Source organism: Aegilops tauschii, chromosome 2 (assembly GCF_002575655.3).
Source record: "Aegilops tauschii subsp. strangulata cultivar AL8/78 chromosome 2, Aet v6.0, whole genome shotgun sequence".
Classification (NCBI taxonomy): domain Eukaryota; kingdom Viridiplantae; phylum Streptophyta; class Magnoliopsida; order Poales; family Poaceae; genus Aegilops; species Aegilops tauschii.
Genome location: NC_053036.3, coordinates 651255494 through 651327582, shown reverse-complemented (window position 1 = coordinate 651327582; position 72089 = coordinate 651255494). Strand labels below are relative to the sequence as shown.

Below are 72089 nucleotides of genomic sequence, written 5' to 3'. Positions count from 1 at the left end.
TGAGCCGTTCATTTCAGTAAGTAGTGGGTCTTACGGCATCTTCAATGCCGACCCGCAAATTCCTCCGGTATATGCAGGGGCAGAGCCCGAAAATTTAGCCGTTGGATTCACTCATTAACTCATTAGGATTTGGTACAAAACAATTAATGTGAAGCCTAATTTTCCACGGTCTTACGGCACCCAAAAATAACATAAAAATAGAATTATGATATTACTTATCTCACATTTTTTACATTTAAAAACCGAAGAGTACAAGACACGTACCAGTTGGATGAAATTAGAAAACCACTTGTTTAGATATTACTCATGCCGAAATATAAATGAAGGAGGAGCAAAATTAATTCATAGCTTGGGTATAGCTTCTCATTTTCCTGAAGACATTGGAAACATAAGAAGTTGTTAGAATATATAACCATATTGTTTTGTATAGATATACGGTTGTATATGTGTAGTCCTTGTATATGTGTCCGTATATTGTACAATACGAACTCTGCCTTGTAACCTCTATATATTGATCAATACAAGGCACCACAACATGTGATTTCCCTAATCTTACATGGTATAGAGCCTAAAAATCTAACCCTAGCCCTGTGCCGCCCCCCTCCTCCTTCCGCTGCCGCCGAAGCCACCACCCCTTCGCCGCCGCGCCCACATCGCCGCCTCCATGTCGCAGCCCGACGCTGACGCGACGAACCAGGCGCTGGCCACCGCCAAGGAGCGCCAGGACGCCGAGGCAGCCAAGGCCACCAAGGCCAAGCTACCCCTCGCGACCGCCGCCGATGGATCCGGGATGAGCGCGGGGTCTTTCTCTTTGACCTCGCTGCATGCCCAGGCCGTCGGTCTGCACTCCATCAAGGGGCACGTCCCCGTTGAGCTCACGCTTGACACCGGCGTTCACCGGCAGTGGCGCACCTTCTTCCACGCCGCTTGTCGCAAGTACGCCCTCCTGGATCACCTCGACCTCGACGCTCCCGATGCGCCCAACCCGGAGTGGTCTCTCCTCGACGCCACCGTCGTCTCTTGGTTCTATGGGTCTGTCTCGCTCAGCATCCTCGACGCGGTCATGACGCCCGGTGACGATCCCCTCGCCGTCGATCTCTGGAACAACATCAACGGACTCTTCAACGACCACAAGATCAATCGTCAGCTCCACCTCACGGCCGAGCTCGGCGATGTCAAGATGGGAGAGATGAGCATGGCCGACTATCTTCAGAAGGTCAAGTCCCTCTCCGACGGGCTTGCTGATCTCGGTGCACCCGTTGACGATGCCGAGATGGTGGTCCACTACCTTAACGGCCTCTCCGAGCAATATGAGTCCGCCGCCGATCTGATCTCCCTCATGCCCGGTATGACCTTCGCGCAGTGCCGCTCGTTGCTCGCGCTCCAGGACATGAAGCGCAAAAATCGCCGCTCCCACAACTCGGACACAGCCCTCTTCACCAACACCGGCAACCCTGGCAAGGCTCCTGGAAAAGGAAAGAAGAAAAAGTAGGCCGCCGCTGGAGTCACCCAGGAGATCATCCCGGCGACCGCGACCCCGCCGGCTGCCACTCCCTCCTGGCCCTCACCGCAGCACCCCTGGAACGGTGCCATCCAGATGTGGCCCTATGGCCAAGGGGGGCTGCTCGGTCGCGCGCCGCCCGGCTACGCCGCCCCGCTCCCAGCTACGCGCCCCGGCACACTCTGTCGCCGCATGCGTTCTACGCCCAGAGCCCGTACGGGCTTGCTCCCTACGGTTACGGCTACACCCCTGGACAGCCCTCCTATGGCCTCACCGGCCCGGCTCCATCATCACCGGCATCATCTTTCGCTTCGTGGGACCAGGCCGCGCTCATGCATCAGTTCCAGACCATGGGGCTGCAAGCACCCACCAGGGAGTGGGTGATGGACACCGGCGCCTCCTCCCACTTCGCGTCCGATCCCGGTATGCTCACCTCCGTGTCTCCTCCCTTCTCCTCTCGGCGTGCGGTCGTTGTCGGTAACGGTTCCACCCTTCCAATCACCGGTACCGGGCATGCACGTCTTCCTATTTCCACCACCTCTCGTCCTCTTTACCTTCGTGATGTCTTAGTGGTTCCTAACATAGTTAAAAACCTTTTGTCTATTCGTCAGTTCACCATTGATAATCGCGTTTCCGTCGAATTTGACCCTCTTGGTTTTTCTGTGAAGGATCTTCTATCCAGGACCGAGATTCTCATATGCAATAGCTTCGGAGCTCTCTACTCCATCCGCCCTTCCTCTACCAGCCAGCCACACGCCTTCCTCGTCGTCGATGCAGCACTGTGGCACCGTCGGCTTGGGCATCCTGGGCGGCCCGTCATGGAGTCATTAGCTCGTTCTTCGGTTATCCCTAGGGAAAAGAATAAAAGTAGTTTGTGTCATGCTTGTCAGTTAGGTCGTCATGTTCGTCTTCCTTTTTCTTCCACCAATCGTGTAACCACTACTCCGTTACAAATTATTCACTGTGATTTGTGGACATCTCCTGTTGAGAGTATTTCTGGCTTTAAGTATTATCTCGTTTGTCTCGATGATTTTACTCAGTATGCATGGGTTTACCCTCTACGGACTAAGTCAGAAGCTGTCTCGCACTTGTCATCGCTTCATGCTTTAGCGCTCACCCAGTTTAGTGCCCGCTTGCAGGCTATTCAGTGTGATAATGGTCGTGAGTTCGATAATTCACTCCTCCATTCGTTTGCCCAGCACCATGGAATTGCACTCCGCTTTTCATGTCCATACACTTCGCAACAGAATGATAAAGCCGAACGCATTATTCGTACTCTTAATGACATTACTCGTACACTCCTTATCCAAGCTAGCATACCAACCTCGTTTCTGGGTCGAAGCTCTTCACACTGCCGTTATGTTGCATAATAATCGGCAGCCTTCCAAGGCAATCTCGGATCGTATTCCCTTTCGTGCGTTACTTGGCGTAGATCCTGCATATGCTGGTCTTCGGGTTTTTGGACGTCTATGTTACCCCAACACCACAGCCGTTGCTCCGCACAAACATGTGCCTCGCTCCATGCCATGCGTGTTTCTAGGGTACCCATCACGACATCATGGCTATCGTTGCCTTGATCGTTCCACCCAAAAGATCATCATCTCCCGCCATGTAGTGTTCGATGAATCAACCTTTCCCTTTGCCTCCACTCCATCTTCGTCAACTCCTACTCCTTCCCTGCACACTTATGATTTTTTGCAAGGTACTGAGCAGCCGGTTCGTTGATGCCATTCACCGTGCCAGGCACGGTAGCCCCGGATGCACCCCCACGGTTACCGCCACCGACTTCGCCTCGGTCGCCACCACCGGCCTCGCCCCGGTCGCCGCAACCGACTTTGCCTCGGTCGCCGCCACCGGCCTCGCCCCAGTCACCTGAAGACCGGGCTTCTGCCGAGCGCCCTGCCGGGGGCCTCGCCGGTGGCCCTGCTGGGAGTCCTCCTACCGCAGCAGCGTCATCGCCGGCCACGCTGTCGCCATCTCCTGCTGTTGTGAATCCACACCGGACCCGCCGGCCGCGGGCCCCTCCACCGCCACCATCTCACGCCATGGCCACTCGTGCTAAACAGGGTATTGTGCAGCCGAAAAAGATTTTTGATCTTCATGTTGAGGGTTTATCTCCAATACCGAAGACTTATCGTGGTGCTCTCAAGGATCCAAACTGGAATTCCGCTATGGTTGAGGAGTATGGTGCTCTTCTCTCCAACAACACTTGGGACCTCGTTGATCCACCTCGCAACGCTAACATTGTTACTGGTAAGTGGATCTACCATCACAAGATGAACTCTGATGGTTCTTTGGATCGCTACAAAGCTCGTTGGGTGCTCCGTGGATTTACTCAGCGAGAAGGTATTGATTTTGATGAAACTTCCAGCCCTGTCGTCAAGCCACCCACTATTCGAACAGTGCTCTCTCTTGCTCTCTCTAGTGACTGGTCCATTCATCAGCTCGACGTCAAGAATGTGTTCCTCAATGGCACTCTCACCGAGACTGTTTATGCTCGTCGACCTTCTGGGTTCATTGATCCTCGCTTCCCTAATAAGGTTTGTCGCCTCAACAAATCACTTTATGGTTTGAAACAGGCGCCTCGAGCATGGTTTCAACGGTTTGCTTCGTTCATTGCATCAGTTGGTTTCATTGGCTCCAAGTCCGACAGCTCGTTGTTCGTCTATCGGCATGGTGCTAACATGGCCTATCTCTTGCTCTATGTGGATGACATTATCCTGACTGCATCTTCCTCGACATTGTTGCACAGTTTGATTGCCTCTCTTCGTACCGAATTCAGTATGACGGATATGGGTGATGTTCATTACTTTCTGGGCATCTCTGTCACACACAGCAAGGACAGTCTGTTCCTCTCACAGGAGAAGTATGCATTGGATCTTCTTGACAGAGCTGGCATGTTGCAGCGCAAACCCATCTCTACTCCCGTTGATACTACCTCCAAACTTTCAGCCAAGCCCAGTGATCCAGTTGCAGATCCCACCGAGTATCGCAGTATTGCAGGCGGTCTTCAGTACCTCACATTTACTCGGCCAGACATCTCTTATGTTGTGCTGCAGATTTGTCTTCATATGCATGATCCTTGGGCTAATCATTTGCTTCTTGTGAAGCGTGTGCTTCGCTATATCCGCGGCACCACCGGCCATGGCCTCACTTTGTTTCGACGTAGCTCCAACAAATTGATGGCCTATTCTAACGCTGATTGGGCAGGTTGCCCCGACACTCGCCGGTCTACCTCAGGCTATTGTGTCTTCCTCGGCAATAACCTGGTGTCATCGTCTGCTAAGCGGCAGCACACGGTCTCTCGCTCCAGTGCCGAGGCCGAATACAGGGCAGTTGCAAATGTCGTGCCTGAAACATGTTGGTTACGGCAGCTTCTTCAGGAGCTTCATCGACCGGTGACTGGTACCACTATGGTGTTCTGTGACAATGTGAGCTCCGTTTACATGACACAGAATCCCGTTCATCATCAGCGCACCAAGCATGTGTAGATCGATCTACTCTTTGTACGAGACCGTGTCACCACAGGCGAGGTCCGGGTTCTTCACGTTCCGAGTTCTTCTCAATTTGCGGACATTTTCACCAAAGGACTGCCATCCCCTCTCTTCTTGGATTTTCGGGACAGTCTTAACATTCGTCGACGCACGTTTACGACTGAGGGAGGGTGTTAGAATATATAACCGTATTGTTTTGTATAGATATGCGGTTTTATATGTGTAGTCCTTGTATAGGTGTCCGTATATTGTACGATATGAACTCTGCCTTGTAACCTCTATATATTGATCAATACAAGGCACCACAACGTGTGGTTTCCCTAATCTTACAGAAGTTAGTTTGGTAAGCTTAAAATAAGAGTAGGTGTAAAATGTATAAAAAGATGTAAAATGTATGTGTGAAAATTTTCATAATGAAATACCTTGAATTGCGAGCTGCACAAAAAAAAATATCATGGACATTAAAGATGAACAGTACATATGCTAAAAAGCCCCAGATTTGTCTTTTTTGTGTAGCTCACGTTTTAATGTATTTCGATCTCAAAATTTGCACACATGTACATTATGTATCTAGATATATGTGTATTTATTTTTAGAATTTTTTAAAACTGAAAAGTTTGAATTTTGAAGTTTTCAAATAAAGGCCTCCATGGAGCTCGGTCTCCGTTTGTCATTTTTGTTAAAATAAGTACTATTGATAGAAAAAATATTGATGCTCGTATAGTGTCCCCCCTTTTAATTTCTCAGTATATTGACAAGATCAAATATTGCATCATTACTAATGGTAGAAAATATATCTTTCTTCATATGGCAAATCAGACAATCAGTTATCGACTTATCACCCATTTTATTGTGTAACATTTTCTTGACAATATTAAGTCTCCATTGAGTATCTTCAAATTTCTCTCCGCGGATAATAAAAAATTAGACAATCACCTGTAAGGTCCCTTCGCAAAATATATGTGCATAATCCCATTTTCCTTCTTAGGATTTCTCATGTGCATTGAAATTTTGTTCCGATCAGACGTATCATAAAGCAACTGATCTAAATTAATTTCTCTAAGTCTTTGGAAGATTTACTTGCAATGACATTTGACACACTTTGTCTACGTCTAGTGGGAGACATGGACTTGCCTGCACCATATTGTCTGGATGTGGTGATTGATTTCTCTCTGAAGAATATTGTTCCAAGTCTAGATTAATCGAAATCCATGAAGGAGCAATAAGCATACGAGGGCATAATAATTGTCATGCCAGACTATTATGCTAGACAGAGCACAAAAGAGGGGAAGATGTAATGATCTGATCTCACGGGTCAGTACCTTAAATTTGGAATTCAATAGATGGCTTGCCGCCGTTATCTACTTGCTTCAGGGTTCAACGACGGAGGCATAGGCGAACAATGGAGACGAGAGAAGAGAGGCTAGATGTCAGTTCGGGAACCGATGGTGTGGGGGCGGCTGCGTGGGAAACGTACGTGTACAATTCAGCATAGAGAGACCTGCGTACTGGGGCTCTATGGAGGCCTTTATTTGAAAACTTCAAAATTCAGCATAATTTCAAATAAATTCAGCATAGAGAGGCCTGACCAAGGCAATTTGCTTATGGGCCTTGTTAGATAATAACGAGAAATAAACGAGATAGAGAGACACGGATTTTACGTGGAAACCCTTGCGGGAGAAAACCACGGACGCACGAAGGCGCGATCACTATAAGGAGGAGTATTACAAGCACAAGACGACAAGCTGTCTGAGGTGCGACTACATGGGGTATATATGAGGGGCAACACATAGGAGTCCTTGTAGGACAAGTAAACGAGTTGTACTCGTACGCGTCGGTACCAACGCAAAAGGCCCACACCGTATGTACTATGTCTAGTCCAATACGGTACTAGAATTTGGATCATAATTTAACAATCTCCACCTTGAGCCAAATTCCCTCCAGTAGTCGAATAAAGTGAATAACTCCATCCAAATCAGCATAAACACCTTGTGCGTCAAAGTCGATCGGACTAGTGAGAAATACCAACTAAGCCTGAGCAAAGCTCAAACTTATTGGTCGGAACTGGCTTTGTCATCATATCAGCAGGATTATCATGAGTACTTATCTTGCATACCTTCAAATTGCCTTCAGCAACAACATCTCAAATATAATGAAATATGACATCAATGTGCTTTGTCCTCTCATGATACATTGGATTCTTTGTAAGATATATGGCACTTTGACTATCAGAAAATATGGTAGGGCAAGATGAATCTCCACAAAGCTCAGTGTACAAACCTCTCAACCAGATAGCTTCTTTGCATGCCTCAGAAATAGCCATATACTCGGCATCAGTAGTGGAACAAGCCACAATAGACTGCAAAGTTGCTCTCCAACTCACAGCACAACCACCAATGGTGAAAACATAACCTGTGAGTGATCTTCTCTTATCCAAATCACCAGCAAAATCAGAATCAACAAAACCAACAAGTCCATCTCTAGTTTTCCCAAACTGTAAATAAGCATTAGAAGTACCTCGCAGGTATATGAAAATCCACTGAACTGCTTTCCAATGTTCCTTTCCAGGATTAGCCATGTATCTACTGACAACACTCAATGCATATGATAAATCCGGACGAGAACAAACCATGGCATACATAAGTGAACCAACTGCACTTGAATAGGGAACTCTAGACATGTACTCAATATCGGCATCTGACTTAGGACATAAAGCTGATGATAATTTGAAGTGTGCAGCTAACGGAGTACTTACTGGCTTGGCATTATGCATATTAAAACGATGAAGAACTTTATCAATATATCCCTTCTGACTTAGATACACTTTTCCAGACGGTCTATCTCTGGATATTTTCATGCCAAGTATTTTCTTTGCTGCACCCAAATCCTTCATCTCAAATTCATTACTCAATTGCTTCTTTAGTTCATCAATATCTGACATACTCTTTGCAGCAATTAGCATATCATCAACATAAAGGAGCAAATAAATAGTTGAACCTTTGACAGTTTTCAAATAAACACAACTATCATAATTAGACCTTTTGAAACCTTGAGGGAGCATAAAGGTGTCAAATCTCTTGTACCACTGTCTCGGGGATTGCTTCAATCCATAAAGAGATTTCCTTAAGTTACAGACAAGCTTTTCTTTTTCAGGAATAACAAAACCTTCAGGTTGTTCCATATAAATATCCTCTTCTAATTCTCCATGTAAGAATGTAGTTTTAACATCCAATTGTTCAAGCTCAAGATCATGCATGGCAACAATACTGAGTAAAGTGCGAATAGAGCTATGCTTCACAACAGGAGAAAAGACTTCGTTATAGTCAATACCTGGAATCTGGCTATAACCTTTAGCAACTAACCTTGCTTTATATCTTGTCTCATCATTAGGAGAAACACCTTCTTTCCTCTTGAAAACCCACTTGCAACGAATAGGTTTTTTCTCTCTAGGTAATCTTACTAAATCCCAAGTGCCATTCTTTTCAAGTGATTCCATCTCATCATGCATAGCGGTCATCCACTTATTACTATCACCAGAAATAATAGCCTCGAAATATGAAGAAGGCTCAGTATTACCTTCAATTTCTTCTGCAACAGACAAAGCAAAAGAAACAATATTGCACTCTTCAATTAACCTGTCAGGTTTATTAATACCCCGTCTAACTCTGTCACATGCGAGATTCCAACTGGGTGGAACAATAGGCTAAATTGGAGTGGGTGTGGCATTATCATTAACGACGGGTTCATCATGTGCATCAACAATTTCATTACCAGATGTATCACCTGAATCAATAACATGCTCCACCTGAACAGTAGGCTCCTGAACAATAGGTTGTTGTTCACTCTCAACGGGAACATTAGTAGATGAAACATCATGTAACACAGCAGATTCATTAAAGATAACATTTCTGCTAATAACAACCTTCTGGGTTTCAGGATTCCACAATTTAAAACCTTTAACACCAGACTTATAACCAAGAAAGATGCACTTAACAGCCCTAGGCTCCAATTTTCCATTATCAACATGAGCATAAGCAGTGCAACCAAAAACTCTCAACTGTGAATAATCAGCAGGTGAACCAGACCATACTTCAATTGAAGTTTTCTTATTAAGAGCAATAGATGGTGAACGGTTAATGAGATAACAAGCAGTGGAAGCGGCCTCAGCCCAAAAATGCTTATGCAAACCTGCATTGGACAACATGCAACGAGCTCTGGAAATAATGGTCCTGTTCATACGCTCAGCAACACCGTTTTGTTGAGGAGTATAAGGAACGGTGTAATGTCTGATAATGCCTTCAGACTTGCAATAATTCTTAAATTGCTTAGAACAGAATTCCATACCATTATCAGTGCGAAGTATCTTTACCTTCTTTTCAGTTTGTCTCTCAATCATAATCTTCCACTCCTTAAATGCTGAGAATGCTTCATATTTATGCTTCAAGAAATAAGGCCAAACTTTTCTCGAATAATCATCAATAATAGTCAGCATGTAACTTGCACCACCTAGTGACTTCTTGCGAGATGGTCCCCATAAATCAGAATGCACATAATCAAGAATACCTTCGGTTGTATGAGTCGAAGTGTTGAACTTCACCCTCTTGTGCTTGCCGAAGATACAATGCTCACAGAATTTCAATTTACCAGGTTGATATCCATCAAGAAGACCTCTCTTATTTAACTCTGCCAAACCAAGTTCACTCATATGTCCAAGACGCATATGCCAAAGGTTAGCAGCATCACAATCAGAATTCTTTGAAATAACTGGAGTAGTGTTACCTGAAAAGATAGAACCTCGAAGGTAATAAAGACCATTGGTCGAACTCAAATCACCTTTCATCACAATAAGGGACCCTTTGGTGACTTTCAAAACACTATCTCCACCTGAATACTTGTATCCCTTTGCATCAAGGGCACTCATAGAAATAAGATTTCTCTTCATCTTCGGAATATAACGAACATCTGTCAAAGTTCTGATTATGCCATCAAACATCTTGATTCGAATAGAACCTATGCCTTCAATCTTGCATGGTGAATTATCAAAACCCAAAACGGAACCAGCAGAAGTAGTGGAATCAAAAGTATTAAACCAATCTCTATGCGGGCACATATGAAAAGTACATGCAGTATCAAGTACCCACTCATCATTGGTCTCAGCACATCCAGCAATAACGACAAGAGCATCATCGGAACTATCATCACGAGAAACGTTAGCAGAATTGTCACCTTGTTTGTTACCTTTCCTTTTTTCCTTGTTCCGCAACTTGAAACACTATGAGATGTCATGCCCGTCTCTCTTGCAATATCTGCAATATTTCCTGACTCTGGATTGCGACCGGCCCCTATGGCCGTTCTTACTTTTGCCTCTCTTTCCATTATTGGAGTTCTTCTCCTTTGTCCTGCCACGAACAGATAATCCCTCGGCTTGGGATGAACTCGAACCATCATGAGGCACCATTAATTTCATCTTCTCCTTAGAGTTCAAAGCTTCATAAACTTCATTAAGTGTGAGAGTATCACGACTGTATAATATGGTGTCTCTAAAATTTGTATAAGAACTTGGCAGTGAACAAAGTAACATTAAAGCAGTATCTTCCTCTTCATACTTAACCTCCATTGCAGCTAGATCAGATATTATCTCTTTAAATTCTGAAATATGATTCAAAACATTACCTCCCTCGGGTAACCTGTGCAGGAATAATTTTTGCTTCAGATGCATCTTGCTGGTGAGATCCTTAGTCATGCAAATCCCTTCCAGCTTTAACCATAGAGCGGTGGCAGTTTTCTCGCTCAAAACTTCCTGCAAAATATTATTATGCAAATGGAGTTGAATTTGTGACAAAGCCTTACAATCAATTCTTTTCTCCTCATCAGTCCAGTCCTGAATTCTGTTCTTCCCAAAACTATTCAGTGCTTCATCATAGTCGGACTGTGCCAACAACGCCCGCATCTTAACTTGCCATAGGATAAACCTTGTGTCACGGTCCAGCAGCGGAAAATCATACTTCATAGATGCCATGAGTCGATAAAACTGTGCACACAAAGTAGTACAAGCCGATAGAAAAATTCTTGACAGAATTTAATATACGGATCAAACGGAATAAGATAAATAGCACCTAGTAGTATAGGCAGTGGACGTAGCAATTGAACAGAGAACAATAAACAGTCTGAACTGTAGATGAGCCTTGTCTTCACGTGGCAAGTACTAGTAGTACTAGTGACCGGGTTGAAGCAAAGTCCAGCAGCAACGCAGCCACGTGAGTAGTACTGGCCTCCTGGGGACTTGAAGCCTCGATTTTCTTTCACGCGTAGAAGAAACTGCCATGCGTACGGAACGCCTTGGATTGATGGAGCTGCAGCGGAAAATCAATCTCGAACACGACCGGACAGCAGATGATCTGATCGGTCTCGGCGACTATGCGACAGCTTTGTAGGGCGGCGCAGTAGGGAAAATCAATAGTCTGTCGGTCTCGGCTACAGCAGAACCGATCCGCCCTCGGATTGGATTGACGGATCGACGTGACAAGCGCGGCGGCGACGCACACAACCCTAATCCTCTCGTCTCATATCTGTAACTTGGCTCTGTATACCACTTGTTAGATAATAACGAGAAATAAACGAGACAGAGAGACACAGATTTTACGTGGAAACCCTTGCGGGAGAAAACCACGGACGCACGAAAGCGCGATCACTATAAGGAGGAGTATTACAAGCACAAGACGACATGCCGTCTGAGGTGCGACTACATGGGGTATATATGAGGGGCAACACATAGGAGTCCTTGTAGGACAAGTAAACGAGTTGTACTCGTACGCGTCGGTACCAACGCAAAGGCCCACACCGTATGTACTACGTCTAGTCCAATACGGTACTAGAATTTGGATCATAATTTAACAGGCCTTTCGGCCTTTTTAGCCTATCCATCGTTGCATTATTTATTTGATGGGGTCAGCCTAATTATTTTATTTTGTCTCAAAAAAAGCCTAATTATTTTATTGGGTTCAGGCCTAATAAGGCCTACCTATACATACGTAACCAACAATTTTCGTTGGGTTCAACTGCACCCAACGCTACAACGGTAGCTCCACCGTTGGGTATATGTTCGTTTTTGTGTCCGGACATGGTCCACAAACATGATACGGGAGAGAGCAGTCCAACGGTAATTGCAAAGTATCCGCGTGAGAGGAGAAAAAGTAGGTGAGGACCATCCATGTGGTCGACTATTTGTGGATTGGGAAAATAGAGAGAAGACGGGGACCATGCATTGTGCGGATGGGAAGGGACAGAGAAGAGAGGGACCAGTCATGTGATTGATCAATTGTATGTCTGGACTCCAGTAAACCTTCCCTACATTTGTCTCCAAAATACTGGAATTTGGACGTCTAAATAGCCTTGCAAACTGATACAGGTCCCCATTGAATCGCAAAAACGGACAAATGTGTCCGGCCACGAAAGCTGCCTCCCCATCTTTGCGCTTTCATGATTCGGTCGGCGCCACAATCCCTGAGGTAGAACGGGCGAGGCCGGCCACGAAAGCTGCCTCGGCTGTCTGACCACCGACAGGACGAGGCAAAATTTCGTAGTTAAATAATAGTAGTACTGAAGTAGCAAAGCAAAAAAAAGGACGACAGGAAAAGTAATAAGAATAATAAGTTGTCAACAAAACATGTCAAAAATAAGCTTTGTACAAATCTATGTGTGTGGCTAACAGTCAGTCGGCCAAAAACAGTTTTTTGACAACTCATAGTCTAACTTAACCGTTGGATCAAGATCCAACATATCCTCCATCATCCTCTGGCCCAGCCCATGCCCTGTTTATCCTGTTTCTTTGGGTACCGCCTATTCAGCCCAGGCCGAACCGACAGATTTCGCCGCCCATGGTCGGCGGAGCTCCCGCGCCCTTCCCTCAACCGTCGTGCTGCCGCCTCCCTCGGCCATGATGACCAAATTTTCTTGGCAAACCTACACCACCCCAACACCCCAACGATAGATAATGGGTCGCATGCCATCATAAGTTAGATATCGGGGTCGCTTGCAACCCTAAGATAAAACCATAGGGCTTCTCTGTCAAAGCTTCTTCCTTTCCTTCGGTTGCTCCTTCCTTCATGCGAAAATCAACTAACCTAAATTCTAAATTCAGGTTTATGTTTTGACCAACTAGAAAATCTTACGGTCTTTGTTTTTTCTCGAACGTGTCCCATCGGTGTATGTCTCCATCACGTACTAATAAATTTATATTAATCAAACATGGTTGAAGGTTGATCAATCAACTTTTTGTCCATTTCATCAATTTATTACAGAGGACATAGTCATGGGTTATGAATGATTCTCGCAAAAAATAAAAAGGCTAATGAATGAGACGAGGGAAACTTCTTGTGGCTTGCCATGCTTCAGAGTTCAAACGACGAGCCATGGTGCACCACGCACCCTCTTTTCGAAAATGAATGAAACTGAGCTAACACATAGACCTTTCTCCACACCAAAAGTCTACAAAGCGCGGCATGCACTTGGCGCCTTTAAAAAATGACTCCGCTTGTGATGACTTAAGTAATGTCTCATCCTCGCGGTTAAATAATGAAATCAATAGTTTCTCATGGAATGAAAATATAGGGTTAGTTTGTTGTATAAAGTGCTTAGGGCATTTCTAACCGATCCCCAATAAATAATAAATAGTGTAGTATCCGGTAGAGTAAACCCTTAGTCGGACCTAGCCGGTCCTCTACATATAACAGAGTAAAAAAAGTTCATTTGCATTTCATTTTGGGCCACCGAAATACATTTCTTTGCTTCATTATTTCATTCAATGACATTTTGATACATTGGAGTACACAATTCATCAATTCTTCCCTACGAGAGCAAGACCAAGAAAAACAAGAACCAAAATTAGACATTTTGAAAGATATGCAACTTCCATAACTGCTCCCACTTATTGGATTAATACCTTATCTATGTCTTTATTGTTGATCTGCAGCTTCTCGAGCTTGCACACTTCTTTCTTCTTTCATTCTAAAGAAGTAGATGTTGCTTCGCATCTAATCTCATCTCTAACCTCTACTCTAGCAACGTGTGCACACACACCTATCAATTTTCGTGCTAACAATAGATCGATGTATGCTTCCTCCCAATACCAAAACTTGCATCCATGTTACACACAAATTTCCTTCGGATGGCGGGGGGGCGCTTCCACGAGCAGGGGAGCTCAAGGTAGCGGACGACGGGTGGTGGCCGGTGGGCGGAGTTGCGTGGCCCACGTCATCGTGTCCTGCAGCAACTAGCGGCAGGTGGATGGGCAGCAGTGGTGGCCTGCCTATGAATGAGGTCTGATCCTAGATCGGGATGTCAACGATCTGGTTCACGATCTGCTCGTTCAGATCTCTTGGGACTGGCCTCTATGTTCGTGATGGTACGGCCGTTTGCTGTTGCGGGCGGGACATCTCCTGTGCTTCTTCTAGCAGCGGCTATGCTCCGCGCGCATGCCGTGCCGGCGATGATGATCTGATTTCGTGCTCTTAGTTTCAAACATGTCGGCCCCTCGATTGACAGGTTTGGAAAGGGCTCTCTTCGCTGAGGTGATGTGCTCCGTCGTCGGTATTGGTCATTGTGGTGATCACTGCGACCAGCGGCAAACTCGTGGCAGATTGAAGTGGTCACTGAAAGGTCTTCGTGAGAGTTTCATCTCTTCAGATCCGGTGGCTGGCTTCAGTAAGGCGATGCAAACTATGGATGATGTCTTGACGCAGAGGATGGTTGCGCAGTGGCGACGCATTGCATGTAGCTGCTGGGATCGCAGAAAAGTGGTGGCGACAACACATGAGTTACTTCGATGGTGGTGCTACTTGAGCACCTTGTCTCGAGCCCCGAGGTGAAAGCCTAGGTTTGCCCCGAGTTAGGTATACCTGACAATGGCGATGTCTTAGCGTCGTTACCTTGCTGAAGGCATTGTTTGGATGTGCTCGGACTGGTTCTTCAAGGTGAAAATCTTGATTCTAGGCTTCGATGGTTGGATCCAGTGACGGTGACGCTTGGCTTGAGTGTCGTTCCCTTCCCGAAGGCGTTGCTGGTGAAGAACCTTGTTATCTGTGTGATGTCATGAGTTGATTGGTGCCGATACGGTCATTGCTAAAGTTTGCCGATCCCGGATCTGATCGCTTTGTTTTTTTTCTCGCCTACATAGCTTTGGTCTTATATGAATGCTATTTACCGGCATGTTTTTGTATGCGTGTGTTTGGCTGTGTACATCCTAGCTATGCATAGGCCGGGTGTGTGCTCATTATATTTGTATCTTCTTGATGCTTTACTTTGAGGCAATAAATTCACCCTCTGTCGAAAAAATATCTTACACACAAATTTAATTTAAGCTACCGAAATTGCGTCGAATCGGGTGAACAACTGAATCAAAACCAGCACATACCCTATCTTTTTTGCACTTGAAGAACACCCATCCGTGATGTTCCGGCGTGGTAGAAACTCGGTGCACCGCGTGCTGCTGGTAGTCGTCGCACTTTATGACCGGCAACGGTGAGCCGACAAGCCGCTGGGCCGGTGCTGAGCCCGGGCAACGGTCGGGCGTGTCTTTGCCGGCGAACCGCCGACGGGAGAGATTCGAGTGGCTAGAGGCGGCACCGATACCCGCACGCGGCGCAGAGGCACCGCCGAGGCTGTGCGGTCTGGTTCCCAGCCAATCCATGGCAAGGCACAGTCGCCGGCGGCAGCAGTTGCAGATCCACCGGTTTTGCGTCGGCAACGTGACGAGGAGGCACAAATTCAAGTGGTCAAGGACAGCGGAAGAGCCTACGGAGCATCCGTGGCGGCGGGCGGGTGCCGGTGGGAGGTGAGATGGGCGGCACCGGCGCAGATGCGGCATGGGAGTCGAGCGGGGGAGGCAGCGGAGAGAGGTGTGGCTTTTACTCAGCCACCGAGCAGCGGAATAAATCTAGGGAGATTCACCACGGCTGAGTAAACTTTTTACTCCACTAACGCCGATTGAGGATCATTTAGGTGCCGGTTAGAGGAGTGAAACCGAATTTTTACTTCTTTGACCTGTTATAAGGGATCGGTTAGAAATGCCCTTGAAAACTCTTGCAAGCACTTTCAACATGAATATCGACGGAAGAAGCTTGGAAGGTTCCTATTCAATTCATATTGCTGACGATTATCATCCGCAGTTTCAACATAAATATATGAACGCTTTATTTTTTTTCCTTTTTTCGTCGCCTACAGATAGCTTTGGTCTTTTATGACTTTGTTAGTTGACAGCGTGTTTTTTGCGCGTGGGTTTGTGCTTATAGTGTTTCGATCCTCTTGATGCTCCATTTTACACTAACAAAATCCATCCTGTGTTGGAAAAATATCATCCGCACTTGTATCCCGCAAAAAAAGGACGAAGACTTGGTCGATTCTATTCCAACTCCAAGAAAAGAAATAATGCTTGGGATATATGGAACGCGCGTCATCCGTCTGTATCTGCTTTGATTTCACGCGTAAACGTCGTAGACTATTTCGTCCGCCCAGCCGCGAAACCTCTCCAGGATGCCATTATATCGTGATGGATTCCGCTGGCACCGCACACACACAGCTCAATTATTCATGGTGTACGTTGGCAGCTCGATTATTTGAACAGCGCGTACTCCTCTCTCAATACCCCATCCCCTCCTTCACGAGAATGGTAACTAAATCTGAAGCTCGATCGAGCCTTCAATAGGCAGCACCAAAGTTTGGCCAGGTACTAGCTATTATCACTTTCTTCTCTCTTGTCTCAGATGTATATACATGTACGTTGGTTGCTCTTCCAGATCTTCTCGCTAGGTTCAGTTTGAGAAGCAGCTGGTGCTTACGGCGATCGGTTGCCCGCGGATTATATTCATTGTTTATTGCAGCTCTCTGGCAGATCAATTTTCCACCAGTTTGCAATTAGAAAGGGCATCATCAAGCGCTGTCGAAATCAAAATTGCTGCTTTCTCTTTTATATAGGTGAGTGATCTTTACCTGTTCGGTACTGCATATATACGATATTACTTCACTCTCACTGATTACCTACCTGGTTAATTGGAGATTTGGATCTAGTAGCTAGGCTCGTGTACATACATAATCAGTTTGTTCTTGTTCCAGGTCAATTACATACTAACCGCAAATGGAACGCAAAGCTTGTATTGCACGAAGTTACCTAGAGCAAGTGTTAGTTGATGAAGCAACGGAGCCCAAGAACCTGCCATTATCGCTGTTGGAGGACATCACAAGTGATTTCTCTCATGATCAGGAGATTGGGAGTGGTGGTTTTGCAGTGGTTTATAAGGTATGCATTCCGATCTTAGTCATGCTTGATTTCGAACTTAAACTAAAGCTATGCTAACAAGGCTCTGAAAGCAGGGAATACTTGGTGATAAGGAGATAGCCGTGAAGAAGTTGTCCAACTTCTTAATGACGGACACCGAATTTGACCGAGAGGTCGAATGCCTAATGCGGGCAAAGCACAAAAATGTAGTAAGATTTCTGGGATATTGTGATGACACACAAAGAAGTAGGGAAACATTCGATGGAAAACCTGTCATGGCAGAGACCCGCCAAAGATTGCTTTGTTTCGAGTATATACCTAATGGGAGTCTTTATGAGTATATCAAGGGTAGGACCATGTGACCTCTAACTTTTCTCTTTATTTTCTTCATAGACTACAAATCGTGTAATGTGGGGTGTGACATATAGCATCTATTATTCAAAAGTTAATACATCAAGTATCTCAAAACCCGATTTCTCTTCTCCCCTTTATAGATCCATATCGTCAGTGGGGAACATGCTACGAAATAATCAAAGGGATTTGCGTGGGTCTACAATACCTTCATGAGAGCTTTATTGTTCACATGGATTTAAAACCCGCCAATATACTTCTCGACAATAATATGGTACCTAAAATTGCTGATTTTGGCCTGTCAAGATACTTCGATGAAAATCAAAGCCGGGATATTACGAAAAACATGTTTGGAACAGTGTAAGCTAACTAAGTTCTCTTCAAAGCTCATTTTTTGTGTGTTTTGTTATTTAAACTGAACTCCCTTTGTTCACTAGTTGATCGGATCTTTTATATTTTTATACAGGGGATATTGGGCACCTGAATTTTCCGGAGGGGGTGTGATCACACGCAGCGCTGACTTGTATAGTCTTGGTGTTATTATCTTAGAAATACTGACCGGGCATAAGGGACATGAACGTATCGAGGACGTAAGGACAAGATATGTCATTGTTAGAAAGATGACAGATCAGTTTCCCTTTTGGCTAAGAAGGGTCGACTTTCAAATAATTGTCACGCTTCCGCAATGCATATTGTCATTAAGTTATAGTTTTAGATATTGCGTAATATCATTTATGGCAGCACACCTAGTAGTTGTCCAGTGAAAAGCACAATCTGGCATCAAACGAATCAGCAAAACAGATTGTTTTTGGAAGAATATTTGCTCTTAGTTTTGGTGTTGCATTTCTAAATTGCAATTTACACGGTGATAGCTGACTTGAATTTACGGGTACACAAGTTACTTTTTAGAGAATTGTTTTTGTCAGTTTGATGCCTGAATGTATGTGGTCAGTATATAATATACATATTTGACTTTTAGAACATAACTCACTACTGCAACTTTTTAGGTACTTGAAAGTTGGAGCGATAGGTTGGATAGATCACAACGAGACACATTATGTGAACAAATACAAGAATGCTACGAGATAGCTGTACAGTGTAGAGAATTCAATCCCGAGAAGAGACCAGCTAGAGCACGAGATATAATTAACAGGCTTCACGAAACGGAAAGTATGCAGGTATGTTCAAAAAGTGAGTGTTTGTGTACTTGTTCCTTTAATTCCGAGTTGTTACTAATACCAATACTTGTAGAGTATGAGCTTTAATTGCACATCCATGTTTTGAATCTAGAACCTTTTTCTACATACTACCTCTGATTCAATAATACTAGTAACTTTAGAATTTGTGTCAATCAAACATGTTTTCGAAGTTTTACATGATTTCCCTTGGTTATAAGTAATTAGCAAATAAAAAACCAATTTTTTGCAAGAAAATAAAAAACCAAATTCATATTACTAGATCCCTTATGAGATATATTTTACTAACAGTTAGTTATTTTTTTATAAAGAACATGCTGACAAATAAATTGCAACTCAAAATATGAATGCACAAGGTCCATGTGTCCAAATTATGAACTGTTTTCACAGTTGCACTTTTCTTGTTAAAATATTTTAAAATTGATCTCATCTTGATTGATTTTGACAAACTGTTTTTGGGCACAAGTTATACTCCCAACTATAGTATACTTGTACTCCCCTATGTACAATACTTGTGCTAGCTCCTTGCAATAGTTTATTTTTAATCCCCTGTGTGTAGTGCACATGTGCTCCCAACATGAATTAACGTATGCAAGACGGGAGCACAAAATACTTTTGAAAAAATAGTAAAACCTGAAAAAAAAAAAAACAAGAACGACAAACAAAAAAATCCCGATAAACCAAAAAAAATCAAGAATAAATAGGAAAAACCTGAGCCAAGTTGGAGATCTAAAAACACAGACAAAACCAAGGGAAAAAAGATTCCTATGCAGGATGCATCCAATGCGATACACATTTTGTTTTCTAGAATTTTCAACGTGTGCCATGTGACAACGGCTCTCCCCCTGTGTGCCCACAGGTGCCCCTAAAGCCCATCCAGCGGCACCTTTTAACTAGTTGCTCCCATCAAAATAATTAGCAACTTGTATTTTTTTAGTAAAAGCAACTTTTATTATTGTACTACATAATTTGCCCACAACCTGAAAATACTAGAACACAACCAGCCCAAGAGGATTCAGGTCGCAGTCACTTAGCCACGTGCACGGTTATATCTCGATTCTGGCGAGACCGAGGGAAGCTTGACTTCAAAGAGGCGCGAGATGGGCCAGCCCAGGCATGCTGGAGGCCACAACCTTGTTTTTCTTTCACTTTATTTTTTATTTTTTTGCTCTCTTGTTCACTTTTGTTTATACTTCCAAATATTCTAATTAAATATACTACAAAAAAACTTTATGTAAATAAAATTGAAAATGTTAAATGCGTTTAGAGAAAATATTTCTCATGTATACAAAATATATATATAGAAAAATACTAATGAGTATGAAAAAAATTGATCACGTATTTAAAACATGTTAATCAAACAATTACCAATTATTAATCTTGTATTTGAAAAAAATCAAGTATTACAAAAATGTGAAATATGTATAAAAATGTTGACCATGTATAAAATAAATTTTAATCATGTATTCAATAAATGTTAATCTAGTATTTAAAAATATAATAATAAAGCATTTGCAAATGAGAAATGTGTATATGAAAAATAAATAAGTTTTCAAAAATGTTAATCACGTATATAAAAATGATTAATTGTATATATAAAATGTTTCTGACGTATACGAAAATTGCTAAACATGTACTGAAAAAGTTAACACGTTGAACAAAAAAAGAAAACCTATGAAAATCGACAAAAAACAAAGAAAAAATAAAAGGCGAACACAAAAAGACAAAAAAAAGGAAAAAAAGTTTAACGAAGAACAAAAGAAGAATGAAATGAAAGCAGTGAAAGCAAAATTTATAATGAGGAAAAAAACTGAGACAACCAATGAAGAAAAAGGAAAGAAAGAAAACACCAAAGAAAGAAACAAAGGAAACTAAAGAAAAAGAAATAAAAAATAAAGAAAAGACAAAACCAGTGAAAACTGATAAATAAACTAAGAAACCAGTGAAAACAACAAAAGCAAAGAAAAACAAGAAAACCATTGAAGAAATAGAGAAAACCAAAAGAAAAACAGAAGCATGAAAATAAATAAAAGACTAATCAAACTAGCGAAGCAAACATATCGACGACATCAAGCGCAGCGTCTGTGCAAAAGTTGGGCCGGCCCTGTACTTTAGCAAGCCGGAAAACGCTACAGCGAGCGGGGCATACATCTCGCTCCTGGTGCTTAGCCCCAACAAGCCTAAAATAATTTGAGCTGCAGTTAATATGAATCACACAAAGCATGTGACAAAATATATCCTACCATCTGGTGGTAGTTTCATTTATGTCTCATATACAATTATATAGTAGTATATATATATATAGTACTTTATCATTTTAAGTATGTTTATATGTACTTTATCTAAAGTATTTAAAAGAAGATACACAAAAAATTGAATATGAGTATATATTTTTCTATATGTTGAAAATAACTTCATATTTGCATGGATAAAATAATATACTAAAAATATGGTACATAGTCCATCCGTTCCTTTATATAAGATGCATTTGTTTTTTGATAAAATTTTAAAATGTAAGGTGGATTTCTTCTAATTCCTCGTAGTTCTGTTCTTAGCCCTGCATAAAAAGGAAAGTATCTCCCCTTTGATTACATGTATCTATCTTTGTGGAGAAAATAGAGAAAATATCCCTCTCCCAATTGTGTGTCTCGTCCTTTCCTAGTCTAAATGATTTACTTGTCATTAATTAACAAATTTGAGTAGGGTATTTTCATCCAAAATTCTCTATTATTATGTGCCTTGGTCATCATGTCAAAAATAATACACATTATATAAATGAATGGAAGGAGTAATACACATTATATATATGCACGCATACATACCATTCATCACCGAGGGTGCACAACAAGTTAATCTTCACCCGAGTTAATTTTACGATCGTTTTATAAATAAATTACATTTGGAATACAAATAATTACATTCATATTGATTCACTGTGTAAAATTTGGCATAAGAAAAAATATATAGGTCCTAAGATCAGAAAAAATTGCATTTTATGTATATTTTACACTATGAATTTACGTTTATAATTTTACGTAACATCAAATTTTTTTATGGCGATTACATATTTTCTTACATCCTCTTTTTACGTCTGAAATAAAACAAAATTTATGAAACGTAAAATTACAGTGCATTGAGGATAAAATAGAGGGGGTGAAGAATAACTATTCTCACCCAGAGTGACGAATAATCAATCATATACACTCTTGTGGAAACGTACGCTCCTGTGGGAGTCGACCCCACCGCATAGGTGCCTTATTCTACCGAGAGATGAACGAAGGAGCGGCAACCCCTACATCAGTTCTTTGCGCTGTCCAGAAGGGCACGAGAGAAAAAAACAAAACCAATAAAAGATCAGACGAGACGGAATTAGTAACGTGAACGTCTTTTCATCTTCTTGCCTGAGTTTCATATATATATATATATATATATATATATATATATATATATATATATATATATATATATATATATATATATATATATATATATATAACAGGGTGCATCATCATCCAGGGTGCATAATAAGTTATTCTTCACCCAAGGTAATCTTACGATCACTTCATAACTAAATTACATTTGGAATTCAAATAGTTACATTCCTATTGTTTCACTACGTAAAATTTGGTATAAGAAAATAAAAATATAGGTCATAAGACAAGAAAATTTGGAGTTTATGTGTATTTTACACTATGTTTTAAGTCTGTAATTTTACATAACATAAAATATTTTTTACGGCGATTATATAGTTTCTTACGGTCTCTTTTTACGTCGGAAATAAGACAAAACTTACGGAACGTAAAATTACAGTGCATTGGTGGTAAAATAGAGGGGGTGAATAATAACTATTCCTCACCCAGGGTGACCATTGGTGGTAAATTACACTTTCGGTTTTGACAGATGCTATATACAAGATATAAAACTCAAGGGAGGGTAATTACCACTGGTGGTCAGAAACATTTGTATTCTATCCAAATATTTTTTCTATACTACATCTTACACGTACATACACTCGGTTTTGACATATATTACATACAACATACAAAGCTCACATGAGCATAACAATCACTGGTGGTAGAAAACACTTGTTATATATATACTAATACTAATCTATACTTACCAATAAAGTACGGAACACTTCTGCCTATCCACCGCTCTTTCTTAAAATCAACCCGCAGTCCATGTTTTGCAAAAAACACCCTAATTTGGTTTAGTTAACCCGCAGTATTATATATGAAATTAGATTGGATACCTTAATCAATAGTGCACGATCCGCGTCTCTTTTGTATTATCTTTTAAAGTTGTCATATCTTTTAAACTGTAACTCCGATTTTCACATATCATATATGAAATTTGATTTTAAAAAGTAGAATCTAAATATGATGTTATTTGACCTGTTAACCATTTAAAAAATGTTATTTAGGATACTACCATAATCAATAGTGCACGATCCACATCTCTTTTGTATCCGTGTAGATCCGGACTGAAAAAGAACATCCTACTAAAATTAGATTGGATACAAAAGAAATCATTTGTAACAAGACATGGACGCGTCGGCAAAACCTCACACGGGAAACAGGAAAGCGGATTTGTTAACTTAAGCGGAGAGAGAGACGCCTTAGAATTGATCACATTCAAACGCGTTGCGATTGTGTCAGGACTGAGGCCGCCGTCGGCGAGGGTGGGAGAAGGATAAGCGGCAACACAGATGAATGCCCTGTTTTGAATAAATAGCATGAACCTATTTAGGTCTTGAGTCACGGTTATTGGTTAGGGGCATCTGTTATTTTTTGCTCCCATTGCAATGGACGGGCTCTTTTGCTAGTTACCAATAAAGCAAGATGTGTTTCTTTAATTTTCTCATCGTTCTCCCATATTATTGTTATTATTATTATTCCCTGTCTACGATTGTCCCTATTGTGCCAGCTTTCGGTTCTACCAAAAAGTATTCTTATTAATTAATTGTACCGTCTTGTTAATTTACAAAAGATTCCACAAATTTATATATGTCGCCAAATAGACAATGAACAAGCTCATCAGAAATAGACAAAACAGAGGGCGATGTGTGGTTATAATTTAGCAATGACAGAACCAGTAAAGAAGGAACGAAATTGTGTATAGGATCAAGGTGTGTGGATATAACATGCAATGAGAGAGACATGGTAAAGAAGGAATGAACAGGAAACCGTAGTTTGCCTAATATATTAAATGTAAAACTAGAACCTATGAAATCTTGAACCCTGTTGCAACATATGGACCGTTTTGCTAGTGTTACTAAACGAAAAAAAAAGTTCAGGCACATCAATAAAAGCAAAAAAAGAATTTTCCAGGCCTTGTTTGAAGAAAAAGTTCACTTTTCTACCATTTCTCATTGCATGGCCAGATAGCGGAAGCTGCATCTTCTACCTTAGGGGAAAAGAGCAACAACAATGACCCTAGATTGTTCCGCTTCGTCGTACCAGGCCCTGTGAGAGATGCGCTTCCGCTGGCGGGCCAGACGGTCGTCATGCCCCGGCCTGCCGGCCATGCAACAGCGGCAGAGATAAAGCCGCCCCTTCCATCGATGGCCGGCGAGGCCTTCCAGAAGGCGTGGCCCCTGGAAGCTCACTCCCTTTCCGAGGATGGGCTCACCAATGGCACGCTCTACAAAGTGTACTACTCCCCCAAGCTCGTGTACGTCAAGGTCGTGGTCCTGTCAGCGCGGGATCTCGTGCCTACCGAGGAGGGCCGCTCCCTCGTGCCCACCATCAGCGCTAAGTTACAGATGGGCAGCCAGATCAGGCGGACGCAGCCGGGGCAGCCGCAGGGGTCGGCGAACCAGACGTGGAACGAGGAGTTCTTGTTCGTGGCCAGCGAGCCGTCCGAGGACCCGCTGGTAGTTACCGTGGAGGAGCGTGTGGCCGCTGGCCACGACGAGCCCATCGGTCACGTGGTCATTCCGGTGGCCCGCAATGACTTGTCCAAGTCGGTCCGCCCCAAGTGGTACAGCCTGTGGCGAGGGATGACGGTGCACGAGGTCGCCGGCAAGATCCGTCTGCGGCTGACCATGGAGACGGCGTACCACGTGCTCAATGAGATGACGGACTATAGCAGCGACTTGCTGCCGGCTGCGCCTTGAGATGGTCCTGTGATTAGCACACACTTCACCTTTCTTACTTGTCAATAGTGGGCAAACAATGAAAACTTGGTTTCTTTCAACGCTATTTGTCAGCAGTTTCGTCGTTTCTGTATGTCACAAACAAACTAGTATACTTGAAGCTGGAAATTTCGAGCGATCCATGTTAATTAAACTAATGCAATGTTTCTTATATTTAACACACATACTTCTTGTTCATGATGGTGAAGAAGCTCCGCAAGAGCGCCATTGGAGTCCTGGAGGTGGACATCCTGGGCGCGCGTGACCTGGCTGACATGAAGAACCTGTACGTCGTGGCCAAGTACGGCAAGAAGTGGGTGCGCACGCGCACAATGTTCGCCACGGCGGCGCCGCAGTGGAACGAGAAGTACACCTGGGACGTGTTCGACGTCAGCACCGTCATCACCATCGCGGTCTTTGATGACTCCAACCGCGACGCCAGGCGCCAGAGAATCGGCAAGGTGCGCGTCCGCCTCGCCACCCTCGAGACGGACCGCGTGCACTCCCAGTCCTACCCCCTACTGGCGCTGAGCCCCTCAGGGCTGCAGGAGATGGGGGAGCTCCACCTCGCTGCCCGCTTCACCTGCAAGTCGTGGGCCAAAATGCTGGCCATGTACGGCAAACCGCTGCTCCCCAAGATGCACCACACCAACCCTATCTCCGTGCCGCAACAAAACTACCTCATGTTCCAGGCGATGCAAATGGTGGCCTTGCGGCTTGCGAGGGCCGACCCGCCACTGCGGAGGGAGGTGGTGGAGTATGTGCTCGACGTCGACTACTACATGTTCAGCCTGCGCCGGAGCAAGGCCAATGTCTGCAGGATCACCACGCTCTTCTCCGATGTGCTGGCAGTTGGGAAGTGGTTCGACGACATATGCAGGTGGAAGAAGCCACTGAAGACGATTCTGGTGCACGTGGTATTCGTGAAGCTGGTGTGCTGCCCGGAGCTGATCCTGCCCACCGTGTTCCTTTGCATGACCATGATCGGGGCATGGAACTACCGACAGCGGCCGCGGGAGCCACCGCACATAGACAGGGTGTTGTCGCGTGCGGAGCTCGCGCACCCGGCGGATGAGCTGAGCGAGGAGTTGGGCACGTTGCAGCCGCCACACATAAATGCGGTGCTGTGGTGGTACACAGATCTGGCGTACCCCGGCGAGCTTGATGAGGAGTTCGACACATTCCCAACGTCCAAACCGGCGGATGTTGTGCAGGTGAGGTATGATCAACTGAGGGGGATCGCCGGCACGGTGCAGACAGTGGTCGGCGACCTGGCTGCGCAGGGGGAGCGCCTGCAGTCGCTGTTTAGCTGGCAAGACCCCAGGGTGACTCCCGCCTTCATTGTCCTCTCCTTGGTGATGGCCGTCATACTGTACTTGACTCCGTTCCGGGTGGTGACCATGGTGACGGGGCTATACTTCCTCTTGCCCCCGTGGTTCCGGAGCAGGACCAACCAGCTGCTCATCAACTTCTACACGCGTCTTCCTTGCAAGGACGACGTGATGCTATAAGGTAATTGATGCATGTACGTAGCATGCATTTGTTCCTTTTCTTGTCTTCGTTTTTGGTTGATCATGGTACTCTATATATGGGGCAAATAGCTCCCATGCGACGTCGTTGGTGTGAATTGTCTCTCATGCGACGTCGTTGGTTGTAATAGCTCTCATGCGACATCTGCGTTGGAAAAAATAGCTCCCATGCGACACTGCTGCCTAATCCAAAGACACATGCTTAAAACTCGAATCAGGTGAGCGGGACCCACAGTGTGGGACCCACTAACTTATCCAACTCAGCATTGGTCAGGTGAGCGGGACCCACAACATGGGACCCACTAACTTATCCAGGTCAGCATTGGTACAAGAGGACACCGAGCCATGCCCCGAGCCGTGCAGCACCCGAGCCCATCCTCCCCCCCCCCCCCCCACACACCGTTGTTGTTGTTCTTCTCCGGCGACGACGCGCAGCAACGCCGTTCCGGGCCGCGACCTAGCGATGTCGAGCTCCGCTTCAGCCTCCCGCCGCTCATGGCCGCGCTATGGCGCAGTGCCCATGACAAGGTGCCCTACATGCCCACGTATCGCACCCCTGAAGCGGCTAGTCACAACCACCGACAAGAATGGCAACCTTGGGCGGGAATTCGTGAAATGCGAGAGCAAACCAGAGCAGGGAAAGGTGAGATTTTACTTCTCAATATGCCAATTTTGGTTTTTGTCTCCCAATTTCATATTTGCCCATTTTTCATCAGATTTGGGATTTAGGGTTCATCTTTCCGATTTCAGAAATTGAAGCAATGCACCCATTTTGAGTGGCTAGATGAGTACATAGAGCGGATTCAACTGGAGGGTGCATCAGGGGAGCTCGATTTACCGTTGGAGGCGGAGAAGTTGGGCAAGTTTGGATCGGGCGCGTCTGGATCTGGGGCCCCTGGATCCGCCCATTCCATTGGTGCTACTGTGGGGGATGCAGGAGTGACGGTAGAGCTGAAGAAGCTGAACAAGCAGATGAAGAAACTCATCGAGTTGCAGAAGTAGGGCAATTTGATGGGGCTGATGGCCGGACTTTTTTATGTTTGTGTAATTGCTCTCGCATTTGCTTATGTGATGATAATTAGTCGTAAGTGAATAGATTGGGTATCATTTGTAATCGTAATGATATGGATATTTGAATAAAAGTGTTGCGCTGTACGAATTCGGCATGTCTTCTCCACTCTGTTTCAGCCCCTTTTTTCAGTTGTTCAGTTCGTCGTCAATTTCAGTTTGAGTTGTAGAGGGAGAAAAGAAAAAAAAAGGTCCGTCCACAGTTGCCCGAAAAGGCCAGGCCCATATAGAAGTTAGGCAGGGCCGAATAGAACATATCCAGGCCCATTGATAAAAGAAGTGTAGCTAGTGCAAAAAAAAGTGCACACGGTCATTGACATCGATATATCTTTTCGGCTTTAGGTTATTTCACAAATTTTAAATTTTCTGCAGTCACCTTTTTTGAGATAACTCATCTGATAATTATTTAAGCTATTTTTATGCATAAGCTATCGTGTCCGATGGTAGGGTCCCGTGTTGTTTCGGCTAAAACAAAAGGTTGGTTCTAGTTAGCAGTCTAACTTGCAGTCTTTGTGAACCAAAAAAGTTGCAACTGTTTGGTTCTAGTTTATTTCAACCAAGCATCATTTTTAAATTTTTTTGATTTGTGCTATGGTGTTTTCAAAGTTTTTACTCGTGTGTTTCAACCGAAAAAGGTTGTGCCCCTCTCAAAAAAAAGAAGACATCTAGTGTGCCCCTAGTAGCATCTCCTTACAACATAGAGGGGCATCCCCTTACAACATATAGTGCATAAAACATAAAAGGAAGATAATTAACTAGACACGTGCTAACAACAACTTATATGATTGGATCATGGTTTATTGCATTTTTTAGTTCACATGGCCACATAAATAAAATGCAATGGAGAAACTTTAGGCCCGAAAAAACATTAATAGATAGCACAATAGAGGGGCATCGGGTACCATAGTAGCATAGATAGATAGAACATATAGAGGGGCATCACCTTACAACATATAATTCATAAAACATGAAAGGAAAATAATTAAAACTAGATAGATAGAAGACACGGGCACACACGCCCGAACCAACACAAACACAAGCTAGTTAGATAGAAAGACTCGCACTCGAACAACTCCTTGGCCCCTCCTCCTTAGCCGGCGCCCTCACTCGTCGTTCTCCGGCATCTGGTAGGGGAGGGTGTGCATGCCGTTGGGGTGAGGGAAGATGTGGTGGAAGTTGGTGAAGATGTTGTAGGTCGTGAACGCGATAAACTCGCATCCACACCAGAACACCTCGCCGAGGAGGTGGTGAGCGTCGTAGGGGTTGGTGAAGGTGACGTAGAGGCCGATGACGAAGCCGTTGGCGTTGCCATCGTACTGGTCGTGGAGGTGGAACATGGGCGGAGTGCCCGGAGGGAGGTGGCGGTAGCCGGCTCGGAGGAAGAAGCGAGCCAGCTCTCTAGGGCCCCTCCACCTTGAGATGGCCCACACCCTCAGGCTATTCTCGATGATGACTCCGGCCGGGTACTCCCTCTCCGGCACGGTGCGCGGATGACGGTAGGTAGGGCCGTTGAACTGCATGGTGGCTCGAGTGGTGGATTTGGCTCGAAAAGAAGAAGCGGAGGAGGCTTGAGAGATGAGTGTGAGAGGGATGAGGAAATGGTGCCCTTTTATAGCCGCGTTGCAGCCGTGGTCAATGTGTACACGGTGCCTTCTCGATCGTTTTCTCTTCTCCGTTCATACTGGCATAAGTAATTGCGGGCATTAATTCAAAAACGGCGGGCAGAGCATCCAAAGAGGCACGGGCGGCACAGGCGAGATGCATCGTTTCGTGCACTTGCATCGGCGTTGCATCGGCGGTGACGCCGCGTGGGAAACAAGCCCGTTCATCCGCGCGTGACACTGAAAAAGGAGCTGCACCACCGACGCGTTCGTCTCAGGTTCAAACATGCATTTGTTAAAATAGCTTAGATGCGACGTACCTATACGCTGCGCCCCTGCCGCTGCTTTACTGCGTCGATGCGTGCATGCAAGCCCGCATGCAAATGGCTAGGCTGTGTCACAGCGTTCACGAGCACAGAATAGCTAGGCTGCGGCGTTGCATGGCATGCATGGGACAGGGATGGCCCACATGTCATTGACCCTCTCGCATGCATCCCATCCCCCCCTCTAGGCGGCCGTGCGCACGCACGCCAGGCTCTGCCGGGCCCGATCCGCTCGGCCCAACGGTCACTGAGATGCTCCCCCGCTCAACCTTATCTGTTCAAACAGAGAGAAAAAACGGTGGCTAATCAGATTGGAGAATCAGGGCTCCCACGGATCGCCCCCGCGGAATCCTTCTAGAAGGCCTATCCGATGGCCGCAGTTTGGCGTTAGGGTTAGATCGACGGTGGACGTTTGGCGCTAGGGTTACGGGGTTTTGGAGGCAGTCAACGGGGTTTTGAAAGGTTTGACCGAACATTCAAATGTGTATAGCTAATTCAAAAAAAATCTAAAAAATGAAAAACCTGCGCATATAGTCTTGTTATGTTACATAGTTATGATATAAAATGATAAACTTGATTTAATGATCTTTGCATGAAAAAACCTTCACAAATTGGACTATCTCGACAGAGGTTGCATAGAGTTCAAAGGAGTGAGAAGAGGGTTTGAGGTTTTGAAAATGCAAAAAATCAAAAACCTCACCTTAGCTTCATTTTAGAGTGACTAAGGAGGATCTGAAGTTATTTTTGCATTTTAAATTTTTAAACTTGTTTTATTGCTGACTTTGTATTAAAGGGTGTTTTTTCAAAAATAAATTAATAATATGAATACTTATTCAAAAAAAGGTGAGACTTCGTATTGATCCTATATAGGTATAATATAAGCTAAGAAAATCTTTTTTTGTGATTTTGAGAAGGTCGAAAAAAACTTGCTTAGAAATGGGGTCGTTTTCCCTTACTTTGGAGCCTGTTTGGACAACATTTTCAGTAACTATGAGTTGGACTTCACAAAAAGGGTTGGATTTATGAACTAAAGGCATAGTAGTACATAAAACAATGCAACATCACAGAACAAACAAATGAACTCCAAAAATATTGGAGATAGGTTCAAATTTGAATGTCGGTTCAAATTTGAATTTTATTTCAAGTCAAATCAACATCATAGCACATAAGTTTTCACATGAAAGAACATAAGTTTTCACATCAAATGACAACAAACATAAGTTTTCACATCAAATTTGAATGATTTCGACTCTATTTCTTTTGCTTCTTTCTACCATTCAATTTCTTCTCCTTTTTTCCACTGTTTGGTTCCACGGCGCATAGTTTGTTGATGCTGATGCTCTTGCTTTTTGGCCCCTTGGTTTTGTTGCCAACTCCACTAGGCCCCCTCAACTTTTGCCCCTCACCATGTCCCACTTCTTCAGTTTGCACTTCTGCAGCTTGAGTAGATGGCACACATTGTTCAACTACTTCAGTTTGCAACTCAACACTTGGCAGCACAACCTCCAAACATGGCAACATAGCTGTCAAAGCAGATTCGCATGGCAGCACAACAGTTGCTTCATCTGCAACAGTTTCAGATTGCCCTAGCGCTTGCAAAACAGATTCAGTATGCATCACATCGTCCAAAACAGAAACACTTAGCTCATGTTCAGCAGTAACAGTTTCAGTTTGCTCCATATCTTTGTCACCAAACATTATCTGCTTAGTGCTCTTCCTTCTAAAGCCATTGAGTCTTGCTTTTTTCATTGGCCAGCACTGTTCAACAACAAGAGGTGGGGCTTTTTCTGCACGCTTCCTCCTAAAAAGTAAAGCATTTCACTTGGTTAGATACTAGAACAAGTAGCAAAATCAAAAACTTGCAAAAACAGTAACATAAACATACTTTGGCCTCTGAGGAGTGTAGATGCATTTGGATGAACCAACTCTGTGCCCAAGTACCTCACACAACTTGCACCTATTTTTGTTACCTTTTTGAGCCCTTTTGGGCTTATCATTCTTTTCCTTTTCCTTTTTCCCCTTCTTACTACAACCACCTTTCTCAAACCAAGCTTTGAATCTGCTCTGTTTTGGCCTCCCAGCCTTTCTTCTAGTGACAGGGGGACACAAGGTAAATTCTATTTCCACCTCAGGCCACTGAGATTGGTCAGTCAGTGCAGGAATTGGACTTGCATATGCAGCTTTGAATTTTTGTACTGAATAATACTCATGCAAATATGGGTGCATATTTAACCTGGGTTTAGATGCCAAAAAAAGTATGGAATGCTCACATGGTTTTCCAGTGTGTTGCCACTCTTGGCAAGTGCACTCATGCAAGTCAGTATTTACCACATGCCTCTTGCCACTCTTTGTATCTCTAACTTCAGCACCCCACAAGGAAGATTTCTCAACAGATAGATGTGAAAGATTTCTACTCCTGTTGACCACCTGTTGTACCACTGCTGGAAGCTTGTCCCCTTCCAAAATATTAGCAATTTTTCCTCTCAACTCCCACAAACGCATGATCATGATCCTTATTTGGTCCACCATGTCATGCACAGGCAAGTCTTTCAAATCCTTCACTTTGTTGTTAAAACTTTCTGCCAAGTTGTTATTGATATGATCACATTTTATGGCAGTGTTAAAACCTGATCTATACCACAACAGAGAATGGTGTGTGTTCAACCATGAAGCAAATTCATTATCACTACATGATGCCAATATCTTACCAAGGTGATAGGAATGTGTCTGTCTGGTGTAGGATCTTGCTGCTGGCCACATGCGCCCAAATTCATCTCCTCTGAATTTTTTTATCAGATTCATCCACATATGTCCAAAGCACTCCCTCTGCTCAGCATGGGGAAAACATTTTTTACTGCATTTTCCAACCCTTTACATGCATCTGTGTGGATGGCCAAAGGAGAAACTGGCCCTATGCATCTTTTCAGTTGCATCATGAACCATATCCATGATGCCTCTGTCTCTGATTGAAACATTCCTATTGCAATTGGGAACATCCAGTTGTGTCCATATAGAGCATTGCATGCAGCCAACCGACCATTCCACTTTCCAGTCAAAAAAGATGAGTCTATGCTCAAATATGGACGACAACCTGCTTTGAATCCATCTATGCAAGGCTTCAAACACATAAAAAACTTGCTGAAAAAAACCTTGCCATCCTCTGTTACCTCTGTATCTATCTGCACCACACTTCCAGGTGACCTCTTCTCCACCTCTGCTTTAAAACTATACAACATCCTAAATGTATTTGCCCAGTCACCATACAATGATTTCATGGCCCTTTGTTTTGCTTTCCACACTGTGGTATATTGCAGCTGGATGGGGTACAGCTTCTCCAAGTCAACTTTAAGCCTCTTTGCAGTAGTGTTTGGAGTCTTGGCTAAAATAGGAGTAATCTTCTCTGTAACCCAAAGTTGTGATGTCATCTTTGAAACTCTCTGTGAAGTGGTCATACATGTATGCTGGTGTGGTATTTGATTTACCCTTACTGTACTTCCATCAGGTTGTAGTCTGGCAGACAAGTACCATTTGCAAGGATTGCCACCACCATCATAACCTTTGCATCGAGCATAAAATTTCTTTCGATCAGTCCACATAGTCTTGGCATCAAATTCTTTTTTCACTGCATAGGTCCTGAAAGACATCCTAAACTCCTTCATGCTTGGCCACAACTTTCCCACCTCAATAACTGGGTTCTCTTTGTCATACAAACAAACCAACTCATTATCATCTGCATCATCCACATCATCTGCAGCCTCTCTCATCAGCTCTTCTTCATCCTCATTTGCATTTCTAGGGTATGTGTTACCATCAACAGGCAAAGAACTGTCATCCTTCTCCTTATCTTTGTCATCAACTTGAATGCCAAACATTTCGGCCATATCAATGTCAGATATTGGTGTAATGACCAAATCTGTTTTTTCATTCAACTCTACTACATTCTAGTCAACAACAATCTTCCTAGCACCATGGGTTCCCTCCTCTCCATCTGCATCAATCCCTGTATCTTCAGCTACTACAGTCGGTTCAGTCAACAATGCCAACATCTTTTTTTGTGAAACCCACTCATTATCTTCCACCTGTGCAGCCATCTTTGATGGCACATAACCAACTCTGGAATGAGTTTGCAGATCAATTAGCTCAGCATAAAATGTTACTCCCTCTGTCCCAAAATATAAGAACGTTTTTAACACTACACTAGTGTCAAAAACGTTCTTATATTATGGGACGGAGGGAGTACTTGTTTGCTTGCCCACCCTTCTTGCTGATCAATTTCAGCAACCATGGACTCTCCATCTTCAATTCTCACATATTCACCATTATAGTTATCGAAACGTTGCAGAGATACCTCTTGTTCTGGACCCCAAACAATACTCTCCCCAATTCTCTCCACCAAATTGCCCACGGCCTTCTCCTTCATGCTCTCCAATTCCTGGGGATCAACATCTGCAAATTCGACATCCAACCTCACGGTGGTATCTCTATCAATTGTTGGGAATCGTAGCATAATTTAAAATTTTCCTACGCTCACCAAGATGCATCTATGGAGTCTACTAGCAACGAGGGGAAAGGAGTGCATCTACATACCCTTGTAGATCACGAGCGGAAGCGTTCCGATGAACGTGGATGACGGCGTCATACTCGCCGTGATCCAAATCACCGATGACCGAGTGCCGAACGGACGGCACCTCCGCGTTCAACACACGTACGGTGCAACGACGTCTCCTCCTTCTTGATCCAGCAAGGGGGAAGGAGAGGTTGATGGAGATTCAACAGCATGACGGCGTGGTGGTGGATGTAGCGGTTCTCCGGCAGGGCTTCGCCAAGCTTCCGCGAGAGAGAGAGAGAGAGAGAGAGAGAGAGAGAGAGAGAGAGAGAGGTGTTGCAGGGGAGGAGGGAGGCGCCCAAGGCTGTGTTTGCTGCCCTCCCTCCCCCCCACTATTTATAGGACCCCTGGGGGGGGCGCCAGCCCTTGGGAGATCAGATCTCCAAGGGGGGCGGCGGCCAAGTGGGGGAAGGGGGTGCCTTGCCCCCCAAGGCAAGGGGAAAGCTCCCCCCTAGGGTTCCCAACCCTAGGCGCATGGGGGGAGGCCCAAGGGGGGTGCCCCAGCCCACTAAGGGCTGGTTCCCTTCCACTTTCAGCCCACGGGGCCCTCCGGGATAGGTGGCCCCACCCGGTGGACCTCCGGGACCCTTTCGGTGGTCCCGGTACAATACCGGTAACCCCCGAAACTTTCCCGGTGGCCGAAACTGGACTTCCAATATATAATTCTTCACCTCCGGACCATTCCGGAACCTCTCATGACGTCCGGGATCTCATCCGGGACTCCGAACAACTTTCGGGTTTCCGCATACATATATCTCTACAACCCTAGCGTCACCGGACCTTAAGTGTGTAGACCCTACGGGTTCGGGAGACATGCAGACATGACCAAGACGCCTCTCCGGTCAATAACCAACAGCGGGATCTGGATACCCATGTTGGCTGCCACATGTTCCCTTTGTCAAACGGTATGTTACTTGCCCGAGATTCGATCGTCGGTATCCCAATACCTTGTTCAATCTCGTTACCGGCAAGTCTCTTTACTCGTACCGCAATGCATGATCCCGTGACTAACGCCTTAGTCACATTGAGCTCATTATGATGATGCATTACCGAGTGGGCCCAGAGATACCTCTCCGTTACACGGAGTGACAAATCCCAGTCTCGATCCGTGCCAACCCAACAGACACTTTCGGAGATACCCGTAGTGCACCTTTATAGTCACCCAGTTACGTTGTGACGTTTGGCACACCCAAAGAACTCCTACGGTATCCGGGAGTTGCACGATCTCATGGTCTAAGGAAAAGATACTTGACATTGGAAAAGCTCTAGCAAACGAAACTACACGATCTTTTATGCTATGCTTAGGATTGGGTCTTGTCCATCACATCATTCTCCTAATGATGTGATCCCGTTATCAATGACATCCAATGTCCATAGTCAGGAAACCATGACTATCAGTTGATCAACGAGCTAGTCAACTAGAGGCTTACTAGGGACACGTTGTGGTCTATGTATTCACACATGTATTACGATTTCCGGACAATACAATTATAGCATGAATAATAGACAATTATCATGAACAAAGAAATATAATAATAACCATTTATTATTGCCTCTAGGGCATATTTCCAACAGTCTCCCACTTGCACTAGAGTCAATAATCTATTTCACATCACCATGTGATTAACACTCACTGGTCACATCACCATGTGACCAACATCTAAAGAGTTTACTAGAGTCATCAATCTAGTTCACATCACTATGTGATTATCACTCAATGTGTTCTGGTTTGGTCATGTTATGCTTGTGAGAGAGGTTATTAGTCAACGGGTCTGAACCTTTCAGAACCGTGTGCTTTACGAATATCTATGTCATCTTGTGGATGCTACCACACGCTATTTGGAGCCATTTCAAATAATTGCTCTACTATACGAATCTGGTTTACTACTCAGAGTCATCCGGATTAGTGTCAAAGTTCGCATCGACGTAACCCTTTACGACGAACTCCTTTCCACCTCCATAATCGAGAAAATTCCTTAATCCACTAGGTACTAAGGATAAGTTCGACCGCTGTCATGAGATCCTTTCCCGGATCACCATTGTACCCTTTTGACCAACTCATGGCAAGGCACACTACATGTGCGGTACACAGCATAGCATACTATAGAGCCTATGTCTAAAGCATAGGGGACGACCTTCGTCCTTTCTCTATCTTCCGCTGTGGTCAGGTCTTGAGTCTCACTCAATACTCACACCTTGTAACACAGCCAAGAACTCCTTCTTTGCTGATCTATTTTGAACTCTTTCAAAATCATGTCAAGGTGTGCCGTCTTTTGAAAGTATCATCAGGCGTCTTGATCTATCTCTATGGATCTTGATGCCCAATATGTAAGTAGCTTTATCCAGGTCTTCCTTTGAAAAACTCCTTTCAAACAACCCTTTATGCTTTCCAGAAATTTTACATCATTTCGGATCAACAATATGTCATTCACATATACTTATCAGAAATGTTGTAGCACTCCCACTCACTTTATTGTAAATACAAGTTTCCAACAAACTTTGTATAAACCCAAAAACTTTGATCACCCCATCAAAGCGTATATTCTGACTCCGAGATGCTTGCTCTAATCCATGGAAGGATCGCTGGAGCTAGCATACCTTTTAGCATCCTTAGGATCGACAAAACCTTTCTGATTGTATCACATACAACCTTTCCTTATGAAAACTGGTAAGGAAACTTGTTTTGACATCCATCTGCCAGATTTCATAAATGTAGCTAATGCTAACATGATTCCGACGGACCTAAGCATCGCTACGGATGAGAAAAACTCATCGTAGTCAACTCCTTGAACTTGTGAAAATACTCTTTGCCACAAGTCGAGCTTCATAGACGGTAACATTACCGTCCATGTCCGTCTTCTTCTTAAAGATCCATTTATCTCAATGGCTTGCCGATCATCGGGCAAGTTCACCAAAGTCCATGCTTTGTTCTGATACATGGATTCTATCTCGGATTTCATGGCCTCGAGCCATTCGTCGGAATATGGGCCCACCATCGCTTCTCCATAGCTCGTAGGTTCATTGTTGTCTAGCAACATGACTTCCAAGACAGGATCACGCATTAGTGCGCATCCTCGTCGTCCTACGAGGTTTGGCAGTGACTTGATCCGAAGTTTCATGATCACTATCATAGGCTTCCACTTCAATTGGTGTAGGTGCCACAGGAACAACTTCCTGTGCCCTGCTACACACTAGTTGAAGCGACGGTTCAATAACCTTATCAAGTCTCCACCATCCTCCCACTCAATTCTTTCGAGAGAAACTTTTCCTCGAGAAAGGACTCGTTTCTAGAAGCAATTACTTTTGCTTCCAGATCTGAAATAGGAGGTATACCCAACTGTTTTTGGGTATTCTATGAAGATGCATTTATCCGCTTTGGGTTCGAGCTTATCAGCCTGAAACTTTTTCACATAAGCATCGCAGCCCCAAACTTTTAAGAAACGACAACTTAGGTTTCTATAAACGGTGTCGTCTCAACGGAATTGCGTGGTTCCCCTTTTAAAGTGAATGCGGTTGTCTCAAATGCCTAACCCATAAATGATAGTGGTAATTTGATAAGAAACATCATGGTATGCGCCATATCCAATAGGGTGCAGTTATGATGTTCAGACACACCATCACACTATGGTGTTCCAGGCGGTATTAATTGTGAAACACTTTCCACAATGTCTCAATTGTGTGCCAAACTCGTATCTCAGATACTCATCTATATGATCATATCACAGACATTTTATCCTCTCGCCACGACGATCTTCAACTTCACTCTGAAATTACTTGAACCTTTCAATAATTCAGACTTGTGTTTCATCAAGTAAATACACTTAGCATCTACTCAAATCATCTGTGAAGTAAGAACATAACGATATCCACTGCATGCCTCAGCACTCATTGGACTGCATACATCAAAATGTATTACTTCCAATAAGTTGCTCTCTTGTTCCATTTTACTGAAAACGAGGCCTTTCAGTCATCTTGCCCATGTGGTATGATTTGCATGTCTCAAGTGATTCAAAATCAAGTGAGTCCAAACGATCCATCTGCATGGAGTTTCTTCATGCATATATACCAATAGACATGGTTCGCATGTCTCAATCTTTTCAAAAACGACTGAGTCCAAAGATCCATCTACATGGAGCTTCTTCATGCGTTCTATACCAATATGACTCAAATTGCAGTGCCACAAGTATGTGGTACTATCATTACTATCTTATATCTTTTGGCATGAACATGTGTATCACTACGATCGAGATTCATTTTAGGTGCAAGACCATTGAAGGTATTATTCAAGTAAACAGAGTAACCATTATTCTCCTTAAATGAATAACCGTTTTACGGTAAACATAATCCAATCATGTTCAACGCAAACACCAAATCTCGATGGTAGAGGGAGCATGCGATGCTTGATCACATCAACCTTGGAAACACTTCCAACACATATCGTCATCTCACCTTTAGCTAGTCTCCATTTATTCCGCAGCTTTTATTTCGAGTTACTAACACTTAGCAACCGAACCGGTATCTAATACCCTGGTGCTGCTAGGAGTACTAGTAAAGTACACATTCATATAACGTATATCCAATATACTTCTGTCGACCTTGCCTGCCTTCTCATCTACCAAGTATCTAGGGTAGTACTGCTTCAGTGACCGTTCCTCTCATTACAGAAGCACTTAGTCTCGGGTTTGGGTTCAACCTTGGGATTCTTCACTAGAGCAGCAAACGATTTGTTGTTTCATGAAGTATCCCTTTTGCCCTTGCCCTTCTAGAAACTAGTGGTTTTACTAACCATCAACAATTGATGCTCCTTCTTGATTTCTACTTTCGCGGTGTCAAACATCGCGAATAGCTCAAGGATCATCATAACTATCCTTGATATGTTATAGTTCATCACGAAGCTCTACTAGCTTGGTGGCAGTGACTATGGAGAACTATCCCTATCTCATCTGGGAGATTAACTCCCACTCGATTGAAGCGATTGTGGCACTCAGACAATCTGAGCACACGCTCAACGATTGAGCTTTTCTCCCTTAGTTTGCAGGCTTAAGAAACTTGTCAGAGGTCTCACACCTCTTGACGTGGGCACTAGTCTAAAATCCCAATTTCAGTCTTCGGAACATCTCACATGTTCTGTGACGTTTCAAAAACGTCTTTGGTGCCACAATTCTAAACCGCACCGAACTATCACGTAGTCATCAAAACGTGTATGTCAGATGTTTCGTAACATCTACAGACGACGCTAAGGTTCAGCACACCGAGTGGTGCATTAAGGACATAAGCCTTCTGTGCAGTAATGAGGACAATCCTCAGTTTACGGACCCAGTCCGCATAATTGGTACTACCAACTTTCAACTAAATTTTCTCTAGGAACATATCTTAACCAGTAGAACTAAAGCGCAAGCTATGACATAATTTGCAAATACCTTTTTGACTATGTTCATGATAATGAAGTTCATCTGATTATGAACTCCCACTCGGATAGACATCCCTCTAGTCATCTAAGTGAAACATGATCCGAGTTTAACTAGGCCGTGTCCGATCATCACGTGAGAAGGACTAGTCAAGATCGGTGAACATCTCCATGCTGATCGTATCTTCTATACTACTCATGCTCGACCTTTCGGTCCTCCGTGTTCCGAGGCCATGTCTGTACATGCTAGGCTCGTCAAGTCAACCTAAGTGTATTGCGTGTGTTCCGAGGCCATGTCTGTACATGCTAGGCTCGTCAACACCCGTTGTATTCGAACGTTAGAATCTATCACACCCGATCATCACGTGGTGCTTCGAAACAACGAACCTTCGCAGCGGTGCACAGTTAGGGTGAACACTTTCTTGAAATTATTATAAGGGATCATCTTACTTACTACCGTTGTTCTAAGCAAATAAGATGCAAAAACATGATAAACATCACATGCAATCAAATAGTGACATGATATGGCCAATATCATCATGCTCCTTTGATCTCCATCTTCGGGGCACCATGATCATCTTCGTCACGAGCATGACACCATGATCTCCATCATTGTGTCTTCATGAAGTCGTCACGCCAACGATTACTTCTACTTCTATGGCTAACGCGTTTAGCAACAAAGTAAAGTAATTTACATGGCGTTATTCAATGACACACAGGTCATGCAAAATAATAAAGACAACTCCTATGGCTCCTGCCGGTTGTCATACTCATCGACATGCAAGTCGTGATTCCTATTACAAGAATATGATCAATCTCATACATCACATATATCATTCATCACATCTTCTGGCCATATCACATCACATAGCACTTGCTGCAAAAACAAGTTAGACGTCCTCTAATTGTTGTTGCAAGTTTTTACGTGGTTTGTAGGTTTCTAGCAAGAACGTTTCTTACCTACGTATGACCAAAACGTGATTTGCCAATTTCTATTTACCCTTCATAAGGACCCTTTTCATCGAATCCGTTCCGACTAAAGTAGGAGAGACAGACACCCGTTAGCCACCTTATGCAACTTGTGCATGTCAGTCGGTGGAACCTGTCTCACGTAAGTGTACGTGTAAGGTCGGTCCGGGCCGCTTCATCCTACAATGCCGCCGAAACAAGAAAAGACTAGTAGCGGCAAGAAGAATTGGCAAACTCAACGCCCACAACTGCTTTGTGTTCTACTCGTGCATAGTAACTACGTATAGACCTGGCTCATGATGCCACTGCTGGGAATCGTAGCATAATTTAAAATTTTCCTACGCTCACCAAGATGCATCTATGGAGTCTACTAGCAACGAGGGGAAAGGAGTGCATCTACATACCCTTGTAGATTGCGAGCGGAAGCGTTCCAATGAACGTGGATGACGGGGTCGTACTCGCCGTGATCCAAATCACCGATGACCGAGTGCCGAACGGACGGCACCTCCGCGTTCAACACACATACGGTGCAGCGACGTCTCCTCCTTCTTGATCCAGCAAGGGGGAAGGAGAGGTTGATGGAGATCCAACAGCACGACGGCGTGGTGGTGGATGTAGCGGTTCTCCGGCAGGGCTTCGCCAAGCTTCTGCGAGAGAGAGAGAGAGAGAGAGAGAGGTGTTGCAGGGGAGGAGGGAGGCGCCCAAGGCTGTGTTTGCTGCCCTCCCTCCCCCCCCCCCCACTATTTATAGGACCCCTAGGGGGGCGCCAGCCCTTGGGAGATCAGATCTCCAAGGGGGGCGGCGACCAAGTGGGGGGATGGGGGTGCCTTGCCCCCCAAGGCAAGGGGAAAGCTCCCCCCCTAGGGTTCCCAACCCTAGGCGCATGGGGGGAGGCCCAAGGGGGGCGCCCCAGCCCACTAAGGGCTGGTTCCCTTCCACTTTCAGCCCACGGGGCCCTCCGGGATAGGTGGCCCCACCCGGTGGACCTCCGTGACCCTTCCGGTGGTCCCGGTACAATACCGGTAACCCCAGAAACTTTCCCGGTGGCCGAAACTGGACTTCCTATATATAATTCTTCACCTCCGGACCATTCCGGAACCTCTCGTGACGTCCGGGATCTCATCCGGGACTCCGAACAACTTTCGGGTTTCCGCATACATATATCTCTACAACCCTAGCGTCACCGGACCTTAAGTGTGTAGACCCTACGGGTTCGGGAGACATGCAGACATGACCGAGACGCCTCTCCGGTCAATAACCAACAGCGGGATCTGGATACCCATGTTGGCTCCCACATGTTCCACGATGATCTCATCGGATGAACCACGGTGTCGAGGATTCAATCAATCCGTATGCAATTCCCTTTGTCAAACGGTATGTTACTTGCCCGAGATTCGATCGTCGGTATCCCAATACCTTGTTCAATCTCGTTACCGGCAAGTCTCTTTACTCGTACCGCAATGCATGATCCCGTGACTAACGCCTTAGTCACATTGACCTCATTATGATGATGCATTACCGAGTGGGCCCAGAGATACCTCTCCGTTACACGGAGTGACAAATCCCAGTCTCGATCCGTGCCAACCCAACAGACACTTTCGGAGATACCCGTAGTGCACCTTTATAGTCACCCAGTTACGTTGTGACGTTTGGCACACCCAAAGCACTCCTACGGTATCCGGGAGTTGCACGATCTCATGGTCTAAGGAAAAGATACTTGACATTGGAAAAGCTCTAGCAAACGAAACTACACGATCTTTTATGCTATGCTTAGGATTGGGTCTTGTCCAACACATCATTCTCCTAATGATGTGATCCCGTTATCAATGACATCCAATGTCCATAGTCAGGAAACCATGACTATCAGTTGATCAACGAGCTAGTCAACTAGAGGCTTACTAGGGACACGTTGTGGTCTATGTATTCACACATGTATTACGATTTCCGGACAATACAATTATAGCATGAATAATAGACAATTATCATGAACAAAGAAATATAATAATAACCATTTATTATTGCCTCTAGGGCATATTTCCAACATCAATGTCTTGGACACTGCCATCACTGAGCTTGGCTTTACAGGGAAAAAATTCCACTATAATTGCGAATGTGGTGGCAGAACCTGAACCTCCCCTGTTTTGTCAATGGCAGGCAGCGGCAGCAGTGTAAGCGACAGTCACTACCAAATCGAGTTCGATAACAACCAAAATTGAAAAGAGGGCGGCATTACCGATTTGAAGCACTGTCTCCTCGCTCCATCTGATTCAGCCCCCGCGCTCCTATCCAATCGAGATTCTAAAACGCCAAGAAACAGGGGCAGCATGAGGCCACAGATTTATCCAAAATTCTGGGGAATGGGACTAGAGTTCAGAAAATACTCACTCGCAATAGCCGCTGCCGTGAAAGGCGCTCCACCACCGGGCGACCCGCGGAGAAGAAACAACCCCCGGATCCAATTAAGATTCTAAATCGCCAAGAAACGGGCACAGAAGGGCAGCATCAGGCCACAGATCCCCCAAAATTCTGGGAAGTGGGACTAGGGTTTCGGGCTCACTCGCAATAGCTCTGCCGCTACCGAGAAATGCGCTCCACCACCGCGGAGAAGAAACCGCTGCCGGAGAAGATGCTTACGGCGGCGCCGCTCGCTCAGTCCAGCACGGGCACGGTCACACAGTCACCGGTCGAGTCGTGGACGGTTGACTCTTGACTACGTGGCTCTAGGTGGACCCCACCAGTCAGAGCACATAACCCCCGGTGTCCTAACCAAACCTCAGGCTAACTAACAGCCAACTAGCCGCATAAACGGGTTGTCTTGCTTGAGCTATTTCTGCGCTGGGAGACGTCGCATGAGAGCCATTACAACCAACGACGTCGCATGAGAGACAATTCACACCAACGACGTCGCATGGGAGCTATTTGCCCCTATATATGTATGCATGAATTTTCAGAATCCCATATAAAGCACAACTCCCCCGGCTTTAGATCTTCAGGTCTTCTTTGGATGACTGATTGTAATTCCACTTGCCACTTTGGTATATTTATTATTACTAGGAAAAGGGTCCGTGCGTTGCAACGGAAGAAAAAAAACATTGCATTACACGCCACTAACACAATAACACATGGCCTAAGCTGACTCACCCCTCCCTCGGTTGCACGCACTCTATTTCAACACGACACCCCACCTGTGTCGCCGCTCATCCTCATTCCCACCCGTGCTTGTAGTGTCTGATCAAAACACGACTTAATGTGGTCAATTCACATGTTATTGAACCGCGCCAGCGTAACATAATTCTAAACTTAAAAATCTAGAATGTTTAAGGTTAAAGAAAACTCATCTTATTGAGCTATACTTGAGGGCCTCCCTCTTGAGTTATTCTCTGCAGCTCCAATCTTTTAGCTCCATAGCTGGAACCTTATATTTTTTTATGCGGGTAGCTGAACCATATATCTATGTAAACTCACCGTTTGTACTATTGTGCAGAACAATAACTGAATTACCTTGATAAAAAAAACTAAAGCACCAGTGATCTAGTTAGGAGAGTAGAATGCGGTTGTGGTTTCAAAAACGATGAAACACCAACACGTCACAAAACAATTATCTAGCATGGAATGCTAGGCATTATAATCCAGGGCCGGTTTCAGCTTCGAACCATCAGGTTACCCGATCATCCAAATTGCACATAAAAGCAATGCAATTAATTTATTAGCCACCACGACCATTTCTTTGAAGGCATCATACGCATTATTGGATAACAGAGAAGAAGATTCAGAACAAGCCAGATCATTGACATAATTTCAATGAATATTTCTCCCATTCCATTACTAAAGACAGTAAATCTTAGGATTCCCGTCTGAAAAGAAAATTCTATGGCAGATAAAGCTAAACATAATATTGGACCAAGATTTATACGAAACACTTATCTGCATCACTGTGCACGACTGAAATTGCTAACAGTTGCTACTTCATCAATGACAGACCAAGAAGCTAGGGATAACATAATGTGAGCAAAAATTGTACACTATTAACGTCAGTGCCTGAGCATATATTACGCCAGTGAGCCTTAGCTGCCCCGCTGCCGTGTCTCCCACTGTTTCGGACAGCCGTGGTCTGCATTCATCGCTCAAATTAGAAAAAACTTCGTTGTGAAAGACTCTCCAGTCCACACCACTGAATGTTGTAACAGCATGGTCTGCGCCGGTGGCTAGCCATGATGGCGGAGATGCGAGACCAGATGGGCTTACTATTGATTAGCAAGGCTTGGCCACCACCGATATGAGCGCTCACCTTGGGGCGCCGACGGCCTGGCTGAATCCCGCCAATGCCGAGGCTATATATATGACCGTAGCAGGGAATAGTCCCTTCTTGCCCCGTGTGCGGCATCGAAGTTGAGGACGGGCATGTCCATCTCGATGGACCGGTGCCAGATGGGGCGAGTGTTGGTCGATCAGGTGGCGACTGGCATCAGTGACGAAGTGTGGAGTTCGCAGCAATTGGTCTGTGCACTGGCCATGCACCGTTGCATCAAGCACCCATTATAATGGCGATAGCCTCGGCGAGATCATGCTCGCCGTCTGGTTCGGCAGCCAGGCCGACGAGGCCTTCCCGGAGGCGTACAACTCGGAAGCGCACTCGCTGTCGCTTGAGAAGCTCATCCACAGGCGCTCCCAGGTGTGCTACTCACCAAAGCTTATCTATCTGAATGTTTCCGTAATCTCTGCGGCGGACCTCATCGCCGCCGAAATGGACCGGCCGCTCGCGCCAGCGATCGCCAAGATCCAGATGGGCAACCAGATTCGGCGGACGCGGCCGGGGAAGCCGCAGAGGTCGGGGTCAGCAAACCAGGAGTGGAACGAGGAGTTCTTGTTCGTGGCCAGCGAGCCGTTCGAAGACCCGCTCGTGGTGACGGTGGAGGAGAAGGTCGCCACAGGGAGGGACGAGCCCGTCGGCCGCGTGATCATCCCCGTGGCGTCGCCGCACGTGCCATGCAACGACCTGCCCACGTCGGTGCGGGCCAAGTGGTTCAGCCTGTCGCGCGGGACGTCGGTGGACGAGGCGGCGGCAGACGTGACAGCGTCCATGACGTTCGCCAGCAAGATCCAGCTGAAGACGAGCCTGGAGACAGCGTACCACGTGTCGGACGAGTTAACGCACTACAGCAGCGACCTGCAGCCGTCGGCGAGGAAGCTCTGGAAGAGCGCCATAGGCGTGCTGGAGGTGGGCATCCTCAGCGCACGCGGCCTGGGCGACAACAAGTACCCGTACTGCGTGGCCAAGTACGGCGCCAAATGGGTGCGCACGCGCACGTTGCTCGGCACGGCGGCGCCGCAGTGGAACGAGCCGTACACCTGGGAGGTGTTCGACCTCAGCACCGTCATCACCGTTGCCGTCTTCGATGACAACCACCTCTCCGACCATGGCAGCGGATCAACCAGGGACCAGCCGATTGGCAAAGTGCGCGTCCGGCTCGCGACATTAGAGAGCGACCGCGTGTACACGCACTACTACCCGCTCATGGCGCTGAGCCCCGGGGGCTCAAGAAGACGGGGGAGCTCCACCTCGCCATCCGGTTCAGGTGCACGGCGTGGGCCAACATGCTCGCGCAATACGGGTGGCCATTGCTGCCCAAGATGCACTACACGGACCCAATCTCCGCGCTGCAGCTGGACTACCTCCGGTTGCACGCGGTGCAAATGGTGGCAAAGGGCTTGGAGCTACAGGAGCCGCCGCTGCATAGGAAGGTGGTGGAGTACATGCTTGACGTCGACTCCCACATGTTCAGCCTGCGCCGGAGCAAGGCTGACTTCTACCGCATTGCCTCGCTCTTCTCCGGCGTTGTCGCTGTGGGGAAATGGTTCAACCGCATATGCAAGTGGGAGAACCCGCTAAGGACGATACTGGTGCACGTCTTCTTCCTCGTCCTCGTGTGCTACCCGGTGCTAATCTTGCCGGCGGTGTTTTTATACCTGTTCATGATCGGGGTGTGGAACTACCGATGGCGGCCGCGGAGGCCGCAGCACATGGACACGGTGCTGTCGCACGCGGAGCAGGCGCACCTGGACGAGCTGGACGAGGAATTCGATACATTACCAACGTCCAAGCCGGATGACATCGTGAAGCTGAGATACGAGCGGCTGCGGAGCCTGGCTGAGATGGTCCAGACGGAGGTCGGCGACCTGGCTACGCAGGGGGAGCGTGCGCAGTCGCTGCTCCGCTGGCACAGATGGAGAATGAATACACTGGTGATTCTCATTGATGCCCACGAAGGGGTTAATATACAGGTACAGAGGCTGGTAACAACCCAGCTATACAGGAGGTCATGCACATCGTGTAACAGAAAAGGAGGGCACGTCCGGTGCATGAACTACGTGGGACTCGGTCCTCTAGTTGAGCCAGCAACGGTAGTCTTCCTACAGCCCCCCCGCAGCCACAACGGGGTCGTCGAGTACGTTGAGGCTGGACCGGAAGTCGAGGAAGACGGTCGACGGCAGCCCCTTCGTGAAGATATCAGCATACTGCGACGCGGACGGGACGTGAAGGACGCATACGTCGCCGAAAGCAACCCGCTCACGCACGAAATGAAGGTCGATCTCAATGTGCTTCGTGCGCTGATGCTGTACGGGGTTGGTGGAGAGGTACATGGCGCTCACGTTGTCGTAGTAGACGATCGTTGCCCGATCCGGAGGGCGCCGCAGTTCGTGCAGAAGTTGACGCAGCCAGCACGCCTCGGCCACAGCATTGGCCACCGCCCTGTATTCCGCCTCCGCGCTGGACCGGGAGACGGTCTGTTGCCGCTTGGAGGACCAAGAGACGAGATTGTCGCCGATGAAGATGCAATAGCCCGACGTGGACTTGCGGGTGTCAGGACAACCCGCCCAGTCGGCGTCAGAGTATGCGACGAGGCGGTGGTCGGAGGAGCGCCGGAGGTGAAGACCGAGCTGCGGTGTGCGCGGATGTAGCGCAAGATGCGCTTGAGGACGGTGAAGTGCGGCTCGCGGGGATCATGCATGAAGAGGCAGACCTGTTGGACGGCGTAAGTGATGTCGGGTCGGGTGAGAGTGAGATATTGTAGAGCGCCGGCCAAACTGCGGTAGAGGGACGGGTCAGAGACAGGAGCACCGTCGGTGGCAGAAAGTTTTGCGCGAGTGTCAATGGGGGTGGCGATGGGCTTGCAATTGCTCATGCGGGCGCGCTCAAGTATCTCGAGAGCGTATTGGTGTTGCGAGAGGAACAAGCCGCGGGAGCTGCGTGTGACATTGATCCCCAGGAAATGATGGAGCTCGCCGAGGTCAGTCATGGAAAACTCGGTGTGGAGTTGCGAGATGACGTGGTGAGGCAGCCAGAGGCGGGGTGAGAGCGGGGGGCGACGTGCATGGGGAGGACGACGTGGATTTGCTGCATGGCGAGCGCGCAGGCGATTGGCTGCATGGCGAGCTGGCAGCCGAGGGATGGGGTTCGGGATTTGTGGCTGGAGTGGTGGAGGTGAGTGGTGGGCCAGCGGGAGTGGGCGCTGTGGTGGGGGCACAGCGGTCGGGTTGGGCGGAAGCGACGCGATTGGGTGCGGGAGGTGGGGCGACTGGGGCGGAGTTTCCCAAGGAGGATCCTGCTGGATCGGACCAGGTAGGTGGGGGGGATCCCGAGGGAGATTCGGGGCTGGGGACAGTGGGATTTTCTGTGGCGAAGGGAAAAATGTGCTCGTTGAAAATCACGTGCCGGGAGGTGATAACTTTACGCGTGGATAAGTCGAGGCACCGATAGCCTTTGTGCTCGAGGGGAATGCCGAGAAGAACGCAGGGTGTGGAGCGGGAGGAAAGCTTGTGGGAAGTAGTGGCATAGAGGTTGGGATAGCATAAACAGCCAAATGTGCGGATGTGGTCGTAGTTGGGATGAGCACCGTAGAGCATGAAGTATGGGGTGTTGTGATGGATGGCTCGGGAGGGTCGTATATTGAGAAGGTACGTGGCAGTGTGAAGGGCTTCCACCCAAAATTTGGGAGGCATGCTGGTTGGACAAGGAGTGTGCGAAGTATGTCGTTTGTGGAGCGGATGGCGCGCTCAGCTTTCCCGTTTTGTGGTGATGTATGCGGGCAGGAGAGGCGTAGGGCAGTGCCATGCTCACCTAGAGAGGAGCGGAGAGAGATGTTAAGAAACTCGCCGCCGTTATCGCACTGGACGCTCTGGATGTAGACATGAAATTGTGTGAGCACGAAGCGAAAGAAACGTTTGAGAACGTCAGTAGCCTCGGATTTGGCACGGAGGGGAAAAGTCCATGCGAAGTGGGAAAAATCATCCATTATTATTAAGTAATATTTGTAGCCAGAGCAACTAGGGACGGGAGACGTCCAAAGATCACAGTGTACAAGCTGAAAGGGAAAACTAGTGACAGAGGTAGAAGAAGAAAAAGGCAGGCGCGGCTGCTTCCCTAACTGGCACGCCTCACATGATCCAGAGGCGGCAGGGAGTTTATTACAATCTGGAAGAAAATGTTGTGATAAACGGGAAAGAGAGGCAATGCCGGGGTGCCCTAAACGGCGATGCCACAGGTCGCCGGAGTTGGTGTAGAACGCCGAAGAGCTGGATGCGCCGCTCCTGTAGAGGGGACCGAAACTAGTGCGCCTCATGAGGGGGGTCCTGGTGGCTAGATCCTTCACAGAAAAACCGAGGGGGTCAAACTCAACAGATACATTATTATCAGTAGATAGTTGACGGACAGAGAGTAGGTTTTGAACAATATCGGGTGCCACGAGAACGTTGTGAAGCAGCAAAGGGCGAGAGGATGTGGGGATGGAAGCGGTGCCGGTAGCAACTACAGGCAGACGAGTGCCGTCGCCAACGATGATAGGAGCATGCTGTTTAGAGACAGGACGAGAAGTGGCGAGGTTACCTGCATTACCAGTGACGTGCGAGGAGGCACCGGAATCAAAGATCCAGTCGCCGTTGCCGTGGCCGGGCTGCTGGAGAGACAGCTGGTTCATGGCGAAGTAGAGCGCCGCCTGATCCCAGGAGGGTTGGGGCGGTGCGCTGGGTCCAGCGTACAGCGCGGGGTAGGCGTGCTGGGCAGCGCCGGGGCGAGGCCCAGGAACCCCGACTGCGTTGGGGGGAACCCAGGGAGCGCGCGGCGGCGGGAAGGGCGTCCCCCACGGCGCGAAGTAGCCCATCCACGGAGTGGAGCCGCCGGGAGGAAGAGCAGGCGGACCGCGTCCGCCGTTGTAGGCGCGCCCGCGCCCGCGGCCACGCCCGCGTCCACCGTTGTGCCCGCAGCCGCGGTCACCGCCGCTGCTGTTGCGGCGCTCCATGGGAGCCTTGCCGCGGTCACCAGTGGAGGGAGAGGGGCCGGAGGAGCCGCCAGAGCCCCCGCCGCCAGGGCCACCACCGCCGCCACCGTGGCCCCCGCCGCCGCCAGAGCCGATGGCGAGAGCGGTGGAGCCGTCGGAGCGATCGCGGGCGTCCTGGGTGATTTCCTCCAGAAGAAGACGGGAGCGGGCCTGGTTGAAGGATGGGAAGGGAGTCTGCATCGGGAGGACAGTGGTGATCACCTGGTACCGACGAGAGAGGCCGCGGAGAAGCTGCAGCGTCAGGGTGCGATCGGTGACGGGCTCGTCGACGTCGGCCAGGGCGTCCGCGAGCGCTTTGAGGCGCCCGCAGTACTCGGCGATGCGGAGGACTCCTTGGGTGAGGGCGCGGAACTCCGCGCTGAGGTGCACGGCCTGGGCAGGTTGGTTGGCGAGGAAGAACTCGTGGAGTTGGCTCCAGACGCGATGCGCGGTGTTGCCGGCACCGCGGATGACCTCGTACAGGCCGTCGGCGATGGTGGAGTAGAGCAGGTGCAGGAGCGTCAGATCGGTGTGGCGCCACGCGGGAGTTTGGAGCAGTGGGTCGGAGTAGTGGTCGACATGGCACTCGACGGAGTACATGAGGAGGACGCAGCGCCAGAGTTCACGCCACTTGGAAAAGCTGCCGGTTTGGACATCCAGCTTGAAGGGGATGAGGTTGTGGATGTTGTTGAGGGTGTGGATGGAGGGGGTGGGGGTGGCAGAGGACGACGCTATGTCAGGGAGGGTGGAAGGCGACGGCAGGGTCACCAGGCTCATGGTGCTAGGGGCGGTTGCAGGCGGAGCTGTAAGGACGGGGGTGGAGAGGTCAGAGGAGGGGAGCACAGGAGCGGGAGGGGGAGGGGTGGAGCCCGTCAGGTCGCCGCTCGAAAGGCCGCCGGAGCCGTCGCCAGTGTCCATGAGAGACAGGGACAGGAAGGAGAGATCTGATTACCAAGATGGAGAATGAATACACTGGTGATTCTCATTGATGCCCACGAAGGGGTTAATATACAGGTACAGAGGCTGGTAACAACCCAGCTATACAGGAGGTCATGCACATCGTGTAACAGAAAAGGAGGGCACGTCCGGTGCATGAACTACGTGGGACTCGGTCCTCTAGTTGAGCCAGCAACGGTAGTCTTCCAACAGGCACGACCCCAGGGTGACGCCCGTCTTCATGATGCTCTTGCTGGTGGTGGCCGTCGTACTGTACCTAACGCCGTTCCGGATGGTGGTCATGGTGATGGTGCTATACTTCCTCCGGCCACCGTGGTTGCGGGGCAGGCAAATTTGACAATTTTGACCTCTAGGCGAAATCAATTCACGGAATGAACTGCCCGTGAAACTATTTCACACCCCTGACCTTTTTGTGTAGCGCCCGTCTCGACGGCGCCACACCCTACGGTGCAGCGCCTAGCTCGGGGGCGTTGCACACCAGTCCACCGTGGCAACTGCTGGGCCCGCACCCAGCAATGCAGCGCCGCCGAGCTAGGCGCCACACATGTAATGTGCAACGCCTAGCGCTCGGGCGTTGCACTGTGACTTATCCACCCGCGGCGGCCCTCTCTTCCCCCACCCACCCCACTGCACCACCAGTTATAGAAACAGAAGAAGCCGCGGCGACGGCCCTCTTCTCTCCCCCTCTCAATCCCCTCTCCCAAATTCTTCAGATCTGACGATTTGGTCCGTGGATTCCTTCACCAATCCATCTTAGAAGGTATTCTCCTCCGATCCCTTTCTTTCTATCCATATAATGTATGCTATTTTGAAGATTTTGGGGGAACCCTTGTTTGCTTTGATTAGATTAGAATGTTGCATGTATTAGAAACTTGCATGTATTAGATACCTAATTTTGCAACCCTAGTTTAGTTGATTTTATTGAAAAGATATGATTTGGATACATAGGTTGACATGTTATTTCTATGGAAAAGATATTTGTATTGAATCTTGCATGAAGTAGGCCTAGTTTAGTTTATTGAAATTACATTTGTATTGGCAAGAATGGTTTGGATACATATGCTTTGAATTTTGCATGTAGTAGCCGTACTTTAGTTTTTTTGTATTCAAAAGATAATCGTGTTGACAAGAAACCTTTCTTTCAAATTGTTAGGATGGTCTGGCTTCTCGATGATCACTGGGACAAACAACACCGGTCGTACGCTATGTCGGTGGAGCAGCGGGTAATAATGAAAGTTGCCGGTGTTATGAATTTCGTGTTTTTTTCCAAACACATACCCCCCATATGTAATGATTTGTTTGTTTGCTTGTAGGAGCTTGCACCTCTGAAGCTTCGGGCTCACGGGGTCAACCTTGGGTGGATGCGCTATGATGAGCGGTACACACCGTATGTTAGGGAGACAGGACTTCTCCCTTTCATTCAGTTGGTCAGCCGGTCGACGCCACCCAACAATGCTCCAGCACTCACCGCGCTTATTGATCATTGGAGGCCGGAGACACACGGTTTCCATCTTTGGACCGGGGAGATGACCGTGACGCTCCAGGATATAGCTATGATCACCGGTCTTCCTATCGATGGGAATCCTCTATGTATGAGCAACGATTCTGATGGGTGGCGCGAGGAGATGTTTGCCCTTATCGGTATGGTTCCTCCGGAGCCTCGGGAACCAGAAGCAGAAGGCAAGAAGAAGGAAAGAGTCACAGCCGGTGCTACTTTCACGTGGATTGTTCAGTACTTGCCCTGAGGATGCTAATGAGGACACGGTGAAGACATATGCTCGTGTCTACATGTGGTACGTGATATCCAGGACTATGTTTGCTGATGGCACAGGCAAGAATGCTCCATGGATGTGGCTCAAGGCGTTGACCGTCTTCGATAGCAAATGGAGTTGGGGTTCGGCGACACTGGCTTACTTGTATAGACAGGTATGAAGTTGTTTCTGTTTCACTTCATTGGTACATTATGAATGCAATCTTGCTGTTAATTCAACCATGTTCTCTTTTATGTGCAGTTGGACGAAGCCTGTTGTAGGCTATCTGGAGGTATTGGTGGTTGTTTACTCGCACTTTCCATATGGAGCTGGGAGCGTTTGCCGGTTGGACGCCCGAAGACCGTGAAGTACGAGGATTGGGACGACAAAGACGACCCACTACGGCTCCCCACTTGGGCTTACAAGTGGGATGTGTTAAATGAGATGACGGATGATCCCTCGGTCATGTACAAGCTGTACATGAGCGAGCTGGACGCGATCACGCCTGAGCAGGTGAATCGACATTGCATAAGTGATTATCATGGTTCTATTGTAACTCGATATCAATTTTGCATTCTATCCCATTTTGTAGGTTGAATGGTAACCGTATGGAAAAGGAGAGAGTTTTGGGAACCCTATAGAGTTCAGGCTGGATCTGATGTGCCTTAGGGATAGGGATCTCTGGCATATGCGGTGTCCACTCATATGCAACTGGGCGGTTGAGCTTCACCTGCCACATCTGGTGTTCCGCCAGTTTGGTTTGTTCCAGCCACACCCGCCGGAGTGGGAGGACACGGACAAGTTGCTACACGCGTAAGATATAATTAACCTTGAGCACTTAGCGGCTTCTCGGCGGTTTCGATGATGCTAATATTCTGTTTCTAACTTGCAGGTTGGATAGGAAAAAGCAGCGAAAGATCAAGGATTGGTCCAAGCATCACAGCAAGTATGTCATACAGTTCGCGCTTTCTGTGGAGCAAGCTAGGGCTGGAAAACGAGCCCAGCTTCGTGAGCACTGCCCGATCGCGTTCAACAACTATCTCACATGGTTTCTTGCAAGCACCCGTGTGGAGGTATGCAAGCCGGCGTATGCTGAGGAGATTTTGGAAGAACCCACCGTTTTTGATGAGGTAGCCCAGCACCAGTGGACTGGTGTGCAACGCCCCCGAGCTAGGCGCTGCACCATAGGGTGTGGCGCCGTCGTGGCGGGCGCTACACAAAAAGGTCAGGGGTGTGAAATAATTTCACGGGCAGTTCATTCCATGAATTGATTTCGCCCAGAGGTCAAAATTGTCAAATTTGCGGACCAACCTGCTCCTCACCTTGTACAGTCGTCTGCCTTCCAAGGATGACGTGATGCTATAAGGTTTTTTTCTTTTTTCGTGCGCTGAATGAACGTGATGCCTTACGGTTGATCCGTTTGATGCATACAGCATGCAGGAGTTGTTCTCTTTCTTATCTTCGTTTTGGTTGACTATATATGTGGACTTTTGTATATATGACTTTTCCGGATTCCATAGGACATTAATATTAACTACGTTGTACTAAGGCTGGTCTAACTTAGCTAGTAACATAACGCACTCCAAAATAAGTTTGCCTATATGGCATGTAATTAATGAGGAGAGATGTGTTTAGAGTAACATAATATGTTACCATCACATGACACTTCCCAAAGCAAGATGAGTCTATAAGCTTATAAATACAACCACCTATGACACTACTTCTATGATTCTCCCGACTATGAAGGTAGTAATATAGACTAGTGTCATATGCATGACACTAGTGTATGTTACTCCCCACTATGACTAGCCTAAGATGCCGAAGTTGTGTTTATCTCACTTGATCCTAAATTGCATTCCGTTTTGTCGAGCAATTTTGAATGACAAACATTGCTTCTCATGTCAGAAGAAAATGAAATTTAATTATTTCAGTTTGTTCATTTGCCAAAATTATCCACAAGAATAGGTTAGATAAATGTTCAGCTTTCGTTTTAGTGCTTCTATTTTAATGTGTAACAGTTTCAAAATCTTCTATCATTCACTAAAAATGTTGTAGTAGATGAACAGAAATGTTCACATTGTTTGTGCTTAAAGATTTTGAAAATAATAAATGCCACATAGTCAGGCCCTGTTGCCGTAGTAGTCAGGCGCTCTGCTCACATGATGTTTTATTTGCTCCGCTCGCTGTGTAGCAATTCTTTGATGTGTCACTAGGTCTAAGTCGACTGAGACTTAATCAAGTCTTGATCAACTGACATAATATGCAAAAACGAAAGTAAAAAAAATGAAAAGATATTTTGCACATATCTCAACATAAGATCTTATGAATATACCATTGACTGAGACATAATTAAGTATCAGTTGATTGAGATTTAACAAAACTGTTGTTTGGTTGTAGCTGCTGATGTGATCCATATTTAGGGCAGCAGCTGATACAAGGTGTGTAGGCGAGGCAAGCGATATATAGACAGACGCTCCCACAAATCCCTCGAATTAATGGGCCAGGCCAATTAAGGCTACAAGCCGATTTTTATACCATGCTCTTAGCCATTTTTCTCCACCAGGGCTATTATTGGAAAATCCTATTCGCCGCTAGCTGCGGCGAACTGTCGAGCGATCGCACAGAGCACATGGGCCGGCCCACTTATACATAGTGCGTCCAACCGGTTTTGGGAACCTTCTAGAACGTTCCCTGAACCGGGTTTTTTCCTGTATCGTTTTTTTCTTGTTCTTTTCGGCTTTCTATTTTTTCTTTCTTTTTTTCCTTTTCCTTTTCTGTTTCTTTTCTTTTTTTAGTTTCTGTTTCTTTTCTTTATATTTTTTTTCAAAATTTCACAACTTTGCAAAATTTGTTAGCAAATTTAAGAAAAATGTTTTTTTTCAATTTTTGTTCGTGAGCTTCACTAAATGTTCCTATTTCAAAATTTTCCATGTTTACAAATTTTGTTTGCATTCAAAAAAATGTTTAGGAATTTCAGAAAGTGTTCCAGCTTTCCAAATTTGTTCGCAAATTTTATAAAATGTTCATGTTTTCAAATTTCCTTCACAAATTGAAAAACTGTTCCCGTTCCAACATTTGTTCCACAAATTTCCTCCATAAATTTGTTTGGGAGATTGAAAAAAATGTTCCCGTTCCAAAATTTGTTCGCAAATTTCAGAAAATGTTCGTATTGACAAGTTTTGTTCGGAGTGTCGAAAAATTGTCCTTATCCAAAATTGTTTGCATATTTAATTTTTTTTCGCTTTTTCAAATTTGGTTCTGGAGTTTCAAAAAATGTTCGCGTGCAAAAGTTGTTCGTGTTTCCAATTTTTTTTGAAATTTGAAAAGTTGTTCCTTTTCAGTTTTTTGGGTAGTTTAAAAAATGTTTCCGTTCCAAAAAATATGTTCGCGTCTCCAAAATTCGTTTGTGTGTTGAAATATGTTTGAGTTTTGTCAAAATTTGTAAAAAAAACTAATCATGTTCGTGTTTGATAAAACATTCACGTTTTGTTTTTTAAAATAAAATTGTGTTTGAATTTTTGAAAAACTTTCGGATCGGTGTTTGAGTTTTCTTAAGGTTTTGCAATGTTCTGTGATCAAGAAAGCTAGCTAGCTCAACTGCTTCGAATCGTATGCTCGGAAGCAGCGGGTCTAGCGTTTGATTCCTGGCATCCCATCTTTTTTTATTCCAGCGTGATCTACTGTTTACGAGAGAGCGTCAAATAGGAGCTCCCCTATATCTTGTCTGCAGGGAGACAAGCTATCACCTCTGCTCGCGGCTAGTAGGCCGATCCAATACTGTAGTTCCACTAAACGGTTTTGGGAAGCTACATGTCGACTTATCTTAATACTTGATGTACAACTTTTTTAGTATACATGCACAATATTTTTTTATACACATTGAACATTTTTCCTATACATGACAAATCCTTTTTTCAAATTCATGGTTGAAACTTTCTTGAGTACATGCAAAATATTTTCCAATACACCTCGTACTTTTTTTAAATGGTACGATACATTTTTGTTCAAACTACGTGAACATTATTTTTACATTGCGCAATTTTTTTAAATGTTACAAACTTTTTTTAGTGGCACATAATAGTTTTTTAAACAACTATAAATTGCATGAATTTTTTCTTTAATTTTCACAAACATGTTTGTCGTGGTACACATTTAAAAAAAAAATATGAACAGTGTTTACATTGTATATTTTCGGATGTGACAAATGTTTTTAATAGTACGAAATGTTTTCTAAAAATTGTGCAAACATTGATTTTCGTTGTGTAAACATTTTGGAACATACCACCTGCATTTTTTTGAAACACGTGAACATTTCTAAATATCAGGAGTATATGTATTTGAAATATTTAGATAACATGAAAAAAACTAAAAAGGAGAAGAAAACAAAATGAAAACCAACAAATGAACCAAGCGATAGGTCTATACCAGACGAGTGCACGCTCTGTCTCATGGGTGCAGATATGTCTCGCTTCACGTGAGATGAGAGGAAGTCTTGCCGAAGGGGCAGGGCGAGTTCGGCTGGTCTAGCTACTTCTTGCAATTCCTCATCTTGTGTCATTTAGCCTTGAGGTAGAAACATTCAGTCTTAGTAATACCTCTGCCCTTGTTCCTTTTCTGGGACACGGTCGAACTGGCACCATTGCATTTCTTCTTGGACTTGCCTTTCTTTTTGAATATGTCTGTCTTGTTCACCATCAACACTTGATTAGTATTCTTCTGGATTTCCACCTCAGTTGTCTTGACCAGAGCGAACAACTTATCTGTAGTCTTGTCCATTCCCATCATGTTGTAATGCATGATAAAGTTTGTAAGGGGGGGGGGTGGTAAAGCAACAACTATGTCAGTTCAGAGTGTCGCCGAAATTCCAAATTTCAGAGCAACATGTATATCACAATAGCCTGCCAAATTAATAATATGCTCACTGACATAAGATCCTTCGGGCATCTTGACGGTGTCCTGGATTACGGGGTGCTCACCATGTCGGCCTGCCATGCATGGGCCGGGCAAAGGACCCACCAACAAACAAAGAATGGGCCACGCAAGCCGTGGCCCTCAGCGTACTCAAGATGGAACCCTTCGAAGACTTGGTGCATACTTCAAGACATAGTCAAATGATTTGCATGTTTATCCCTAGATGTAGCCGACGTACTTGTAATTCTAGATACCCTCGGTGCCTATAAGCTGAGGGGTTTAGTCTGTAGAGGCAGGTCAGAACTCACTCATACGATCTCGCGGTAGATCATTATGTACTTTGTATCCCATCACAGTCAATATAACAAGAGCAGGACATAGGGTTTTATCTCTTTGAGAGGGCCCGGACCTGAGTAAAAACCATGTCTTTCTCCACGTCCTATTACCATCTAGCCAAGATTTTTGGTCATTATTTCACTTTATGATGCAATTATAATGCATTTTCTCTGTCAATTTGCAAGATTTACTTGGAGAGGGAGATTACCGGCAGCTCGAATTCTGGACCTAAAAGAGCTACAACAGAGATAGCTATTCTACGAAGCTCCAAATGACCTGAAACTTCACGAAGATTTTTTATTGAATATATAAAAAATACAGGAACCAAGAAATACCAGAGGGGGGCCACCTACTGCTCACAAGGCAACAGGGCACGACCACCCCCTAAGCGCGCCCTGATGCCTTGTGGGGCCCACAACAGGCCTCTGATACCTATCTTCTGCTATATGAAGGGTTTTGACCTAGAAAATAATAAGAGAAGGACATTCGGGACGAGGCGCCGCCGTCTCGAGGCAGAACCTGGGCATGAGCACTTTTGCTCTCCAGCGGAGCGATTCCGCGGGGGACATTTCTTTCTGGAAGGGGGGAATCGAAGCCCATCGACATCACCAACAACCCTCTAATCGCGGGAGGAATAATCTTTATCAACATCTTCACCAGCACCATCTCATCTCAAATCCTAGTTCATCTCTTGTATTCAATCTTTGTCTCAAAATCTCAGATTAGTACCTGTGGGTTGCTAGTAGTGTTGATTACATCTTGTAGTTGATGCTAGTTGTTTTATTTGGTGGAACATAATATGTTCAGATCCTTAAGCATATTCAATACCCCTTTGATCTTGAACATGAATATGATTTGTGAGTAGTTACTTTGGTTCTTGAGGACATGAGAGAAGTCTTGTTATAAGTAATCATGTGAAGTTGGTATTCGTCCGATATTTTAATGATATGTATGTTGCCTGTCCTCTAGTGGTGTCGTGTGAAAGTCGACTACATGACACTTCACCATATTTGGGCCTAGGGGAAGGCATTGGGAAGTAATAAGTAGATGATGGGTTGCGAGAGTGACAGAAGCTTCAATCCTAGTTTATCCTTTATTTCGTAAGGGGCTGATTTGGATCCATATGTTCAATGCTATGGTTAGATTTATCTTAATTCTTCTTTCGTAGTTGTGGATACTTGAGGGGGGGGGGGGTAATCATACGTGGGTTGCTTGTTCAAGTAAGAACGACACTGCAGCACCGGTCCACCCACATATACATTATCGAAGTAGCGAACAAGAATCTACTAAACACGATGAACCTGACTAGACGAGAATTCTCATGTGTCCTTGAGAACACTTTTCTTTATATAAGAGAACTTACCAGCTTTTCCTTTGCTATAAACAATATTGGGCCACGTTGGTGCACCTTTGTTACTATTGTTAATTGTTAATTGTTACTTGTTACGAATTATCCTACCACAAAACTATCTATTACCGTTACTTCCAGTACTTGAAGTGAATACCTTGCTGAAAACCGCTTATCATTTACTTCCGCTCCCTTGTTGGGTTCGACACTCTTACTTATCGAAAGGAATACAATTGATCCCCTATACTTGTGGGTCATCAAGACTCTTTTCTGGCGTCGTTGCCGTGAGTGAAGCGCCTTTGGTGTGTGAAATTTGGTAATAAAACATTTATATTACGTCAGGAAATTTACTGTCACTTGTCAATATGAAAAATAATCCTTTCATAGGCTTGTTTGGGTTATCTTCACCTCGACCGGAAGCAATAAGAGTTGCTCCTTAACCGTTTGAACTTTGCAACGTTCAGGTGTGTGCGTGCATGCGTGCGCGCGCGCGCGCGCGCGCGCGCGCGTGTGTGTGTGTGTGTGTGTGTGTGTGTGTGTGTACGTACCTTGCGTTGATCAATCCATCAGTGAGGTATGATTACAAAGGGCTCTATCTAGGTTTCAGGGGTTTTTTCTCTCAATATCAATCATCTCAATATTGTTTTATTTCGAATAAAATTTTGATGAGGTAATTCGATCACTTTTAAATCCAAGCTATCAATGACAGCACTAAATATGTCTGTCCATTAGCAGAAAATTAGGTGTACTCTGCACCATGGAAAACAAACAAGATCCATATAAAATCCTTGTCTTAAGTGCAAGTAAAATTTTACCAAAAAAATGCTAAATTTTAGAACAATCGTAAGACAAGGATCCATATAAAATCCTTGTCTTAAGTGCAAATGAAAATGGTAAATTTATCCCCGTGATGATTGCCCCAGATCACCAATCGTAAGACATCCAATGCCAAATGAAGTCCAACACACAACATATTCGCACCTACCTAATTAAAAAAAATCAAATATTGAAGGAACAAATGGCTGCAATTTCGAGTAGTTGAGAATGTTCAGCTGCAAAACAGAAGCCATATTCAATCGGGCAAATAGCTCCCATGCGATGTTGTTGGTTGTAATGGCTCTCATGCGACGTCTCCCAGCGCAGAAATAGCTCAAGCAGGACAACCCGTTTATGCGGCTAGTTGGTTGTTAGTTAGGCTGAGGTTTGGTTAGGACACCGGGGGTTATGTGCTCTGACTGGTGGGGTCCACCTAGAGCCACGTAGTCAAGAGTCAACCGTCCACGACTCGACCGGTGACTGTGTGACTGTGCCCGTGCTGGACTGAGCGAGCGGCGCCGCCGTAAGCATCTTCTCCGGCAGCGGTTTCTTCTCCGCGGTGGTGGAGCGCATTTCTCGGTAGCGGCAGAGCTATTGCGAGTGAGCCCGAAACCCTAGTCCCACTTCCCAGAATTTTGGGGGATCTGTGGCCTGATGCTGCCCCTCTGTGCCCGTTTCTTGGCGATTTAGAATCTTGATTGGATCCGGGGGCTGTTTCTTCTCCGCGGCCCGCCCGGTGGTGGAGCGCCTTTCACGGCAGCGGCTATTGCGAGTGAGTATTTTCCAAACTCTAGTCCCATTCCCCAGAATTTTGGATAAATCTGTGGCCTCATGCTGCCCCTGTTTCTTGGCGTTTTAGAATCTCGATTGGATAGGAGCGCGGGGGCTGAATCAGATGGAGCGAGGAGACAGTGCTTCAAATCGGTAATGCCGCCCTCTTTTCTATTTTAGTTGTTATCAAACTCGATTTGGTAGTGACTGTCGCTTACACTGCTGCCGCTGCCTGCCATTGACAAAACAGGGGAGGTTCAGGTTCTGCCACCACATTCGCAATTATAGTGGAATTTTTCCCCTGTAAAGCCAAGCTCAGTGATGGCAGTGTCCAAGACATTGATAGAGATACCACCGTGAGGTTGGATGTCGAATTTGCAGATGTTGATCCCCAGGAATTGGAGAGCATGAAAGAGAAGGCCGTGGGCAATTTGCTGGAGAGAATTGGGGAGAGTATTGTTTGGGGTCCAGAACAAGAGGTATCTCTGCAACGTTTCGATAAATATAATGGTGAATATGTGAGAATTGAAGATGGAGAATCAATGGTTGCTGAAATTGATCAGCAAGAAGGGTGGGCAAGCAAACAAGTAACATTTTATGCTGAGCTAATTGATCTGCAAACTCATTCCAGAGTTGGTTATGTGCCATCAAAGATGGCTGCACAGGTGGAAGATAATGAGTGGGTTTCACAAAAAAAGATGTTGGCATTGTTGACTGAACCGACTGTAGTAGCTGAAGATACAGGGATTGATGCAGATGGAGAGGAGGGAACCCATGGTGCTAGGAAGATTGTTGTTGACTAGAATGTAGTAGAGTTGAATGAAAAAACAGATTTGGTCATTACACCAATATCTGACATTGATATGGCCGAAATGTTTGGCATTCAAGTTGATGACAAAGATAAGGAGAAGGATGACAGTTCTTTGCCTGTTGATGGTAACACATACCCTAGAAATGCAAATGAGGATGAAGAAGAGCTGATGAGAGAGGCTGCAGATGATGTGGATGATGCAGATGATAATGAGTTGGTTTGTTTGTATGACAAAGAGAACCCAATTATTGAGGTGGGAAAGTTGTGGCCAAGCATGAAGGAGTTTAGGATGTCTTTCAGGACCTATGCAGTGAAAAAAGAATTTGATGCCAAGACTATGTGGACTGATCGAAAGAAATTTTATGCTCGATGCAAAGGTTATGATGGTGGTGGCAATCCTTGCAAATGGTACTTGTCTGCCAGACTACAACCTGATGGAAGTACAGTAAGGGTAAATCAAATACCACACCAGCATACATGTATGACCACTTCACAGAGAGTTTCAAAGATGACATCACAACTTTGGGTTACAGAGAAGATTACTCCTATTTTAGCCAAGACTCCAAACACTACTGCAAAGAGGCTTAAAGTTGACTTGGAGAAGCTGTACCCCATCCAGCTGCAATATACCACAGTGTGGAAAGCAAAACAAAGGGCCATGAAATCATTGTATGGTGACTGGGCAAATACATTTAGGATGTTGTATAGTTTTAAAGCAGAGGTGGAGAAGAGGTCACCTGGAAGTGTGGTGGAGATAGATACAGAGGTAACAGAGGATGGCAAGGTTTTTTTCAGCAAGTTTTTTATGTGTTTGAAGCCTTGCATAGATGGATTCAAAGCAGGTTGTCGTCCATATTTGAGCATAGACTCATCTTTTTTGACTGGAAAGTGGAATGGTCGGTTGGCTGCATGCAATGCTCTATATGGACACAACTGGATGTTCCCAATTGCAATAGGAATGTTTCAATCAGAGACAGAGGCATCATGGATATGGTTCATGATGCAACTGAAAAGATGCTTAGGGCCAGTTTCTCCTTTGGCCATCCACACAGATGCATGTAAAGGGTTGGAAAATGCAGTAAAAAATGTTTTCCCCATGCTGAGCAGAGGGAGTGCTTTGGACATATGTGGATGAATCTGATAAAAAAATTCAGAGGAGATGAATTTGGGCGCATGTGGCCAGCAGCAAGATCCTACACCAGACAGACACATTCCTATCACCTTGGTAAGATATTGGAATCATGTAGTGATAATGAATTTGCTTCATGGTTGAACACACACCATTCTCTGTTGTGGTATAGATCAGGTTTTAATACTGCCATAAAATGTGATCATATCAATAACAACTTGGCAGAAAGTTTTAACAACAAAGTGAAGGATTTGAAAGACTTGCCTGTGCATGACATGGTGGACCAAATAAGGATCATGATCATGCGTTTGTGGGAGTTGAGAGGAAAAATTGCTAATATTTTGGAAGGGGACAAGCTTCCAGCAGTGGTACAACAGGTGGTCAACAGGAGTAGAAATCTTTCACATCTATCTGTTGAGAAATCTTCCTTGTGGGGTGCTGAAGTTAGAGATACAAAGAGTGGCAAGAGGCATGTGGTAAATACTGACTTGCATGAGTGCACTTGCCAAGAGTGGCAACACACTGGAAAACCATGTGAGCATTCCATACTTTTTTTGGCATCTAAACCCAGGTTAAATATGCACCCATATTTGCATGAGTATTATTCAGTACAAAAATTCAAAGTTGCATATGCAAGTCCAATTCCTGCACTGACTGACCAATCTCAGTGGCCTGAGGTGGAAATAGAATTTACCTTGTGTCCCCCTGTCACTAGAAGAAAGGCTGGGAGGCCAAAACAGAGCAGATTCAAAGCTTGGTTTGAGAAAGGTGGTTGTAGTAAGAAGGGGAAAAAGGAAAAGGAAAAGAATGATAAGCCCAAAAGGGCTCAAAAAGGTAACAAAAATAGGTGCAAGTTGTGTGAGGTACTTGGGCACAGAGTTGGTTCATCCAAATGCATCTACACTCCTCAGAGGCCAAAGTATGTTTATGTTACTGTTTTTGCAAGTTTTTGATTTTGCTACTTGTTCTAGTATCTAACCAAGTGAAATGCTTTACTTTTTAGGAGGAAGCGTGCAGAAAAAGCCCCACCTCTTGTTGTTGAATAGTGCTGGCCAGTGAAAAAAGCAAGACTCAATGGCTTTAGGAGGAAGAGCACTAAGCAGATAATGTTTGGTGACAAAGATATGGAGCAAATTGAAACTGTTACTGTTGAACATGAGCTAAGTGTTTCTGTTTTGGACGATGTGATGCATACTGAATCTGTTTTGCAGGCACTAGGGCAATCTGAAACTGTTGCAGATGAAGCAACTGTTGTGCTGCCATGCGAATCTGCTTTGACAGCTGTGTTGCCATGTTTGGAGGTTGTGCTGCCAAGTGTTGAGTTGCCAACTGAAGTAGTTGAACAATGTGTGCCATCTACTCAAGCTGCAGAAGTGCAAACTGAAGAAGTGGGACATGGTGAGGGGCAAAATTTGAAGGGGCCTAGTGGAGTTGGCAACAAAACCATCAGCATCAACAAACTATGCGCCGTGGAACCAAACAGTGGAAAAAAGAAGAAGAAATCGAATGGTAGAAAGAAGCAAAAGAAATAGAGTCGAAATCATTCAAATTTGATGTGAAAACTTATGTTTGTTGTCATTTGATGTGAAAACTTATGTTCTTTCATGTGAAAACTTATGTTCTATGATGTTGATTTGACTTGAAATAAAATTCAAATTTGAACCGACATTCAAATTTGAACCTATCTCCAATATTTTTGGAGTTGATTTGTTTGTTTTGTGATGTTGCATTGTTTTATGTACTACTATGCACTTTAGTTCATAAATCCAACCCTTTTTGTGAAGTCCAACTCATAGTTACTGAAAATGTTGTCCAAACAGGCTCCAAAGTAAGGGAAAACGACCCCATTTCTAAGCAAGTTTTTTTCGACCTTCTCAAAATCACAAAAAAAGATTTTCTTAGCTTATATTATACCTATATAGGATCAATACGAAGTCTCACCTTTTTTTTTGAATAAGTATTCATATTATTAATTTATTTTTGAAAAAACACCCTTTAATACAAAGTCAGCAATAAAACAAGTTTAAAAATTTTAAATGCAAAAATAACTTCAGATCCTCCTTAGTCACTCCAAAATGAAGCTAAGGTGAGGTTTTTTCTATTTTTGCATTTTCAAAACCTCAAACCCTCTTCTCACTCCTTTGAACTCTATGCAACCTCTGTCGAGATAGTCCAATTTGTGAAGGTTTTTTCATGCAAAGATCATTAAATCAAGTTTATCATTTTATATCATAACTATGTAACATAACAAGACTATCTGCGCAGGTTTTTCATTTTTTAGATTTTTTTTGAATTAGTTATACACATTTGAATGTTCGGTCAAACCTTTCAAAACCCCGTTGACTGCCTCCAAAACCCCGTAACCCTAGCGCCAAACGTCCACCGTCGATCTAACCCTAACGCCAAACTGCGGCCATCGGATAGGCCTTCTAGAAGGATTCTGCGGGGGCGATCCGTGGGAGCCCTGATTCTCCAATCTGATTGGCCACCGTTTTTTCTCTCTGTTCGAACAGATAAGGTTGAGCGGGGGAGCATCTCAGTGACCGTTGGGCCGAGCGGATCGGGCCCGGCAGAGCCTGGCGTGCGTGCGCACGGCCGTCGAGAGGGGGGGATGGGCTGCATGCGAGAGGGTCAATGACATGTGGGCCATCCCTGTCCCATGCATGCCATGCAACGTCGCAGCCTAGCTATTCTGTGCTCGTGAACGCACCGCCGTGGAGAGGGGGGGATGGGCTGCATGCGAGAGGGTCAATGACATGTGGGCCATCCCTGTCCCATGCATGCCATGCAACATCGCAGCCTAGCTATTCTGTGCTCGTGAACGTTGTGACACAGCCTAGCCATTTGCATGCGGGCTTGCATGCACGCATCGACGCAGTAAAGCGGGCAGCGGCAGGGGCGCAGCGTATAGGTACGTCGCATCTAAGCCATTTTAACAAATGCATGTTTGAACCTGAGACGAACGCGTCGGTGGTGCAGCTCCTTTTTCAGTGTCACGCGCGGATGAACGGGCTTGTTTCCCACGCGGCGTCACCGCCGATTCAACGCCGATGCAAGTGCACGAAACGATGCATCTCGCCTGTGCCGCCCGTGCCTCTTTGGATGCTCAGCCCGCCGTTTTTGAATTAATGCCCGCAATTACTTATGCCAGTACGAACGGAGAAGAGAAAACGATCGAGAAGGCACCGTGTACACATTGACCACGGCTGCAACGCGGCTATAAAAGGGCACCATTTCCTCATCCCTCTCACACTCATCTCTCAAGCCTCCTCCGCTTCTTCTTTTCGAGCCAAATCCACCACTCGAGCCACCATGCAGTTCAACGGCCCTACCTATCGTCGTCCGCGCACCGTGCCGGAGAGGGAGTACCCGGCCGGAGTCATCGTCAAGAATAGCCTGAGGGTGTGGGCCATCTCAAGGTGGAGGGGCCCTAGAGAGCTGGCTCGCTTCTTCCTCCAAGCCGGCTACCGCCACCTCCCTCCGGGCACTCCGCCCATGTTCCACCTCCACGACCAGTATGATGGCAACGCCAACGGCTTCCCCATCGGCCTCTACGTCACCTTCACCAACCCCTACGACGCTCACCACCTCCTTGGCGAGGTGTTCTGGTGTGGATGCGAGTTTATCGCGTTCACCACCTACAACATCTTCACCAACTTCCACCACATCTTCCCTCACCCCAACGGCATGCACACCCTCCCCTACCAGATGCCGGAGAACGACGAGTGAGGGGCGCCGGCTAAGGAGGAGGGGCCAAGGAGTTGTTCGAGTGCGAGTCTTTCTGTCTAACTAGCTTGTGTTTGTGTTGGTTCGGGCGTGTGTGCCCGGGTCTTCTATCTATCTAGTTTTAATTATTTTCCTTTCATGTTTTATGAACTATATGTTGTAAGGGGATGCCCCTCTATATGTTCTATCTATCTATGCTACTAGGGTACCCGATGCCCCTCTATTGTGCTATCTATTAATGTTTTTTCGGGCCTAAAGTTTCTCCATTGCATTTTATTTATGTGGCCATGTGAACTAAAAAATGCACTAAAACATGATCCAATCATATAAGTTGTTGTTAGCACGTGTCTAGTTAATTATCTTCCTTTTATGTTTTATGCACTATATGTTGTAAGGGGATGCCCCTCTATGTTGTAAGGAGATGCTACTAGGGGCACACGAGATGTCTTCTTTTTTTGAGAGGGGCACAACCTTTTTCGGTAGAAACACACGAGTAAAAACTTTGAAAACACCATAGCACAAATCAAACAAATTTAAAAATGATGCTTGGTTGGAGTAAACTAGAACCAAACAATTGCAACTTTTTTGGTTCACAAAGACTGCAAGTTAGACTGCTAACTAGAACCAACCTTTTGTTTTAGCCGAAACAACACGGGACCCTACCATCGGACACGATAGCTTATGCATAAAAATAGCTCAAATAATTATCAGATGAGTTATCTCAAAAAAGGTGACTGCAGAAAATTTAAAATTTGTGAAATAACCTAAAGCCGAAAAGATATTCACACCGCAAAAAGAAGATTACATCGAATAGATCTCCACAAGAGAGGGGGAGAACTTTGTATTGAGATCCAAAAAGAGAGAAGAAGCCATCTAGCTAATAACTATGGACCCGAAGGTCTGAGGTAAACTACTCACACTTCATCGGTAGGGCTAGGATGATGTAGAAGCCCTCCGTGATCAATTGCCCCCTCCGGCGGAGCTCCGAAAAAGGCCCCAAGATGGGATCTCGTGGATACAGAAAGTTGCGGCGGTGGAATTAGGGTTTTGGCTCCTGTTCTGATCGTTTGAGGGTATGTGGATATATATAGGAGGAAGAAGGGCGTCGGAGGAGCTTCGGAGGGCCCACGAGGCAGGGGGCGCGCCCTAGGGGGTCGCGCCCTCCACCCTCGTGGCCGCCTCCTCTATTGCTTGACGTAGGGTCCAAGTCTCCTGGATTGCTTCTGGTGAGAAAATCACGTTCCCGAAGGTTTCATTCTGTTTGGACTCCGTTTGATATTCCTTTTTTCGAAACACTGAAATAGGCAAAAAACAGCAATTCTGGGCTGGGCCTCCGGTTAATAGGTTAGTCCCAAAAGTAATATAAAAGTGAATAATAAAGCCCAATATGGTCCAAAATAGTAGATAATATAGCATGGAGCAATCAAAAATTATAGATACGTTGGAGACGTATCAGGCATCCCCAAGCTTAATTCCTGCTCGTCCTCGAGTAGGTAAATGATAAAAAAGAATTTTTGATGCGGAGTGCTACTTGGCATAATTTCAATGTAAATCTTCTTAATTGTGGTATGAATATTCAGATCCGTAAGATTCAAGACAAAAGTTCATATTGACATAAAAATAATAATACTTCAAGCATACTAATAAAGCAATCATGTCTTCTCAAAATAACATGGCCAAAGAAAGTTATCCCTACAAAATCATATAGTCTGGCTATGCTCTATCTTCACCACACAAAGTATTTAAATCATGCACAACCCCGATGACAAGCCAAGCAATTGTTTCATACTTTTAGAATTTTTCAAACTTTTTCAATCTTCACGCAATACATGAGCGTGAGCCATGGACATAGCACTATATGTGGAATAGAATGGTGGTTGTGGAGAAGACAAAAAGGAGAAGATAATCTCACATCAACTAGGCGTATCAACGGGCTATGGAGATGCCCATCAATAGATATCAATGTGAGTGAGTAGGGATTGCCATGCAACGGATGCACTAGAGCTATAACTATATGAAAGCTCATCAAAAGAAACTAAGTGGGTGTGCATCCAACTCGCTTGCTCATGAAGACCTAGGGCAATCTGAGGAAGCCCATCATTGGAATATACAAGCCAAGTTCTCTAATGAAAATTCCCACTAGTATATGAAAGTGACAAAACGAGAGACTCTCTATCATGAAGATCTTGGTGCTACTTTGAAGCACAAGTGTGGTAAAAGGATAGTAACATTGTCCCTTCTCTCTTTTTCTCTCATTTTTTTTTCTTTGGGCCTTTTCTCTTTTTTTATGGCCTCTTTTTTTCCCTTTTTTTCTTTCTTTTATTTTTCGTCTGGAGTCTCATCCCGACTTGTGGGGGAATCATAGTCTCCATCATCCTTTCCTCACTTGGGACAATGCTCTAAAAATGATGATCATCACACTTTTATTTTTCTTACAACTCAACAATTACAACTCGAAACTTAGAACAAAATATGACTCTGAATGCCTCCGGTGGTGTACCGGGATATGCAATGAATCAAGAGTGACATGTATGAAAGAATTATGAACGGTGGCTTTGCCACAAATACGATGTCAACTACATGATCATGCTAGCAATATGACAATGATGGAGCATGTCATAATAAACGGAATGGTGGAAAGTTGCATGGCAATATATCTCGGAATGGCTATGGAAATGCCATGATAGGTAGGTATGGTGGCTGTTTTGAGGAAGGTTTATGGTGGGTGTATGATACCGGCGAAGAGTGCGCGGTATTAGAGAGGCTAGCAATGGTGGAAGGATGGGAAAAAGTTCATATGATCCATGGACTCAACATTAAACATAAAGAACTCATATACTTATTGCAAAAATTTAGAAGTCATCAAAAACCAAAGTATTACGCGCATGCTCCTAGGGGGATAGATTGGTAGGAAAAGACCATGCTCGTCCCCGACCACCACTCATAAGGAAGACAACCAATAAATAAATCATGCTCCGACTTCATCACACAACGGTTCACCATACGTGCATGCTACGGGAATCACAAACTTTAACACAAGTATTTCTCAAATTCACAACTACTCAACTAGCATAACTCTAATATCACCATCCTCATATCTCAAAACAATTATCAAGTATCAAACTTTTCTTAGTATTCAACGCACTCAAAAGAGAAATTCACAAATCTAGAATACCAAGCATATTTTTATTTTTAAGCAATTTACCATGCTATTAAAGACTCTCAAAATAATCTAAGTGAAGCATGAGAGATCAATAGTTTCTTTAAAACAAGTCCACCATCGTGCTCTAAAAGATATAAGTGAAGCACTAGAGCAAATCATATAGGTCAAAAGATATAAGTGAAGCTCATAGGATAAATTTATCTAGCTCAAAAGATATAAGTGAAGCACATAGAGTATTCTATCAAATTCCGATTCATGTATGGCTCTCTCAAAAGGTGTGTACAGCAAGGATGATTGTGGTAAACTAAAAAGCAAAGACTCAAATCACACAAGACGCTCCAAGCAAAACACTTATCATGTTGGTGAATAAAAATTATAGCTCCAAGTAAATTACCGATGGAAGTAGACGAAAGAGGGGATGCCTTCCAGGGCATCCCCAAGCTTTGACTTTTTGGTGTCCTTGGATTATCTTGGGGTGCCATGGGCATTCCCAAGCTTAGGCTCTTGCCACTCCTTGTTCCATAATCCATCAAAAGATTTCACTCAAAACTTGAAAACTTCACAACACAAAACTCAACAGAAATCTCGTGAGCTCCGTTAGAGAAAGAAAACAAAAGACCACTTTAAGGTACTGTAATGAACTCATTCTTTATTTATATTGGTGTTAAACCTACTGTATTCCAACTTCTCTATGGATTATAAACTCTTTTACTAGCCATAGATTCATCAAAATAAGCAAACAACACACGAAAAACAGAATCGGTCAAAAACAGAACAGTCTGTAGTAATCTGTAACTAACGCAAACTTATGGAACCCAAACAATTCTGCCAAAATTGGAAGACCTAAATAATTTGTTTATTGATCAGCAGCAATTGGAATCAGTATTTTATCACGTTCTGGTGATTTTTAACAATTCGGGCACTGAGCGTAAAGTTTCTGGAAATTACAGCAAGATCAAATAACTCTTATTCCGAGAAGATCCAATAGGTTTAACTTGGCACAAACACTAATTTAAGCACACAAACACATCTAACCAGAGACTAAACAAAATTTATTTCTTCCTAACAGAAACAAAAAAGCAAAAACAAAAATAAAATTGGGTTGCCTCCCAACAAGCGCTATCGTTTAACGCCCCTAGCTAGGCATAAAGATACGGATAGATCTAGGTATTGCCATCTTTGGTAGGCAATCCATACATGGCTCTCATGATAGATTCATATGGTAGTTTTATTTTCTTTATAGGGAAGTGTTCCATGCCTTTCCTTAAAGGAAATTGGAATCTAATATTCCCTTCTTTCATATCAATAATCGTACCAATCGTTCTAAGAAACGGTCTACCAAGAATAATAGTGCAAGAAGGATTGCAATCAATATCAAGAACGATAAAATCAACGGGCACATATTCCTATTAGCAACAATAAGAACATCATTAATCCTTCCAATTGGCTTTTTAATAGTAGAATCCGCAAGGTGCAAATATAAAGAGCAATCTTCAAATTCATAGAAGCCTAGAATATCACTTAAAGTTTTCGGAATCGTGGAAACACTAGCACTCAAATCACACAAAGCATAGAACTCATGATCTTTAATTTTTATTTTTATTGTAGGTTCCCACTCATCATAAAGTTTTCTAGGGATAGAAACTTCTAATTCAAGTTTTTCTTCATAAGATTGCATCAAAGCATCAACGATATGTTTAGTGAAGGCTTTATTTTGACTATAAGCATGAGGAGAATTTAGCACGGATTGCAACAAGGAAATACAATCAATCAAAGAACAACTCTCATAATTTAATTCGTTGAGATCCAAAATAGTGGGTTTAGTATCATCTAGGGTTTTACTTTTTTCGATCCCACTTTTATCAATTTCATCATCAAGATCTAAAAACTCCGAATTTTTGGAACGCCTCCTAGGTAAAGGTGGATCATATTCAGTCCCATCATTATCAAGATTCATATTGCAAAACAAACATTTAATAGGGGACACATCAATAACTTTTAGATCTTCATCTTTATTTTCATAGGGATCGGAAGAACACGCTTTAATAAAGGCATCTTTTAAAGCACGCATCCTAGCGGTTCTTTCCTTGCACTCATCAATGGAAATTCTCATGGCTTTGAGAGACTCATTGATATCATGCTTAGGAGGAATAGATCTAAGCTTTAAAGAATCAACATCAAGAGAAATTCTATCAACGTTCCTAGCCAATTCATCAACTTTAAGCAATTTCTCTTCAAGCAAAGCATTAAAATTCTTTTGTGAATTCATAAACTCTTTAACACTATTCTCAAATTCAGAGGGCATCTTATTAAAATTTCCATAAGAGTTGTTGTAGGAATTACCATAATTATTAGAAGGATTACTAGGATAAGGCATAGGATTAAAATTCCCTCTATACACGCTGTTACCAAAATTATTCCTACCAACAAAATTCACATCCATAGATTCATTATTTTTCTCAATCAAAGTAGACAAAGGCATATCATTAGGATCAGAAGAAACACTCTTAGTAGGAAATAATTTCATAAGTTCATCCATCTTTCCACTCAAAACATTGATTTCTTCTATCGCATGCATTTTTATTAGTAGATCTTTCAGTGTGC

At 45.1% G+C, this 72089-nt stretch overlaps 2 pseudogenes; both read left to right on the top strand.

Moving 5' to 3' along the window:
- The first annotated feature begins 16041 nt into the window (after nt 1–16041).
- Nucleotides 16042–26496, top strand: LOC109784207 (FT-interacting protein 7-like; annotated as a pseudogene).
- Nucleotides 26497–43036: 16540 nt separating this feature from the next.
- On the top strand, nt 43037–61459 carry LOC109784205 (FT-interacting protein 4-like; annotated as a pseudogene).
- Nucleotides 61460–72089: the final 10630 nt, after the last annotated feature.